Source organism: Enoplosus armatus (assembly GCF_043641665.1).
Source record: "Enoplosus armatus isolate fEnoArm2 chromosome 22 unlocalized genomic scaffold, fEnoArm2.hap1 SUPER_22_unloc_1, whole genome shotgun sequence".
Lineage (NCBI taxonomy): Eukaryota > Metazoa > Chordata > Actinopteri > Centrarchiformes > Enoplosidae > Enoplosus > Enoplosus armatus.
Window position 1 is genome coordinate 518 of NW_027261197.1, and position 72,089 is coordinate 72,606.

The 72,089-nt window shown below is 42.1% G+C and overlaps 16 non-coding genes across 16 annotated transcripts; all 16 read left to right on the plus strand.

Moving 5' to 3' along the window:
* Positions 1 to 15,862: 15,862 nt before the first annotated feature.
* Positions 15,863 to 15,934, plus strand: trnaq-uug (transfer RNA glutamine (anticodon UUG)). Its single transcript has one exon. It is a non-coding gene; the product is annotated as a tRNA-Gln (tRNA).
* Positions 15,935 to 18,057: 2,123 nt separating this feature from the next.
* Positions 18,058 to 18,130, plus strand: trnav-aac (transfer RNA valine (anticodon AAC)). Its single transcript has one exon. It is a non-coding gene; the product is annotated as a tRNA-Val (tRNA).
* A 6,945-nt stretch (positions 18,131 to 25,075) lies between these two features.
* Positions 25,076 to 25,147, plus strand: trnaq-uug (transfer RNA glutamine (anticodon UUG)). Its single transcript has one exon. It is a non-coding gene; the product is annotated as a tRNA-Gln (tRNA).
* Positions 25,148 to 25,419: 272 nt separating this feature from the next.
* On the plus strand, positions 25,420 to 25,491 carry trnaa-ugc (transfer RNA alanine (anticodon UGC)). Its single transcript has one exon. It is a non-coding gene; the product is annotated as a tRNA-Ala (tRNA).
* Positions 25,492 to 26,006: 515 nt separating this feature from the next.
* Positions 26,007 to 26,089, plus strand: trnal-cag (transfer RNA leucine (anticodon CAG)). Its single transcript has one exon. It is a non-coding gene; the product is annotated as a tRNA-Leu (tRNA).
* An 863-nt stretch (positions 26,090 to 26,952) lies between these two features.
* trnal-cag (transfer RNA leucine (anticodon CAG)) lies at positions 26,953 to 27,035 on the plus strand. The gene has a single exon. It is a non-coding gene; the product is annotated as a tRNA-Leu (tRNA).
* A 396-nt stretch (positions 27,036 to 27,431) lies between these two features.
* trnas-aga (transfer RNA serine (anticodon AGA)) lies at positions 27,432 to 27,513 on the plus strand. The gene has a single exon. It is a non-coding gene; the product is annotated as a tRNA-Ser (tRNA).
* Positions 27,514 to 43,242: 15,729 nt separating this feature from the next.
* Positions 43,243 to 43,314, plus strand: trnaq-uug (transfer RNA glutamine (anticodon UUG)). Its single transcript has one exon. It is a non-coding gene; the product is annotated as a tRNA-Gln (tRNA).
* A 1,385-nt stretch (positions 43,315 to 44,699) lies between these two features.
* Positions 44,700 to 44,772, plus strand: trnav-cac (transfer RNA valine (anticodon CAC)). The gene has a single exon. It is a non-coding gene; the product is annotated as a tRNA-Val (tRNA).
* Positions 44,773 to 45,229: 457 nt separating this feature from the next.
* trnav-aac (transfer RNA valine (anticodon AAC)) lies at positions 45,230 to 45,302 on the plus strand. The gene has a single exon. It is a non-coding gene; the product is annotated as a tRNA-Val (tRNA).
* A 5,918-nt stretch (positions 45,303 to 51,220) lies between these two features.
* On the plus strand, positions 51,221 to 51,292 carry trnaq-uug (transfer RNA glutamine (anticodon UUG)). The gene has a single exon. It is a non-coding gene; the product is annotated as a tRNA-Gln (tRNA).
* A 272-nt stretch (positions 51,293 to 51,564) lies between these two features.
* trnaa-ugc (transfer RNA alanine (anticodon UGC)) lies at positions 51,565 to 51,636 on the plus strand. Its single transcript has one exon. It is a non-coding gene; the product is annotated as a tRNA-Ala (tRNA).
* Positions 51,637 to 53,529: 1,893 nt separating this feature from the next.
* On the plus strand, positions 53,530 to 53,612 carry trnal-cag (transfer RNA leucine (anticodon CAG)). Its single transcript has one exon. It is a non-coding gene; the product is annotated as a tRNA-Leu (tRNA).
* Positions 53,613 to 54,475: 863 nt separating this feature from the next.
* On the plus strand, positions 54,476 to 54,558 carry trnal-cag (transfer RNA leucine (anticodon CAG)). The gene has a single exon. It is a non-coding gene; the product is annotated as a tRNA-Leu (tRNA).
* Positions 54,559 to 54,954: 396 nt separating this feature from the next.
* Positions 54,955 to 55,036, plus strand: trnas-aga (transfer RNA serine (anticodon AGA)). The gene has a single exon. It is a non-coding gene; the product is annotated as a tRNA-Ser (tRNA).
* A 6,771-nt stretch (positions 55,037 to 61,807) lies between these two features.
* On the plus strand, positions 61,808 to 61,890 carry trnal-cag (transfer RNA leucine (anticodon CAG)). The gene has a single exon. It is a non-coding gene; the product is annotated as a tRNA-Leu (tRNA).
* Positions 61,891 to 72,089: the final 10,199 nt, after the last annotated feature.

The window sequence follows — 72,089 nt, forward strand, 5'->3', positions numbered from 1 at the left end:
GCGCAGCTGGTAAGTCCTTTGTGCCACATGCTCATCCTCCTCTTCTGAATCCTCTTCTGTATCACCTACGCCCTCCTCTTCAGGTGAGCTCACCATCTGTTTAAAGAAAAAAATTAGGCAAATTTTGTCCATTTTCGATTGAATCACAAGACTTACCTGTGGGCAGGGGCGGAGCTAGACTCTCAGCTTCCCCTCTCAGAGTGGGCAGAGCATTCTCAAGGGGCCCTTCCGATAAGAGTAATTTTAAAATTCAAAACTGATATATAACAGCTGATATAACCTAAAGGGCTGCCCCCCGAAAGTCAAATGTTCGAATCACCAGTCGGAGACCAGTCAACAGAGTTTAGCAGTCTTTTTTTTCCTTTGCCAGTCAGTGTGCATTATAGTAACAGGATAAAACAGAAAGAAGCTACAAAAATGCACAGAGAAAACAAGGTGAAACAAGTGGTTGGTAAATAAGTTTCGGCTCTTGTTTTTAGCAGTGTCATTTTACACAGAGCAATGTAACAGCATGACAGACTGTAAACTTAACAATTGAGTCTCTAAATCCCCTCAAACTAACAACAACAACTAACTGTGATGGAAGCAGTGAAGAGTGATAGGGTGAGGGAGAGAGTGATGAAGTGTCACTGACAGGCTCAGATCGCTATTCTAAGCGTCTGACAACATTATGGAAAGAATCAGAAAGAGTCAGTGTGAGACCGACTTTTTTAGAGAGTAAGATACGTTTTGTAACCCAGAAACAGCTGTTTAATTGCTCTCGCCAAACTCACCAAACTCCTTCTGCATCATCATCAGCTTCATTAAAACTCGACAGAAACAACATAAAACTCACCAAAACGTTTCAGTTCGTCTTTTCACTGTTCCAACAATCACTAACTCTGGTATGGTTGAAATAAATCCTTAATTCACATCGTAAAGGAGTGTGCAGTGTACAGCGCAGGTACAGCAGCCTGGGGAGAGAAACTCTGCACATCCACTGATTTTACAACCAAACTATACAAGGAACGCACACTTTGACTTTCTTTGACTGTGTGAAAATCAAATGTTTTCACATCACAGATAACGAAGATAGACATTAAAACGTGAGTCTTAGTGGTAAAACATGCTCATATAGGCTGATTTATCAATTTAGTGTGGGTTAAACTGAACTGGAAAATATAGAAAACAAAAGAAAAATAGCCACTTATTGATCAAGCAAGCCTATGTATAAAATCATACTCCAAGCCAGACAAGACAAGAAGAAAACAGGATGGCAGACGCATTTAAATGTTTCAGCACTGCGGACAGCGCCTAGTGCTGACAGGCAGACAGTGACAGCTGATTGACATCACCAGGCCAGATGACCTGTCTCAGTACCAGGTCTTTCTTACACAGAATAACATAAACATAAAATATACACGGCGATCTACAACAATACGAGGCCCATTTAAATACTTATTTAAGTATGTCTACAACACCACAGGGAGCGACACAGTGCCCTAGATGCGGTAAACACAGAGTTAAACAACTGATTAATCAGTTAAAGATTCTGACTGACTTTTTCATAACCCAAATTTAAGTTAATAAATACACTAATTATGAATGTTTCACTCCCCGTTTGTTGTCCCTGCTCAGCCTGCTGTAGTTTAGTGGTGTCCATTTTTGTATTCCACCATCCTCCATAGAACAAAATAATCTTAACAGGTAAACAAACTTTTATGGTCCCCTTTTAAAACTTTGTCCTCTTCTCCGTCATGATACAATCATCATTTTTGTGCCGGTTTATAATTGTAACTATGAGTGAGGTGGTTGTTACATTTCTTGAAATCAGCTGTAGATAAGACATTTAGTCACTATTTATAGTAATATGGTAGCTCAGCCCTACCTATCAGGGGCCCTGGGGTCTGAGGGCACAGATACCTTGTTCCTGCACTGCTGGTAAAGCCTTTTTCTCACACGCTCCTCTGGTCCCGATGACTCCTGCTCCTCCTCTTCAAATCCTTGATTGTCTTCATCCTGCATGGGTTCTCTGTCCTCACTTTCACCCTCCGCAGAGGAGACCTTCTCTGTCTTTTTCCTTTTCTTTGCTGCGCATGTCGAAATTGCCACCAACGCCAACACAAGACTAAAATGCATGCAACTTTTCAGTGTCCTTCATTGTATAAAAAAAGACATAAAGAGTTGTCTCACAGAAGTGGAACAGGAATAACGCAGCATGTTGAATGTGGGAGCAATCCCCAAATTCATCCCTTCCCAGGCCGTCTTGAAAAATTCAGCCAGTTTATCAAGACAACTCTGTCGGTATTGTGGAAAAAGGTAGATGCCTCTGAGCCTCCTTCGATCTTTTTGCAAAGTCGGTTGTAACCCTGCAACCAGACATACTTGTTCTCATAGAGGGGTACAGCTGCTGACCCAAAGTACCTTAGAGTCTTGTGCTGTTCAACCTATTAAATCAAGAGACATGGCTTTTCTGTCCGACCAACTGATTAAACAATGCATATGTCTTTTGTGTCGCTTTGATTTTTATTATCATGTTTGTACTTACACGGATGATGCGGGCACCTTTCTTAGTGTTTTCGGCTGTATGAATCTCTTCAGTAGTCATGTTGATAACGACACCCTTTCGGTGGCCAGTTATTGCAACAATATATCCACCCAGCAGTCCAAAGAACAATGTTAGTTTTGTTCGGTTCTCTGGTCGTTTCTCAATGTCACCTGTAAAAGAAGAGGTAAAACGCTGTATACATTAACCATGCAATGGTCATGTTCTTTAGCTAAGGACCACACATGCACCATGACAGACCACACAAGGACCACACAAGAGCCACAAAACACCACAGTATTCTCCAGAAATTGGAAGACATCTTATTCATTAGACCAACACATACGTAAAAACCCAGTTTCTACATGTAAGTCCCTGTAATGGAAAACTCTGTATGGCTCCATCTTAACCCGAGAGCTGTCCATATAAACCTACAATGGTGAAGTGTTTTAGCTCTGGATTCACCGACTTTACTTCACCAAGCACCACAGTATTCTTCTTCTGTAAGTCCCTGTAATGGAAAAATCTGCAGGGCTGTTTCTTAATCCAGAGCTCGAATCTGTATAATTCCTAAATAAAAATATAAATTTTCATTTACAAATCAAATAATTGCAGTGAGCATACCCAGCGCGGCAGCAATCTTCTGAGGAGACTTTTCGATAAACAAAGCATGTTTTTCTGCTTTGACTAGTCTATCTGAAAACAATTTTAAATACAATTTATTATACACTTTTCCAACCTTTAATAATGTTAATAAATGGAGGTGGAGGTTTGCAAGCTGGTGTACAACTACGTCCCGCCAATATCTCTGAAACGTGCCCTCAGTTAAACCAAAAGGTCCTTGATCCTTGTATTTCCAAGTCTGACAGGTGGTGGCGACATGTTCGAAACATACTTCATGAAAGCCACAGCGTCCATCAAATTACTTCTCTGACAAGTTTTGTAGTGCACCTCCAAACCAAAGGGTTTAAACCAACAACAATCAAAAATACAAATTAGATCATGTCTTCTACATTTATAGACATTGATAATCCTTAAAATGTAGTACCTACTCACAGACTCTGCAATGGTTCATCAGGAAAAGAAGGTCATGAATTCCAGAAACTGGATAACATGAGTGGCTCACGTGTTTTCCTGCCTGGGTTCACGCCTTCTGTATGGCCCCTAAACTCTTCGACCAGTTTTACTGAAGAACACAAATCAAATCAAATATGTTTGCATAGCCTACATTCTTAAATCCTTTGCCTCACAGGGCTTTACAATCTGCACATTGACACAACATCCCCTATCCTTAGACCCTCACATTGGATGAGGAAAAATTCCTCATGGAAAGCAACAGAGTAGGGATCCCTCTCCCAGGATGGACAGGGATGCATAACACAAGATTCTCTCCATTTAAGACATTCAATACAAGTAACTTTGATAGGAATGTTATATTTACCATAACGAGGGACTTTGCTGGGTGAAAAAAGTTCACGTCGGCTATATTTAACTGCCTGAAAAAAAAAAGTCTATGAAGCAGATTTGTTTATCAAAAGTAACTGACATAATTTTGCAACGTACTCAATCAATGGAATAACACAATACTTACATTTGTACGCTTTGTTGAGGAATGTAGCTGCTTTAGCTCATTATTCCTTTCAATTTCACACGCGAGCAGCTGCTTCACCACCTTTAGTTCAGCAAACAGAACCTGGCAGTTCTTGCACCAAGGCGCAGGTTTCCTCAGGAAAGGATGCCCTTTTCGTAGCATGGGCGAGTGGTAAAGTGTTCTGACTGGATTTGGCACATCAGGGGACACCACTGTTGTGTCACAGGGAACCTTGCGGTCAGTGGGAGAAGGAGGCTGCATATTTGTGGTGGCGTGATCACAGGAAGCCTCGCTGGCAGTGGGAGGATTACACACGGGAGTTGAAAGTTGTGACACAGTGGCAGCTTGTGACCTCACCTCCTTCGCCCTCCTGATGCCCTCTTCAATTACTGCATCATCCACTTCATCAAGATGTGAGACCATTGGTGGTGTGGGATTTGAAGCCCTTAGGAGTGCCAGTTCCCTAGCAATGTATCTATCCTTGGCCTTTTGGATGTAAAGTTTAACCATAGGTTTCTGAAAATGTAGAAGAATGCTTTATTAAGTTAAACAATCAGTGTTATCAATATGTCTATTTACTTTCAGCATCGTACATGTTCACAACTTTGCCTACAAAGTGCTGTCTGGAGGATGAGCAGCACTAAATAAATACAGCATTTCTGACACACACACAATGACTACACAAGGACCAAATAAGGACCTCACATGCATCATAGACCAGGAGAGAACCACAAAGCACAACAGTATTCTTCGATAGAAATTGGAAGACACCCAAGTCATTCGACCAACAAAACTAAAATACCAGTTTCTACATGTAATTCCCTTTACTGTAAAAATATGCAGGGCTCTACCTTAACCCAGAGGTGTATGTATGAACACGCAGTGGTGGTGTGCTTTAGCTCTGAATTCACCCACATTACTATCCGATCCCAGATTCTACATGTAAGTCCCTTTTAATGTAAAGATTTGCAGGGCCAAATCTTATCCAGAGCTGTATGTAAGAATCTGTAATGGTGTTGTGCTTTAGATCCAGAGCTGCCTCATCAACACACAAAAATCGCACAGGGACCACACAACTTCAAATACATACCTGAAGTTGGTGGATCTTTTGCAGGTGCTTGTCAAGTCGATTAATATATCTAGACTGGCAGAGGCGGACTGGGCAGTCCAGATTTGTGGTAAAGCTGTAGAAGTAAAAACAGTCAAAAAATGTTGATTAGCTAGAAGAAATTTAATTTTGGTGTATAAGATGTGTAGCAATTAAATGAAATACAGGAATTTGAAAAATGTGTAGGGTCGGTAAATATAAATATAAATTATGCGTCCTTAAGAGTTAAACAAGACACTTACTGTCGATGAGCAAATTTGCTCAAAATAGCCAACTCTGTTCTGTTCAGTGACTCTCAGGTGCTGTGCTACATCAGCATATATTTCGCCACAAATAGGACACTTTTGTCATTGTGCCGCCTTCGAGACTTGTAGACAGCAGGTTCTGCTCTCTGTGGCTCCTCACTAGTCTCAAACACCACCTGTACATGTAAACAGAAGCACAACAGTAGACATATTTTGAAATATTGAATCAAAATTAGACACTTTTTATTTTTTTGTCTTTCTGTGACAAAAAAAAGCATTAAAAAACACTTTAAAAATGAATTATTTGCACACCTGGAAGTAAAATCTGCAAAAGTAATTATTTCTGTTCTAATAGGCTACCTTTGATACTAATTCAAAGGTTCCAATGTGTGAAGAATGTTCTAATGCACATGGGAAACAATAAGATGATCAGACCGTTTCAAGTCAAGTTAAATCAAGACACTTAGAGCAGGTCTAGACCATACTCTTATTAATATTATTTACAGAGACTCAACAATTCCCACCATCAACAAGCGCTTGGGGGGTATTACAACGCATTAATTAACTTTTAATAGGCGTTAATGTGTTAATTACGACAGGGTTAGGGTGCGTGCGTCTGCACAGATATTAATTCATGTAATCATAAAAGGGTTAGGTGTCTTGAGAGCTGGTGCCTTCACTTTCTTCTTCCATCGTCACACTAAACTCTCCTCCACTCCCCTCCCCCCTCTCCTGTCTATCATGAGTCTGTTCTGATTGGCTGCTGTTTATTGGTCAGTCAGGGGCTCATTTCGCGGTTTTTGTGTCATGTGGTTCCTGTGCAAGTACGTTACGGGGATTTTCCTGCTTCCTTCTTCTCCCTTCGTCAACGTTCTCAGGACTGGCAGCTTATTTCCAAGTAAGAGTTAAATTCAGGGTTGTATCCCTCTTTTTTTCCTGTTTCTTTTCTGCTGAAGTGCTGTTCTAGTGTGAAATTGTTGCCCACTGATGTGTATTATTTGATACTAATCATAAAAGTAGTCTTTTCAGAAAATGATATGCAGTACAAAGTTGCCATGTATGCAATGTTCCAGGTAAACAACTAGCAGACGTTGGGGTCCCATAAAGATAAGATGTGTTCCAGGAACACAACTAGCAGATGTTGGGGTCCCATAAAGATAAGATGTATTGTTGTTTAGTGGTCTTCTTTGGTATGTGAAAGGTCATTCTGAGAGGTCTCTTTTCCTGACCCCTCGACAGGAAACAGAAATTTACAGACTCATGTGTTGTAGTAGAACCCCATGTATGCTTAAAGGTATAAAAGACGAGCTTGAACAGTGTTCGAGGCAGCAGTACTGATTCGGCTACGGGTGCTGTACAGGTCAAGATGCGCATGCCTGTTGATCCTGATCTTTGATGCAAATAAAGAATATTATGTGAAAAGTCAGTATCAGCGGAGTTTCCTTCCATCATCGATTCATCGTCTACATCTGGGGAATGAAGAAGAAATTGACGACACCCACTCTTCTTTTTTTTTTTAGCTAAAGTGCTGTTCTAGTGTGAAATTGCTGCCCACTCTTTTCTTTTTTTTGCTAAAGTGTTATTTAGTATGAAATGTTTGTGCGTCAGAGGAGGTGGAGTTGAAAGTTGTGCAGGTGAAGCTGTTTTTATGAATAATGATAAGTGGACATCTAGTTTTACTGTAAAAGATCATCTACCATAAAAACTCAAATGGAATTTATTGTGCTATTTTGTATAACACAACTGTGGTATAATGGTGCCAAGACAAATATGTACCCAACTTAATGTATAGTGGTTAAAGAGTTCATTTTTTAAACATAAGACAATGTTGGGCTTCGAGGACAATATCTCAGTATAACTCTGACAAAAGATCCAACTTCTATGTCTAAACTCCTAACCCTTTTATTTTACAGTGCAACCCAGACAGTGAGCCAGAAGCTGCAGCCCATTCCCAACAATTCAAGTATGTCATTATGTTTGTGCAACCACACTGCCATCTCCCGCCAACGAGATATTTCACCACAAAGTTTGGGCTTTTTCTCATCGTGGGAATAATTTGCCCCTTCACCACAGACGTGAAGCACTTTTATACTGCTAGAGACTCAGGTGTGACCCTTAATTGTTACCATGTTACTGAGAACTTGCAACATATGGACGTCGAGTGGAGCCTTTTGGCTCACAATAGAGAAGAAGACGACCACATCATTATCTGGTTGAATGGAGCCATGATATATAGCAATTTATATCATCCTTTAAAGGGTAGGGTCCACTTCACATCTCCTGATCCCCAAAATGGCGATGCTTCATTAACTATCACTGACCTGAAGATCACAGACACAGGAACTTACCAATGCAAGGTGAGAAAATTAAATGAACTTGACATCATGAATATTATTTTGAATGTAATGGAGAGGCCAAGTAAGCCAGTATGTTACATGGAAGGTGAAGCTGTGGAGGATAAAGGTGTCGTCCTGAAATGCAGATCCTCACAAGGTACTTCCCCTCTGGAGTACAGATGGTCAAAGACAAGTGGAAACCAGATGTTACCTCATAACACCTTTGTTGACACTACACAAGGTGACTTGTATTTACGTAAGACCACAAAGAATGACTGTGGAACCTACCTCTGTACAGTCGAAAGCCTTGTGGGTATGGAGGACTGTGTGGTTACACTCAATTTCACGTCACCACAGACCATGAGCTATGGACAGAAAGCTACAGCAGCAGCTGTTGTCACTGTGGTTGTGGTCATCATCGCTATCATTGCAGTCATTTGCTACTGCTGCAGAAAAAAGAAGGAAGAGGAATATAGCAATGAATTGGAGGATGAACTCCCTCCTTATAGAAAGCCTTCAACAATAGTGTCTCGGCCTTTTGAAAGGGCCCAGGGCATTGCACGGGTGAGGAAAAGTTTAACAAAAGAAAATTTTACATGTAAGAGTACGTTGGTAATTTGTGCCACAAATTCAATACCTCACGATTAAATTAATTTTTTTCATTTTGCATCAATTCACAATTTAAGTCATCTCATTGCACCTCACATGGTATGTTTAAGAAGTTACAATGATATAATCATGCTATGTATTGCTCCAAAAGACACCTCTGGGCGTTTATGAGGACATGAACGGAGGGCTCAAGAGTAAGGACAAAGAGACTGAGTATGAGGTCGCTGAGGAGAAGTACTAAGTGAGTAACAGTCAAATATGTATGTAAAATACACTGAGTGCATGTCTCTGTCTCATGATTTATCTGATGCTGTTAAGGAAACACAACTGTAAACAACTGTAAACTCTTCAGACTTCTGGTTCTTCATGACCAAAACCAGTGATTTAGTGTACAGTTCATAGTGTGGTAGCCTGAACCCTTTGAATGTACTGACGGTGAGAACTTTGGCATTTTTAGTGACAGTAAAAACCCAATTTATGTCTATGCGTCCCTTGAATTAAAAAATCTCATGATTTATCTTTAATAGGTGTGTTCCTCCTAAGAAAGAAAAGTCAGAGATTGGATCCACAGAACATGGCGTGAAAGCCTGGGGTCCACCAAAGGTAAGTAGGAGAAAAGTTGCTATAATGTCATGTACATTTATTATTTATGGTTTAACTCACACCAAATTAGGTCATGAAAGCTAAAATCATACAGAAGATTTGTGGATCTCGATAAAGTTCACTGAACTATGTTTAGCAGATCCTCCCTACTTTCAGAGACACTTTTAGGACCTGTTGATTTACATCTGAGCATGTTTGTGTTATATATGAGAATGGTCACATGCCCTACATATTTTTTTAGTGTTTCACTTTTGTGTTACAGCCAAAAAAGATTAAAGACTGAGTCACAAAGGAGGACAAGGACATTTAACTGCCACATCGTTGAGGACGAACAGTGTTCTTGAGGCAATACCATATTTGATGGAGAAAACAATGTCTTGTTTACAGTTCTGTGTGAAATGCCCACATAAACTTGAGACATTTTAAATATGTGGACTTTTATTTTCAAAGAGTAAAGACTGAGTCACAAAGGAGGACAAGGACATCTAACTGCCACATCGTTGAGGACGAACAGTGTTCTTGACGCCATACCATATTTGATGGAGAAAACAATGTTTTGTTTACAGTTCTGTGTGAAATGCCCAAATCTCTTACTCAAACAATAATTAACATTAAGAAAATAACATATAATGAAAATGAATATTACTATCAAGTTAAATTAAATACAGCACCTCTGAAAGGAATAAATTACCAACATAAAACATACATTCTAAAATAGTTAGCAGTTAACAGAAAAGCTACTGGTCTGTCCCGCCCGGTACATACACTGTCTACTCATTTGCAGCATGCTAGCCACACTCATAACCACACCTCACAAGATCGTCCAATGGTAACTAAACACATCAAAAGTCATCTCATGACACTTTACAAATAGAGCAGGTCTTGACCAACTCTTTGCAATGTTATTACAGAGACCCAACAGTTCCCACCATGAGCAAGCACTTTGGTGATAGTGGCAAGGAAAAACTTCCTTTTAAGAGGCAGAAACCTCGAGCAGAACCAGACTCTAGGTGGGGGGTCATCAGCTTTGACCAGTTGGGTTTGAAAGAGAGATAGAGCGAGAGAGAGAGAGAGAGAGAGAGAGACATAGACAGAGGGGGAGAGACAGATAGACAGAAAGAGACAGAGAGAGAGATAGATGTAGAGACAGACAGACAGACAGGTGGACAAGCAGACAGGCAGAGATGTATGGCAGCACTAGCAGTAGAAATAGCAGCTATAATTGTAAAAACAATGGAAATATGACTGATAATAATAGTTACATCTGTAATAATAGCTGAAATTAATAATAGCAATTAAACAGCTTTAAAAGTAACAGAACTACGACTAAACATAATAACTGTAGTGATGAGAGTCAGGCAGGCCCATGGCAGCAGCACCCAGGCGTAGGCCTTATAGTAAGGTCTGGCCACCCGCTGAATCTGGCCTTGAGCTTGGTCTCCCCTGTGTCAGTGCAGCAGCCACAGTCCACGTATAAGGCAACAGGGGGATCCACACCAGCCTGCTGGTATCTCTTCACCAAGTCTGTTGCCATCATGTCCAGGCCAGCTCCCTCCTGAGCAGTCAGCACACTGATGAGTATCTGACCATACTCATTTCCCACAGAGGTGAGCCAGAGTGCTGTCCCCTTGGCTGTTCCGGCAAGCTTCTTGGTGATCTGAAGCACACAAAATGTATAGGCCTCTGTGAACATGACTCAGAATTACTGAAATACAGGCAGGAGTTAATAATATCAGTAACCTATTTCAAAGAAAAAAGATTGTCTAACCTTTTTGGTGGAATCCATTTTAAGAATGGTGCCGTAAGTCGATGTTATCCTCGCTTTGATGTCCTCCAGCCTTGTTAAAATATCCTGGCTGTAAACGGAGAGGAGCCACTTACAGCTCGGCACCACAGCAGGGTCTGGAGGCTCAGGGAATGCCATGGGCAACAGTCCTGGACGCTGGAGGAAGTCCATGCACTCTGTGGTGTACCTTGCCACGCGATGCAGCCACTCCTCTGTGTGGTTCTCCCTCAGTTGCTTTAAAACCCGCGTTGGGCTGTTACCCAGGCCTCTCTCCCGCAGAAGCCGGATCACCCGGATGTCACACGCGTACCTTGGACATAAACAGATTTATCAATAAGAATGTTTTGCATAATATCTATTTGACAAGGCAACAGAGAAAAGAGACGTTACTCACTTTTGTGTGAGGATGACCCGAAATTCTGATCTGTGAGCCAAGTCCAGTTGTGTGAGGACAGTCTGGCTCCAAGAGACGTGAGTAGACCTACATTTGGTGCAGGTTAGTGTCTCTGCCACCATATTGTAGATCCTGTCCACGTCCAGGACCCGCCGTGCCCTCTTATGCAGCCCTGCTCCTGTGAGCTGGTGCTGCCCACAGGCAGAGTTGGGACAGACCACCTTCACCTTCCACAGTCTGTAGGGCATCCAGACAAGAAGTGGGTGGGCAAAAAAACGGTCTGGAGCCGGAGCCTGGTGGTACACATGGCTCGGCTGCGGTGGAAAGTACCAGAGCTTCAGGTTATGTTGAAGCTCTAGCCTTCCTTTAGGTCCCAACTTCAGCACAGTCTTGACAATCCACTTGTGGTCCTCAGGTGGCAAGCCTTCAGACCACAAACGGGGCAGCTGAGATGGTGAGGCTTCAGCTGTCTCTGTCCTGGAGTCAGCCGTCTGCGCAATAACAAAACAATGCATAAACATACTTATTACTGCTGAAAGACACTGCTGATGCTTTACACAGTATGAAATTAAAAGTTAAATGACTTACTGACACAGTGGCACACACTGGAACAGGCACTGAAGCTTGAGCAACAGTCTGAGGGTCTGGAGCCTGTTAAAGCATGGCAAAGAATATACTAAAATTCATAGCATTCACAACACAATCAAAGTGTAAGTTATTATTTCATACAGCTGCTCTACATGAAACACTGTTATTTAGCTTTCAAGTTTCATTTCTGATTTGAAAGCTTTTTAATACTAATAAAAAATGTGTGTAGAAATACAAATACTGTATTCAAAAAGTGAGTTACATCATTACTCACTGGGACAGCAATGCTGGCTTGAGAACTGGTGGGGTCAGTGACTTGGGTCTGTAAAGAATTCAGTCTAAGTAACTTGTAATAATAACACAATTTAAACAGCTGCTATTTGATCTCTATTTACCTGGGTTACTCTTCTAGCTTTGCTGAGATTTGGCTTCGCAGCAGCACCATGAGACCCCCCAAATCTTGACTTGGTAAACTGAAAGGCAACAAAGCAAAGGGCCGTGTCAAGAAAGGACTATATTGTCAAACTATCATTCAGTGAATAAAGTGTCAAATATTCAGTAACAAATCCAAATACCATTGATAAATTCAATGTTGGTTGCTGTTTATGACCCTGCACTCCCAGCACTTGTCCCACTGCTGCAGTCTGTTGCCCCACGGTGGCTTGGGCCGAACCCGGACGCACTGCTGCACTCTGTTGCCCGACAGTGGCTTGGGCCGAACCCGGACGCACTGCTGCACTCTGTTGCCCCACGGTGGCTTGGGCCGAACCCGGACGCACTGCTGCACTCTGTTGCCCGACAGTGGCTTGGGCCGGACCCGGACCCACTGCTGCAGTCTGTTGCCCCACGGTGGCAATCCTTGCTCCAGTTGGCTGTGGCATGGCAGAGTAGATACATCACTAATTAATTAACACACACACACACACACACACACACACACACACACACACTACTTGAGTCTTTAATTGAACAGGGTTACCTTCTGAGTGTGGAATCCACACGTGCACGTCCTTGCTTGCCCAAACAAGGACGTCTGTCCATGGCACTGCATGGGACATTTGTTGATCTAAAGGTAATAGTTGTACATTTGATTGAATTGAACACATATTAAATCACTGACTTGCATTTGTGTAGTTACAGAGATCTGATGACAATGATTTGCTTATTACACGTTAACTCATAGGATCCTTTTATTGTATTTGTTACAACCCTAACCCTATAGTGAGTAAAATGCATTGTGAGCGTAAATAACAATGAATACAATGTACTGTGCCATGAATATACTCATACCCTTTGACACAGCTCATACCACTTCTTTTGTCTGGGAGCTGGTCTGTTTCCCTCGCCGGCAGGCCAGGCCCCAGAGTTGGCAAACTTTCTCAAGCGTGCCATCCACTCTGAGTCTGCCATCGCTTTGTGTGATTTAGATTTCGAAGACATTGCCTTTGGTGACATAAATGCATAAACATTTTTTGAATGCCTGAAAACAACATAAGTGTTGGAACATGAAAGCAAGACCACCGCCTTGTAATATTGTAATAATCCTATGAAAAACTTGGCATAAACCACCTGGGGTGTATTGTGTCTGTGTTTGAAACACAGCTCATGTATTAACCTGATTTCCTTTAATAAACATGTATTCTTACAGTGTGTGGTGGGAAATATCATGAATTAGAAAGTTAGCTGTATGCCTTCTCCTGCAATTACTTTGGTAATGTTTGGTAATATTAACTATGGTAAATAGCTCAGCAGTTTGACTAATCTGGCGCTTCATATAACGGATATGATATTGACGTTTTTATTATATTAGGCCTACAATCCTGTCACCTGTTCTCAGAAGGGTTAGAAGAGCCTGACTGCACATACACTAGTGATTGTGTGAGGAATAATGTTTAACACTAAATGATAACCATGAAAGTATTATATGCATGAAAATTGTGTCATTTAACCGAAGTTAAGGTTAGGTACGTTAGCTGTTACAGTGTAGCTAACTACCTTGAACTTGTGTAAAACCCTAGCAGGCTAACGTACATTTACGCCTTTTTCACCGCTTTCTGCAGAATCCCGCCAATACATTCGTCTATACATCTGAATTTAAAGGATTTGGTAAAAAATATTGTTGTTGTTGAACGTGTTGCTCCCCAAATGCTGTACTAATAGCCTAACGTTACCGAAAAGCCACCGTAATAGATGACATTAGCTAAAGGCCGGCCGGCAACAACTAACGTTAGCGAAATTCCCGACAGATAACGGAGGTTTTGTAATGTTGATGACAACACGATATAACTGGTGAAATGACTTCTATACTTTAAGTCATATACAACACTGTAATAGATGTGTAAATACTCACGATGCCGCTTGAATTGGCTTTGATTTGCGTGACTGATCTCGCCCGGCTTGCGCTCTGTATTCAACTTTATTGAACGCCCCTTTCATGACACTGCGTCAACATTTCTGCGCCGTGATTAGTCAAATGTTGAAAGCCGGGGAGACACTTCTTCAACATTTCTGCGCCCTGATTAGTCAAATGTTGAAAGCCAGGGAGAATGCGCTAACAAGATTGGTCGCCGAATGTTGAAGCCACGAATCTTATAGGCCGTAATTTTTCAACATTTGTGAATGTTGACAGCCGATCAGTCTCCTCTGGAGGCCTAAGCTGGGGAGGCCTGGGTTCGAATCCCACTTCTGACAATAATATTTTTTCAGTGCTGTATTATGCTGATAAAAATATTATGCTGAGAAAAGACAGGCAAACGTATGAGAAAACACAATGTTAGTACTGTAGTGCAGCAGAATATGTCACCAAATGGACGGATAATGTTGGAATAACAATCTAATTCAATGGAAACGTTACCTGTAACATTATATTGGGAAAGAAAAGTAAATTCCAATATATAAAATATGAAATATAGATCAACACTGATGCGAAGTGAAATTTCCCACATCCCCTCTTGTATCTGAAGGCAGCATTAGCTAGCTGTGCCAGGCACGCCCACACCTGTGGTCGCTCGGTCATGATGTTGTCCAATGCACTTGAAAGACCTGCCAGGCTACAGGTCAGAAAAAAATACTGCCTTAAGTATGTTGAAATACAAACATTCATATCTTATTTTCTCAAACATTATCGGGCTTTAAACTTGATAACTCGGGCTAAATATTGATTATCAACTGACAGACAATTGTTAGCTAAAGGTACAGTTAGTTAGTTAGTTAGTTAGTTAGCTAGCTAGCTAGCTAGCTAAGTTAGCGAAGGTTAGCCATCTAAAATTCGCTTTTTCATAACGTTATCCTCTGTATCACTGTTATTGTCATATGCTGTCCTGTCGTGAGCTATGTAATGTAGTTTAGTAACATATTGTATGACACCGTTTGTTAGCAGCCGCACCTTGTCCGTATGTGAGCTACAATTTGAAAACTGCACCTTTCTGTCTTTGCTGCTGTGACATGTAGATTTCCCCGCTGTGGGATAAATACAGTCCAAGTCTAAGTCTGTGTATATAAATGAACGCCATATGACTTAAAAAGGACTGAATCCTTTAGAGTTACTGAATTTAAGGTGTGCTATTTCTGTTGTGAATGATAGAAAATAGCATCACTATATGACATATATGACGATATGAGAAGCCTGGACTCTGAAACCAGTGATGTGAGTTCAAATCTTGGTGGGAATTTGTTTAAGGAGCGAGAAACGTTACAGGAAAAAAAAAAGTTGTGACTTGGGAAATGTTTGACCTTGTCAGTACCTGGACATTTCACATTTGTGTACAGCAAACACTGTTGTGATTTAGTTTGGTTTTGTGAAAGACTCGATCATGATGTGCAATAAGCCTGAAAGACTCACCAGGGTACAGATTAGAAATATTATGGTATTAAGTTTGTTGAAGTAAATCTTATTGTTTCATTGTCAAACATCATGAGGCCTGATAATGTGGGCTTAAAGGTTGATCTTCAAGTGAGAGCCTTAGAAGAACCTGGGCATGTAGCAGAAGTTCAACAGCCAAAGGTTGCTTTTTTTTTTTTTTTTAAATGTTTTTAGGTATAACACTGTCACAGCCCTTCCTAATTAATGTTTTGTGGTGGTTCCATGGTGTAATGGTTAGCACTCTGGACTTTGAATCCAGTGATCCGAGTTCAACTCTCGGTGGAACCTGATTTAAAGAGGAAACGCAGTGACTCTTATCTGACTTTATACCAGTACCTGATTAATCGGCATAGTCAGACTTGTCTTCACACTTCTTACATGATTTTACAGTATACTGTAAGTGCTAATTGGGCTTTAATTAGTCCGATCATGTCGTGACTAATGTTTTCCTTTTCTTTCCATTCAGCTGCTCTGCCTTGGCCAGGACCAGTCTTTCAGCTGATACTGACCGACCTGAGGAATCATCCTCTGAGCAGCACAAGCATCGACTCCATGAGGGACTCCATCCTGAGCCTGTATCACAGCCTCATCACAGGCTCCAAGGACTTCCCTTTGATTCCATTCAAACGATTCTTCTGCTCACTCCAGACGGCCACACTGTTCATATTAAGCAGGAGCAGAGACGTGTTTTGTCATGGGTAATTACTCAGTTTCAGCTCTCCTCCTCCCTATATGCTGACTTCAGTTCTCCCTGAGAAGATGGAGCTGGGAGCCCTGAAGGCCGTCCGCAATGTGGAGACTGATGGCAGCACCGTCACCAGAGTCATCTCCACTGTGTGCCACTCTGAGAGCACTGAGCTGACCAACCGCTGGAGAGTGACCGACTACAGTGCAGACGGACACGTTCTCATGTTGGCCCTCTGTCAGTTTACCAAAGAGTCCACAGAGTGTGCAAGGACTCAGAGGAACAATAGGATCGACACAGAGGAAGAGAGCAGCAGCAGTTTGTCTCCACCAAATAAACGCTTGAGACTGTGATCATCTTTTTATCCTCATCCTGGCAGGGTGGCATGAGACACCTTTTATTTTTACTCCTCAGGGCTGGCCTGTGCATCTGGTGAGGCCCATGTAGACATGCTGCACCATATGAAGAATATGGCTGGCTGAGGGGTTATTATTGTACATTTGTATATAGTTTGCGCCATCATGGTTGCAGTACACAGGTCAGGGTTGGCCCATGTGTCTGACATGGTGAAACTACAGGGAGCCATAGGGGAACTCAGATTCAGAGCCACAACGCTACTGACCCAACGACAGTTAGGACGAGCAGGAAGAACAGACTGATAGAAGAAGAGGGAGAGGACAGAAACAGCCTGATAGAAACCAGCGATGATGTTAACTCCACTTGCACTTCTCTCCCAGCTAACTGGAGCAGCCAGCTGTGGACAGAGTGAGATGAGAAGGAAACAATTATATAATTCCTATAATTCCTCTCACTGTTCATTATTAGCTATTGTCTCTTTTCTGTCATTTCTTTTTTAGAGAGAGGAAACAAGAAAGAAACAAGTCCAGATTAAGACCAGACAAAAGACGAGCAATGAAGACAGTGTGCATTGTGAGCCCTCTCATGTAAAAAGATAAATATAGATTTTATTCTGTTCAGTGGAAGTCATTAACAGTAACTGACAGACACTAACAGACTCCCCTTGTCTGTTATTTGAGTGTAGACGAGGAGACACTGTGGACTGTGAACCATCTTTTATAAAAAGATTAAAGATAACAAGCACATTGTTTTATATTGTTATTATTATCAAAAAATGATAAACGTAAATCAATATCCTCCACACTATTTCTTGCATTGTTTTGGTGATGAATTTGTCAGTTTCCGTAGTGTAGTGGTTATCATGTTCGCCTCACACGCGAAAGGTCCCCGGTGCGAAACCGGGCGGAAACACATCTATTTTCTCTCAATAACTGTTGGTAATTAAATCAAAGTAAATTGAAAATTGCAGACAACAGCACTATGTATACCACTGTCTGTCACTCAAACGTGAAAACAATGTGTCCTTACTTTTATACTAAAAGGGGAAACAGCGCCCCCAATTCCCCGCTTGTGGCCAAAAACTATATTTCATCCATAGTGATAAGAAATACCATAGAGTATGAATTGTGAAAGTTAGCTCTACAATCGCGCGTTTATTCTGTTACTCTGAGTGGAAAAAATAAACTGCGCAGAGAGATCATCAGTAAACCTAAATCATGATTTCCTATTTCTATTTGTCTTTATTCTGAAGTACATTGTGTATTCTGCTTGTCCACTTTTCTTTTGTTTCTGCTTGTTAATAAGGAAGGAAACCATGTCCTCACTCGGACAGCAGGACATGTTCGACACTGCTGTGTGTGTGAAGACAGTTTCCGTAGTGTAGTGGTTATCACGTTCGCCTAACACGCGAAAGGTCCCCGGTTCGAGACCGGGCGGAAACACATTTATTTTCTTTCATAATATAAATAATATAATATATATATGCACCAGATACGGATTTCCTCATGTGCTTTGTAAACGACCCTAAATATTGTAATACTGTATCTGAGTACTTGGGTAACATGACGTCTGAAAAATAAAGCTATCTGCACAGCTATAGTAGGAAAAGTTATGTGAGTGAGTAGCATAGCCAAGTGACATGTTACACAATTTAATAATCTATACAACAGACAGGGACTAACAACTGCACTGATGCCTTTATATTGCCTATTTGTGCTTCGACAAGTTTCTTTCTTTTCTGCTTGTTAATAGGGAAGCTAACCATATCTTCACTCAGACAGCAGGAACATGCTCAAAGACTGTAGTATTAATAGATAAATAACTAAATGCGAAATAAATGTATAAATATAAACAGGAATACGTAAATAAATCCAAGAATGAATACATAATTGCATAAATAAAATAATTAATAAATACATAAATGCTGAAATAAATACAGAAATAAGTCATTAAATGAGTAAAATTTGGTACTTAAACGGGACCAAAACAATTAAATGTCTTAAATCTATACCTACATTTCGGGTCAGCTACATTTATTCTATTATGTGATTCATTTCTTTGTTTCTGTGTTTTGAACTTATGTCTGACGGCTGCAGATCGCCACTAATATCGATCCGGCTGTTTAAGAAGCACCACCTCTCATTTAAATCCCAACGCGCCCCCGAACAAGCCAAACATTGTGAAATCACTGACTGATCCGAGCAGGTTACACGTCTTCACTTCAGAATCAGAAATACTTTATTGATCCCCGGGGGGAAATTGTACAGTACCGGTGCTCCCATTCAAGAGTAAAGTAGCATAATTTAGAACTAAAAGTATGTACAAATATAAAAATAAGAAATAGAAAATAAATAAAAAATACACATTTACAGTATTTAAGTGAACAATGAGGTAAAAAAATATATATATACAATAACAATGTATATGTATGTATGTGTTGCACTGAGGTGTATGACTATATATCTATTGTCATACCTGATTGAGAACAAATATTGTTATCTCTTCACGAGCAGTGGCGGTTCGTGTTCATGGCACATTTTACGTTTTTTTTGTATATTTGTATTTAGGATTTTTTACTTTGTCTGCTGTCCAAACAACTAAATTACTAATTGAGAAAATAAGCTCTAATAATAATAATAATAGCCCACTAATAAATAATGAAATGTGAATACACAGCTGTTCAAGGGAAAAAACATTTAAATAAAACGGCAATTATTTCCAAAAGAGGGAAAATAACGAATGCAAACAAGAAAAATGCAAAGGACTGCAACTAACTATTGTTTCCATCAACAATTAATCTGACGATTTTTTTTTTTCGATTCGTCAACTAAACATTTACTAAAAAAAGTGAAAAAATGCCCATCACAAATTCTCAGAGCCCAGGATAACGTTGTCAAATTGCTTATTCTTGTCCGACAGAAAAGGTCCAAATGAATGCATTCAGTTTAAAGGCCTCAAACAGAGAAACCCATCTAATTCACACATTTGAGAAGCTGGAAATTAACAAATGTTTGACCTTTTTGCTTGAAAAATTACCAAAACGGTGAATACCTTCTTAAAGTACTTTTCCGATCGACTAATCGCTTAATGACTTTAAAAAAAATGTTTTAACTATACTCAAGCTGTGATTTAATTAATATCAAACAAAATGAAATCTTTATACTAAAATTATAAAGAATAAATACTATATTATAAATATAAAAGGGCAACTGTTGGTGTTAAATAAATTAAAGATAACCAAATAAAGTCAGTGGTCGTCATGGTGACGAGGACTGACGTGTTGAGCTGAGGCCACAATTCTAATTCCATTCTGCACCTGAGCGCTGACAGGAGCTGAACTCTCGACAAGCGTCTTCGCTTCAATTGTGAAACCAAGTGCTGAACTGTTGGAAAGTGACAAACCCGAATTAATTAAACAACCTTTGAACTGTGGAAGTCTTCAGGGACGAGCTGTTAAAGTGTCGAAAAAATGGCCTCCGCTGGGTTACGCCGTGAGAAATACCTGCTGACCTTAGGCATCGTCCGTGTGCTGGATGAACGCTATGGTAAAACATTAGGCTAGCTACAACACATTTAAGCATCATACATCTATATAGCTCAATGAATGTCATGGTGACGACGTCAGAATCAGAATCAGAATCAGAAGCACTTTATTGATGGGGGGGGGGGGGGGGGGGGGGGGATTGTACAGTACCGGTGCTCCCATTCAACAGTAGAAAGTAGCATAAATTTAGAGCTAAAGTATGAAGAAAATATAAAAATAAAAATATACACATTTACAGTATTTTAGTGAAAAATAAAAGTAAAAGAATATATACAATAACAATGTATATGTATGTGTATATATATGTATTGCACTGTTGTGTATGACTATATATGTATTGCACTGAAACATTTAAAGAATAAATAATGAGGTAGTATATGGCAGATATTGGAAGTAGCATGAGGCTGATGTCGGATGTCGGTGTGGTCAACCTGCACTAACTCGACTGTATGGAGACATAAGTGCCTAATGTTAATGAATATATATTTGACTAAATGCAATAAATTTAACCAAATGCGACCTCGTTGGTCACTAAAGCCCCTCATAGTGTCATGTTGTGGCCATAATTCAGAGAAAGATATAAAAGAAATATTAGAATTTGAAATAATGTATCACAATCTGACATATCCTGCAGTTACGGCCTGCTTGAGACATGGAGCTTAAACGTTAATCACTCTAGTCTCCGCACAGCACAGCAGTCAACATATGTGTTAGAAAATGTCAATCATTTCAGAAACCATCTGTAACATTTTATTGTAAGATACGCAGACAGCCAATCTCAAGGATATTTAAATAGTATTTCATTCGCACCAAGACAAAAAATCTGACAGCAGAAGTTTAGTGTCTATAAAATGCTCATTAACAAACTTGGATTGGATTTGAAGCGAATGAATGTGTTGTGTTTTATACATGTTCTTTTGGCATTGACAATACAAAGAAGACACATATTTTTAGTTATTAGTTTTTGAACTACATGAATAATCTTACATGTGAATAAGGTTTTTCATGATAAGTCTTGCTGTGGAGTGAACTGTGTCACAAATGCACAGCTACCTTGACATTTGAATAAAGGCTTTAATTATTCTGATCATGTCATGACTAATGTTTTCCTTTTTATTCCTTTCCATTTAGTTGCGCTGCCGAGACCAGGACCAATCCTTCAAATGATCCTTACTAACTTGAGGAACCGTCCTGTGAGCAGCGCACACATCGACTCCATGAGCAAGTCGGTCCTCAGCCTGTACCACAGCCTCGTCACAGGTTCAGAAGACTTCCCTGTGATTCCAGTCAAAGGATTCTTCCGCTCGGCCCGGACGGCCACACCCTTTGGCCATACCAAGCAGGAGCAGAGGGAGAACGCCCCACCAACTCCTTTTACGGATGCACCAGCAGGTGTGATGGTGCCTGCTGCAGGCCCGAGCTCTCCTCCAAATATGCTGACTCCAGTTCTCCCTGAGAAGATGGAGCTGGGAGCCCTGAAGGCCGACCGCAGAAACTGCGTCCGCAACGTGGAGACTGATGGCAGCACCGTCACCAGAGTCATCTCCACTGTGTGCCGCCCTGAGAGCACTGAGCTGACCAACCGCTGGAGAGTGACCGACTACAGTGCAGACGGACACGTTCTCATGTCGGCCCTGTGTCAGTTTACCAGAAAGTCTGCGCAGTATGCAGTGACTCCCAGACGGGAGAAGAGGATGGACACAGAGGAAGAGAGCAGCAGCAGCCAGTCTCCACCAAAGAAACGCTTGAGACTGTGATGGTCATGTGCTCTGCTGCATCCCTTTTGTGGATTCAGCATCTGGCAGGCCAACAAGCTGCATTATTGTGTCCCCTGAGGGCTAGTCTTTGCGTCTGGCAGGACTAGCCACCGCCCCTGGTCGCGTCTTGCACCGGGGCCCATGTTGACATGCTGCCTCATATGAGGAATATGTTTGGCTGCGTGGTTACAATTGTACATTTGTATATAGTTTAGTTCATCATAGCTACGACACACAGATCAGTGTTTTTGGAGCGTCTTGCACCTTTTCTTTATTTCTTGGTGCTGGCCTGTGTGTGGCGACTGTGAGGGAGCTACGAGGAACTTTTATTTACTTTTTTAAACTAATTGGACTCATCACAACCATCGCAAGCTTCAGATTTCTGCTTAAGCCAAGAACAAGAGGACCTATTGCAACATCTGAAGCAGCAGCGTCACAGCCGACAACACTACTCATCCACCAAAGAAACGCTTGAGACTGCGATGGTCATGTGCTCTGCTGCATCCCTTGTTCTGCCCCTTGTGGATTCAGCATCTGGCAGGCTAACAAGCTGCATTATTGTGTCCCCTGAGGGCTAGTCTTTGCGTCTGGCAGGACTAGCCACCGCCCATGGTCGCGTCTTGCACCGGGGCCCATGTAGACATGCTGCCTCATATGAGGAATATGTTTGGCTGCGTGGTTACAATTGTACATTTGTATATAGTTTAGTTCATCATAGCTACGACACACAGATCAGTGTTTTTGGAGCGTCTTGCACCTTTTCTTTATTTCTTTGTGCTGGCCTGTGTGTGGCAACTGTGAGGGAGCTACGAGGAACTTTTATTTACTTTTTTAAACTAATTGGACTCATCACAACCATCGCAAGCTTCAGATTTCAGCTTAAGCCAAGAACAAGAGGACCTATTGCAACATCTGAAGCATCAGCGCCACAGCCGACAACACTACTCATCCACCAAAGACAGGCAGGTCGACGAGGAAGAACAGGCTGATCGGAGAAGCAGGAAAAGACAGGAACAAGATAGAGGCCTGCGCTTCTCTCCCAGCTAACCAGGCCACGTTTGTGAAGGACAGGATGTCAAGATTTGACTTTTAAAGGAAGGTCCATGTGATATCAGATGGGAAGAGACAAGAGGCGAGGAGACAGCATGCATTATGAACCCTCTTGTTTAAAAAAGGTATACGTGAGTATGCATTTATTATCATAATAATGATGAATACTCGGTTTGTTTGGTTGCTGAGGTTATAAACCTTGTCTGTCTTTATCCATATCCAGCGAGGACGAGCAGCCCCAGATGTCCGCCTCATCTGCTGCAGCAGGACTATCAAAGACGGTGTACTGTCCTGAAGATGATCAGTGTTACAGCTACATTTGTCATGTTTGGTAGTTGAAAAGAAGGAAAAGATGTAAACCAACAAAGAATATATTTTTCTAACATTTATTTTACACCTGCTGTTTGTCTTAATAAACTAGTATTCACAGGACAAGTTACAATGTGTGTTTGCTTTGAGATTATAACAGTTTCAAAGGGGAACTTTAGTGTCAAATGAATAATAATCTTCAATTGCATCACTGCAATATATCTGAATGATTAAGTGGGTATAAACAGTAGAAGCCTAGCATAATCACAAAAGTATTTTACGCTTATAAAATTCAGTATGTGTTTTGGTTCTAGGAAAGTGTGTTTCAAAAGTGATGCAATATAGGACAAGTTCTCTAACTTTCTCTTTACTCTCATTTAACAACTATATTACTCTAACTTTATGGTCATACTTTTTCTCTTCAAAAGAAGAGAAGAAAAGCCCAAAGAATCAAACAGTGTTGGCTGTTCTTTTTACTCACAGAATACCTTTATTTGAATTACTGAATTACTTTAACTTAATCTTATGCATTCCACATCATTTTTCTTTAACAGATAGCGTTCAAACATGTAAGGTTGCATATGTGAGAATCCTCAAATTCCAAAATCCTCACGCGAAGTGAAATTTCCCATATGCCTTCTTGTATTTGAAGGCAGCATTAGCTAGTTGTGCCAGATTTGAGTGCGCTCACCTGTGGTCGCTCGGTCATGATGTTGTCCAATCCCCCTGAAAGACCTGCCAGGCTACAGGTCAGAAAAAAATACTGTATGTTGAAAGACAAACATTCATATATTGTTTCTCAAATATTGCCGGGCTTTAAACTTGATAACTCGGCCTAAATATTGATTACCAAGTGACAGACAATTGTTAGCTAAAGTTACAGTTAGCTAGCTAGTTAGCTAAGTTAGCTACGTTAGCCAGCTAAAAAAATCGCCTTTTCACAACGTTATCCTGTGTATCACTGCTATTGTCATATGCTGTCCTGTCGTGAGCTATGTAATATAGTTTAGTAACATATTGTATGACATTGTTCCACCACTGGAAATGGACAAATAAATGTATCTTACTGGTTCAATGACGTAATGGCAAGCAGCCGCACCTGGTCCGTATGTGAGCCACAATTTGAAAACGTATATAAATGAACGCCATATGATTTAAAAAAGGACTGCATCCTTTAGGGTTACTTACTATTTAAGGTGTGCTATTTCTGTTGTGAATGATAGAAAATACCATCACTATATGACGATATGAGAAGCCTGGACCCTGAAACCAGTGATGTGAGTTCAAATCTTGGTGGGAACTTGTTTTAGGAGCGAGAAACGTTACAGGTAAAAAAAAAAAAAAAGAGTTGTGACTTCGGAAATGTTTGACCTTGTCAGTACCTGGACATTTCACATTTGTGTACAGCAAACACTGTTGTGATTTAATTTGGTTTTGTGAAAGACTCGATCATGATGTGCAATAAGCCTGAAAGACTCACCAGGGTACAGATTAGTAATATTATGGTATTAAGTTTGTTGAAGTAAATCTTATTGTTTTATTGTCAAACATCATGAGGCCTGATAATGTGGGCTTAAAGGTTGATCTTCAAGTGAGAGCCTTAGAAGAAACTGGGCATGTAGCAGAAGTTCAACAGGTTTGTAATGTTCACCAGCCAAAGGTTGCTTTTTTAAAAATGTTTTTAGGTATAACACTGTGACAGCGCTTCCTAATTAATGTTTTGTGGTGGTTCCATGGTGTAATGGTTAGCACTCTGGACTTTGAATCTAGTGATCCGAGTTCAAGTCTCGGTGGAACCTGACTTTAAGAGGAAATATAGCAACTCTTGTCTGATTATGTCAGTCCCTGATAGACCTGAATTTGTGTGGACTAGATGTTACTTTGAGCGTCCTCTATATAAAGAGAGTCTTCTCTTTATTTTAATTAGTCCGATCATGTCATGACTAATGAGAGTAAGGTTTTCCTTTTCTATACTTTTCATTCAGCTGCTCTGCCTCGGCAAAGACCAGTCCTTCATCTGATACTGACCGACCTGAGGAATGTAGTTTACACCCATCAGAGTGGAAATTATGGGGATGTAGCTCAGTGGTAGAGCGCATGCTTTGCATGTATGAGGCCCCGGGTTCAATCCCCGGCATCTCCATATTTTAAGGAATGTTTGTCCAAATTGCGTCCAAAGTCAGCGAACCGTGCTGCATGTGGTCTCGTAATCAGTAGGGGACTATTAAAGATGACAACCGGACTTTGTCCGTAGATTCTGTTAATTCACGACAAAAGTGTCTTTGCTCTAAAGATTTAGTCAACATCAGTAGCAAGTAGTGTATAAAATGAAGCTTTACCTGGTTAGTTAAGAAATTTTGAAATATGTAAATGTAGCAATTAATTAAGGATTAATTACCAACTTTTAGTTATCTGTCTATTCCCCTTCCAACTCAATCAGCTGACTTACTTTCCATTCAGCTGCTCTGCCTTGGCCAGGACCAGTCCAAGCATGGTCTGCTCACTCCAGATGGCCACACTGTTTGGTCATACCAAGCAGGAGCAGAGGCAGATGCCACACCATCTCCTTTAATGGATGCACCAGCAGATAGGATGGTACCTGCTACAGGCTGGAGCTTCTGAGACGTGATTTATAGTTATGAATTTATAGTTTTTATAGTCAGGATGGCCGAGCGGTCTAAGGCGCTGCGTTCAGGTCGCAGTCTCCTCTGGAGGCGTGGGTTCGAATCCCACTTCTGACAGCATTTTTTCTCTGGAACTGTTGCCTGTACCACAATATTTGCAAAGAAAAGTCAACAACCCCTTAGTAGTACAAGTGCAGTAATTAGGTGCGGCGTCGAAGACACTGCGTTGTGGTTGCAGTCTCCTAACTATTTTTCACTGTAACTGTTGCCTGTAACATGATATTGGGAAAGAAAAACAGCCATTCTTGGTCTGTTTGTGGACAAGCAAAAAAGAGTGTAGTCAGAGCCCAGAAGTGCTAACTATTACACCATAGACAGTTTCTTACATGATTTCACAGTATACTGTAAGTGCTACCAGAATACCTTATAAGAGTGTGTCAAGTGCAAGGGGGGGGGTGTAGCTCAGCGGTAGAGTGTAATCCCCGTCGTAATGGCTAAGACACTCCCCACCTTCACTCAGTATGTGAGCTGTCCTACTAGAGAGGAGAGGACCCTGGACTTGCTGTATGCTAATGTGAAGGATGCATTCAGCCCCAGTGAAGATCAGGAAGCTGAAACTCCAGCAGAACAACATCAGAGAGGTCTGGAGTGGAATGAGGACCATCATGGGTTTCAGGCCAACCAACAACAGAGGAGTTGAAGGCAGTGTGGACCGGGCCAACGAACTGAATCTGTTTTTCAACAGATTTGATACTGTGCCCCCCCCCCCTTATGCTGTCTGCCTCCAGCTGTTCCACGACAGCCTGAGGAAGCTGTGAGGTAGTAATGGTGTAATGGTTGGCACTCTGCACTCTGAATCCAGTGGAACCTGATTTTAAGCGGGAGTGGTTAGGGAATGCAATTTGTCAGAATACTTTATGGATCCCTGGGGGGTGGGATTACACTCGCTGTTTTTTTCCATTATAAAAAAGGTATGTACAGTCAGGATGGCCGAGCGGTCTAAGGCGCTGCGTTCAGGTCGCAGTCTCCTCTGGAGGCGTGGGTTCAAATCCCACTTCTGACAGTTGTTTTTCTCTGGAACAACCCGTTAGTCGTACAAGTACAGTAATTAGGTGTGGCGTCTGAGATACTGCGTTGTGGTTGCAGTCTCCTAACTATTTTTCACTGTAACTGTTGCTTGTAACGTGATATTGGCAAAAAAAAATTCTTGGTCTGTTTGTGGACAAGCAAAAAAGAGTGGAGTCAGAGGCCAGAAGTGCTAACTATTACACCATAGACAGTTTCTTACATGATTTCACAGTAAGTGCTACCCGAATACCTTTGTATATCCCCCCCGGGGATCAATAAAGTACTTCTGATTCTGATAAGAGTGTGTCGTGTGCAAGGGGGATGTAGCTCAGTGGTAGAGCGTAACCCCCATCAGATCAGGCACAAATGTCATGAAAACAGATGCATAAGAGTTGTCGTGGCCGAGTGGTTAAGGCGATGGACTAGAAATCCATTGGGGTCTCCCCGCGCAGGTTCGAATCCTGCCGACAACGGATTCTTCTTGACACCGTCAATAACTCCACCTGTAATGTGTTGTGTAGACATTTCCACACGAGTGGGTTATCAGGACGGAAATATCTCCTTTGGTGTCTCCACAACCACATGGTAAAATATGTTGCTGTAACTCTATGTATAGATGTATGTATGTATGTATGTATGTATAGTAACTCTTGAACAACATAAATGATCTTAAATACGTTTTTTAACAGTAAGTTCTGCGATGTGAACCTGTCTTTGAAGTCATAAATGCACAGCTATTTTGACTACTTAATCTAGGCTTTAATTAGTTTGATCATGTCATGACTAATGAGACTAATGTTTTCCTTTTCTTTACTTTCCATTCAGCTGCTCTGCCTCGGCCAGGACCAGTCCTTCAGCTGATACTGAGGAATCGTCCTCAGCAGCACAAGCATCGACTCCATGAGGGACTCTATCCTGAGCCTGTATCACAGCCTCATCACAGGCTCCAAGGACTTCCCTTTGATTCCATTCAAAGGATTCTTCTGCTCACTCCAGACGGCCACACTGTTTGGTCATACCAAGCAGGAGCAGAGGCAGACGCCACACCATCTCCTTTAATGGCTGCACCAGCAGGTAGGATGGGGCCTACTACAGGCTGGAGCGTGATTTATCATGGATGATTACACAATTTCAGAACCACAAAGAGTCCATACAGTGTGCAAGGACTCCACCAAAATCTCTACCTGTCTCCTCCAAATCAACACTGAACATGTGAATATCAATCTTCACACTATTTTTTTATTGTTTTAATTGTTTACGTAGTCACCTAATTGAAAACACGAAATTTAGTTCATGTAAGTATATTAAATATCATGCATTTTAGTAAGTTATCAGTCTCCGTGGTGTTCCGTAGTACTTTATTTAAAGCTTATTGTGGAAGAAAGCTTACTGTTGGAAGATATTCAGACACAGGGCAATACAAGTGCAACAAATACAATGAAGACTTCAAATGTAGAAATATTTATTTTTTCCTTATAACTACTCACAGTAAACACAGAATAATGTATCAATACTTTTGTGACGACCCTCTGAGCAGGCCTCTCCCTCCAGGAGCCTTGTGTGCAGAGTCAGGTCGTCGGGGAGATGCAGCTCACCTGGTCTGGTGGCAGTCAGCCAGTCTCTCTCCCTCCCTCTCTCTACCCTATTTGGTTTTGTTGTATTCTGTTTGTCTCTACTGGTACTGGACTCACAGTTTGTCCTGCTGGTGTGAGGATCTGAGATGTCAGAAAGGAAGGGTCCTGGTGCTGGGGGTGGGGGCTGACTTGAGGCTGTCTACCTTTGTTGTGCCTTACCTGCTGGACTCTCCAGCAGACGGCACTCATGCTACTTTCGTGCTGAAAAGTCTCTCCTGATGTCCTGCTGCTTGTCACCTTCATCCTGACTCCCACAGTGCTATAATTCGCTTGCCTACTGGTTACTGAGACGGAGAGGTCTGTTCCTGAAGCTCCACCAAATACTCAGCAAGGACAGTCTGGCTACATTTGGTACAGGTTCAAGTCTCTGTCACCATATTGTAGATGCTGTCCAGGACCCGTCGTTCCTTCTTGTGCAGCCCCGCTTCTGTAGTGTTGGGACAGACCAAATCCCCCAAAAAGCGATCTGGAGCAGGAGCCTGGTGGTATAGATGACTGTGGTGGAAAGTCAGGTCGTTGGGGAGATGTTGCTCACTTGCTCTGGCCACAAGATATATAAGCTGGTGGCAGTCAGCCAGTCTCTCTCCCCTGGTCTATTTGGTTTTGTTGTATTTAATTTGTTTTTATCTTTCCTTTTGGTATTGTCAAATGAAATGGGGACTCGTCCCGGATCCAAAACAGCTTGGTAAAAATCAGATACAGCCTTAGAGTGACGAATGAGGAGTTTTTGATTGATTGGTGACCAATTTGGTTTGACCCTTGTGTGAATGCTAAAGTGAGTTTAGGTGCTTTTTAGAAGTGTAGATTCAAGTGTTGTGGGTAAGATTTGGGGAGTATCATGCAAGGTTTTTTGTTCTGTTGTTTGGACTGGTTACTTTGGTTTTGTGGGGTGTAGGTGGATGTTTGAAGGGAAAATGGGGTTTGCAAACCCATTTGTTTAGAGTTAAAGCAAGTACTGGTGCGTGTAATTGGTGACTATGGCCACATCTCAGTTGTTAAGAACCATGCATCTCCTTTGTTGGCTGAAGTGGTTGATCTCAATAGGAGACCGACCAGTTTGTTGTTTTCACTTAGTGTGGCGGAGAACGTGGGTGAAGACAATGTCTTGGGAGCATTTCCCTTGTTCCAGAGGGTGGCCAGTTCCCTGGTTGCCTTTTGGTACTGGTGGAATTAGTGCATAAGTACCCACCACATGTATCTGTGCGAAGACTAGGGTTGAGACTAGTTAGTAAACGGAATTAGCTAGTGCTGGGGAGCTTGGGCTCAGTTGTGGCTGTCTTTGATTACACCATTGCACATGTTCCAGTACATGCATGAGTATTTGTTCTTTAGGTTTGTAATCTCAAACATAGTATGGCTAGAATTGTAAAATCTGTGCCCATTATCGAATCTTGATGGTATGTTGCATTATCCACTTTGTTTGAGCCTGGCACACCTCAAGATGGCTAGGCAGGTGTTAAGATTTGTTAGGTAGGTAAGGAACTAGAATAATAGTGAGGAAGTGGTGGTAAACAGTCATTTGTTTTAGTGTCTGCTACCTGGTAGCTTGGCCTGCTAGCTTTGGTAATATATAAGCACTATAGCTTATTTTTTGTTTGGTTGTGTTGGTGTGTTTTGAGTTGTTTGGGCTTGGTTTTCTCTCCATGGTACAACTTGGTTGACTAGTAAGCCTATTTGATTTTGACAACCCTCTGAGCAGGCCTCTCCCTCCAGGAGCCTAGTGGGTGGAGTCAGGTCATTTGGGAGCTGCAGCTCACCTGGTCTGGTGGCAGTCCGCCAGTCTCTCTCTCCCCTGGATTCCATTTGTCTCTACTGGTGCTTTTGTGGAAAAACTCTACAATAGCCTTCACCTTGTCCACAGTTGGTTTCACCACCCTCAGCGCATATTTAATCATCAGGTTTATTGTGCGCGCAAGACATGGGTGGTGGGTCCACTGCAAAATGTTTATGGCTTTTGTTACGTTTGCTGTATTATCAGTAACACAGCACACCACTTTGTCGTCTACTTGCCACTCTTTTGCCACTCTTAGTAGCTCCTCTGCCAGGTTTTCTGCAGTATGTCTCTCTGCAAACTTAAAACAGTCAAGAAGGCAGGATGTCATCTTAAACTTTTCAATAAAGTGAAAAGTGACGGACATGTATGAGCATGTCGTTCTGGATGTCCAGCAGTCAGTTGTCAGGCAAACTGCTGAAGCTTTTTTGACCTTGTCTTGCCACAATGCACACTCCGTGTTATATAGTCATGGAATAATTGTTTGGGACAAGGTTTTTCTACTGGGGAGAACATACATGGGGTTTAAGGCCTGGACAAAAGTTTTAAATCCTTTGTCCTCCACAATGGAAAATGGTTGAAAGTCACTGGCTATCATTTTAGCCAGCTCCTCATCAACACTTATCCATTTGGCTGGGGTCATTTGTTTTGTAATAAATGTGCTTATTTTGGTTTGAGTTGTCATGTGATTGGCCGCATGGTGTGCCCAGCAAAATAAAGTCCCGCCCCTGCCTGCATGGATTCTCAGCAGAGCTGAGCAGGAGCGGCTGAAGATTCGGCTCTCCCCGACGGGATTCGGCTCTTCTCGTTCGCTACAAAGAATCGGCTCTTAGAGCCGGCTGGTTCGCAAACAACATCACTACTGGCCACAAATGGGCCAGCTGAGTTGTTTAAGCTTTAAGTGTCTCTGTTCCTGGAGTCAGCAGTCTTTGCAATAACAAAACAATGCATAAACATACTTAATACTGGTAAAAGACACTGCTGATGTTCTACACAGTATGAAATTAAATGTTAAAGTACTTACTGACACAGTGGCACACACTGCTCTGGGACTGACGACATCCATTGAAGCTTGAACATCTATCTGAACCTGTAAAAGCATGGCAAGCATGGACATTTCTTAATCTAAAGATAACAGTTGCACATTTGATTTCATTGAACACAGATTAAATAATTGATTTGCATTTGTGCACAGAGATCTGATGAAAAAGACTTGCTCATTACATGTTAACTCATAGGAACCTTTTATTGTATTTGATACATGTTATAATGAGTAAAATGTATTGTGAGAGTAAATAACAATGAATATACTCATACCACTTCTTCTGCCTGGGAGCTGGTCCGTTTCCTTCACCTGCAGGCCAGGCCCCAGTGCTGGTAAACTTCCTCAGGCGTGACATCCACTCTTGAGTCTGCCATCGTCTTGTGTGATTAACATGCATACAGCTCTGGAAAAAAATGAAGAGACAGCTCCCAATCTGTCTTATATCAGCATCTCTACATGTATGGCAGCCATTACATTTCGGTGTCTGTTGAATCCCAACAGAAGCACACCTCATTCTACTTAATGAGGTACTGATTAGTTGATCACCTGAACCAAATGTTATTCAAAAAGTAAAAGTATAAAAACAAAAACACTGCTCTTGCAATAGGACAGCAAGTGAGCTACAAAAAGAATGGCAAGCGGCAGCTGAGGTTCGCAAAAGACCATAAGGGTTGGACCGTAGGGGACCGGAGTAAGATCATCTTCTCTGATAAGTCCAATTTTAAGTTTTGTCCAAGCTGTGATTGAAAATCAGGGTTATTCCACCAAATATTGATTTCGGAACTCTTCCTAAGTTAAAACATTTTATTGTGATTTATTGTGAAAAAATGAATATGAACTTTGAGGTCTGAAAATTTTGAAATAATGGAAATGATGATAATATATAGTCAGGATGGCCGAGCGGTCTAAGGCGCTGCGTTCAAGCTGGGGAACATTCGTCCGTCAAAGAGGGGGAAGAAGGGGGGAGAAGGGGGAAGAAGAAAAGAGAGAGGAAAAGAGAGAAAAAGAGAGGAAAAGGGAGAAAAAGAGGAAAATGTGGCTACTTTGTATCCATATATATTTGATGCACGTATTTCTAGCTGCCTGAACACAAATAGGAAACTTTTGATGTTTTAAATTTTTTTGGACATGTCTCAGACGGGTTTCGAACCGGCGAACTGCAGTTCTCAATGGCGGACAGTCGCAGATACGTGCTGAGTGACGTACATTACCTTATTTGGACATCACTTCCAGAGTTGGGGGTGTTCCCCAGTTATAAGGCTGTGCTACTGACACTCAAGGAACTCCATTACCCCTTGCCCTTTCCCCAAAAGTTATACTATTATAAAATGTCATCATCATCATCATCATTATTATTGTGCTGTTTTACACAAACTGTCATTTGCTGTAAACCAGTTTTGTTTGTTCAAGGAAAAAAGAAATAAAGAAAAACTTTTGAAAGACTTTGCAGGATTTATTACTATTTACAGTAAACACAGAGTAATATATTGATACTTTAATAAACAATATTTGAAACTATTTACAATACCACTATTATTGACAACTATTAACTATTTACAATACCACTATTATTTACAACTGTCAGCATTTACACTACCACTATTATTTACAACTATAAACATTTACAATACCACTATTATTGACAACTATAAACATTTACAATACCACTATTATTGACAACTCTTAACATTTACAATACCACTATTATTTACAACTATAAACATTTACAATACCACTATTATTGACAAATATTAACTATATACAATACCACTATTATTGACAAATATTAACTATATACAATACTACTATTATTGACAACTATTAACTATTTACAATACCACTATTATTTACAACTGTCAGCATTTACACTACCACTATTATTTACAACTATAAACATTTACAATACCACTATTATTGACAACTATAAACATTTACAATACCACTATTATTACAACTATTAACTATTTACAATACTACTATTATTTACAACTGTCAGCATTTACAATACCACTATTATTGACAACTATAAACATTTACAATACCACTATTATTGACAACTCTTAACATTTACAATACCACTATTATTTACAACTATAAACATTTACAATACCACTATTATTGACAAATATTAACTATATACAATACCACTATTATTGACAAATATTAACTATATACAATACTACTATTATTGACAACTATTAAAATTTACAAGTGTTCACTATTTACAGTACATTGCACATTATCATTTCGGGAACTTTTTCCTCATTTCCTCCAACCATTGGTCTTTGGTCAGAGATTCTGACTGAGGACAATACACTCTGCCACGGTAATGGCTGTGTCCAGTGTCAGCAGTGCGGAACTGGCCACACTTTTTACAAGTGTTTGCCTCTACAGTTCGCCTATATGGCCTCTTTGGAGTGGCTCCGGCTCCTGCTTCCACTGTTGTGGTAGGCGCACTGGTTTGTGGGTAGGTGCCCTGAACCACCGACACAGGAAGGACAACAGGTACCAGATTCAGAGTTTGTCCTGGTTGTGCAAAGTACTGAGGTGCCAGGTAGGGTCCTTGTGCAGGGGGTGTGACAAACAAAGGCCTCTTCACTGGCCCCTTTGGCAAGATGGTACGTGGAAGCTGCGGGGGCTGTTTAGAGGCTGCCAGCCTTTGTTGCGCCTGACCTGCTGTACTCGCTGGCAGCCAGTATTCATGTTCCTGTTGTGCTGGGATGGGTGCAGCAGGGAGTGCCCTTGCCTCCTGAAGAGGCTCTTCTGACTCAGGGAGGGCTGGAGGCAATGCAGTGCCCTGGAGCAGCACAGAGAGCCCCTGACTCTTCTGCCTGTTGTTGTGCCACTGGATGAGGGTGTTCTGGTTCACTTCCACCAGCTGAATCTCTGTTCCCTGCATCACCAGGGAGTTACCAACAACAAGCTGCCTAATCTTATGATAGTCCCTCAGAATTAAGGACCACCTTGAATCCGCTCTCTTCCCTTTTCTTACCGGGCCTGGATGAAGATCACAGAGTCTTATAAAAATGTTCTCAACTAAACGGCAGCAGTCAGGCCACTGTGCGGGTGCACTGCTCGCACCTAACATGCAGCGGGTGGTGCTCTCAACACCAGGCGTTACTGAGGGCTTTTTTGGCGTCCTGAAACGTCCACTCAAAAGTCTGTCCTGATGTCGAGCAGCATAAACAACCCGCTTCTTGTCCCCTTCGTCCAGGCTCCCCCACAGTGCTATAATCGCACTTGCCTGCTGGTTGCTGAGACAGAGAGAGGTCTGACCCCTAAGCGCCACCAAGTACTCAGCAAGTCTGTCCACGTGCTGGTATCCCGGAACATTTCGGTCATCAACAGCCTAGGCAAATAATGAAACAGAAAATAGCAATGTAAAACCTTCACTGACACTGGCCTTTAATGACACTTTATTGATGCTGTGGATTTTGGCTCATATCTATATACCTACATATTCTAAATTGATCACACTGACACCTACCATATCTTCATCTTCAGCTTGTGTATCAACTCCAGCCTCAGAGGATGAAGTAGAGGGCAGAATGGATGCACCGGAGGCCATTGCAGATGTGCCAGGAGCCAGGGTGGATGTGCTGGGAGCCATGGTGGATGTCACAGGGGCCAGGGTGGATGTCACGGGGGCCAGGGAGGATGTCACAGGGGCCAGAGTGGATGTCACGGGTGCCAGGGAGGATGTCACAGGGGCCAGAGTGGATTTAACGGGGGCCAGAGTGGATGTGACAAGAGCCAGGGCTGCACAATATGGTAGAAAGAAATCATATTGTGATTATTTTGACAGATATAACAATTGCGATAAGATTCACAATTAGTGGGATACATTTTGACTGAAAAAACTATTAAAATCATGATGGTGTGACATTTGTTGATCTGTACCAACATGTTTTCTTACATCTGGAGATCAAGATTTGTAGATTTGCCAGGGGATATTACAGTACTTCATTATAATGTGTTTTGTCACACATTTCACCTTTATAAGAATTGCAGCTTCTGTGATTTGGATATTGATTTTGAGATATTGTGATTTCAATAATGCGATTAATTGTTCAGCCCTACCAGGAACCATGGTGGATGTGCCAGCAGACAGGGTGGATCTGCTAGGGGCTGTGGTGGATGTGGTGATAGCCAGGGTGGAGACGCTGGAGGACATACTGGATGTGCTGTGGGGCAGGGAACCGAGACCAGATGTAATGGCAGAGGGACCAGGAGTCGGAGAGGCTGGAGCCTGAGGGACATCCAGGTCCAACACTGTGGGGTCGTCTGTGATGTCAGAGAAGCCCTCATCTTCCTCCACGCCATCCTCCACGTCATGCTCTTCAATTAACTGAGCCGTCTCCTCCGAATCAGGGTGCATATCCTGCAGTGCCTGACCAGTCTGCCGGAACAGATACTGTACCCCAATGAGCTCTCCTGAAACAATAGAGGTTAAATGGATCATTTACAAAAGTTAACAAAGTGAATAAAAGATTTTAAAACTGAGTTGAATTACCAATGTGTTCACAAATGCTTACCAGTGTAACGCGAGGGTGGACAGAACTCAGGTGCCACCTTCCTGCCGAACAGCTTCTCATAATTTTTGTTGACACTGTGAAGCAGGTCACCTGAGTAGCTGCGTAAAGCAGATGGGCCAGTAGACAGGGCAGCATTACCACGGTCCTGGTTCCACCTATGTAGTCCTTCCAGCAGGTATACCTGAAAATTCAGGCTGTTGGCACTGGTCCCTAGAAATACATATTTAAATATTAAATTATGAAATCTTCGTGGACTATACAACACATGAACCAACATGTCTGACAGACACAAACCTGGTATGAAGCGGTTTAAGTGTAAGTGGAAAGACTCCAGTGATGTAGAGCCTCTGGCACATCGGTACGTGGATAACCGCACACCTCCCTTTGTGAGCTCCCCCGTTTTGGTGTAGAGAGCAACACCTGATGGATCCTGGATGCACTTGACGTGCTTTCTCTGGACATGCCAGATGTGCTCCATCCTCTCCCTGTCAAACAGGGGAACACCAAGGGAGTCGTTGCCACTGGTCCCCTTGAGCCCCCGCAGCAGCTCCTCCAGCAGCTGAGTGGTGGTCTCCTCTCCACGGGTCCTCCTGCGGCAATGGAGAGCCAGCTCCTCCCTGGATAGATGTTTACTGATGTCACCATCAGTAGGGGAAGACAGGCCCTGGGACTGAAGCTGCTGTCTTTTTGCTTCACGCAACAGAGCTAAATCAGCTGCATCCCACTCAAATATGCACGCTGACAGGCGTGACATAAAGATTGGGTACAGCTGATGAGCATCTGTTGTGCATCCCACGGCAAGTCGGCGCATGAAGTGCCAGATATCCAGCCTTATAGTAAGGTCTGGCCACCCGCTGAATCTGGCCTTGAGCTTGGTCTCCCCTGTGTCAGTGCAGCAGCCACAGTCCACGTATAAGGCAACAGGGGGATCCACACCAGCCTGCTGGTATCTCTTCACCAAGTCTGTTGCCATCATGTCCAGGCCAGCTCCCTCCTGAGCAGTCAGCACACTGATGAGTATCTGACCATACTCATTTCCCACAGAGGTGAGCCAGAGTGCTGTCCCCTTGGCTGTTCCGGCAAGCTTCTTGGTGATCTGAAGCACACAAAATGTATAGGCCTCTGTGAACATGACTCAGAATTACTGAAATACAGGCAGGAGTTAATAATATCAGTAACCTATTTCAAAGAAAAAAGATTGTCTAACCTTTTTGGTGGAATCCATTTTAATAATGGTGCCGTAAGTCGATGTTATCCTCGCTTTGATGTCCTCCAGCCTTGTTAAAATATCCTGGCTGTAAACGGAGAGGAGCCACTTACAGCTCGGCACCACAGCAGGGTCTGGAGGCTCAGGGAATGCCATGGGCAACAGTCCTGGACGCTGGAGGAAGTCCATGCACTCTGTGGTGTACCTTGCCACGCGATGCAGCCACTCCTCTGTGTGGTTCTCCCTCAGTTGCTTTAAAACCCGCGTTGGGCTGTTACCCAGGCCTCTCTCCCGCAGAAGCCGGATCACCCGGATGTCACACGCGTACCTTGGACATAAACAGATTTATCAATAAGAATGTTTTGCATAATATCTATTTGACAAGGCAACAGAGAAAAGAGACGTTACTCACTTTTGTGTGAGGATGACCCGAAATTCTGATCTGTGAGCCAAGTCCAGTTGTGTGAGGACAGTCTGGCTCCAAGAGACGTGAGTAGACCTACATTTGGTGCAGGTTAGTGTCTCTGCCACCATATTATAGATCCTGTCCACGTCCAGGACCCGCCGTGCCCTCTTATGCAGCCCTGCTCCTGTGAGCTGGTGCTGCCCACAGGCAGAGTTGGGACAGACCACCTTCACCTTCCACAGTCTGTAGGGCATCCAGACAAGAAGTGGGTGGGCAAAAAAACGGTCTGGAGCCGGAGCCTGGTGGTACACATGGCTCGGCTGCGGTGGAAAGTACCAGAGCTTCAGGTTATGTTGAAGCTCTAGCCTTCCTTTAGGTCCCAACTTCAGCACAGTCTTGACAATCCACTTGTGGTCCTCAGGTGGCAAGCCTTCAGACCACAAACGGGGCAGCTGAGATGGTGAGGCTTCAGCTGTCTCTGTCCTGGAGTCAGCCGTCTGCGCAATAACAAAACAATGCATAAACATACTTATTACTGCTGAAAGACACTGCTGATGCTCTACACAGTATGAAATTAAAAGTTAAATGACTTACTGACACAGTGGCACACACTGGAACAGGCACTGAAGCTTGAGCAACAGTCTGAGGGTCTGGAGCCTGTTAAAGCATGGCAAAGAATATACTAAAATTCATAGCATTCACAACACAATCAAAGTGTAAGTTATTATTTCATACAGCTGCTCTACATGAAACACTGTTATTTAGCTTTCAAGTTTCATTTCTCATTTGAAAGCTTTTTAATACTAATAAAAAATGTGTGTAGAAATACAAATACTGTATTCAAAAAGTGAGTTACATCATTACTCACTGGGACAGCAATGCTGGCTGGAGAACTGGTGGGGTCAGTGACTTGGGTCTGTAAAGAATTCAGTCTAAGTAACTTGTAATAATAACACAATTTAAACAGCTGCTATTTGATCTCTATTTACCTGGGTTACTCTTCTAGCTTTGCTGAGATTTGGCTTCGCAGCAGCACCATGAGACCCCCCAAATCTTGACTTGGTAAACTGAAAGGCAACAAAGCAAAGGGCCGTGTCAAGAAAGGACTATATTGTCAAACTATCATTCAGTGAATAAAGTGTCAAATATTCAGTAACAAATCCAAATACCATTGATAAATTCAATGTTGGTTGCTGTTTATGACCCTGCACTCCCAGCACTTGTCCCACTGCTGCAGTCTGTTGCCCCACGGTGGCTTGGGCCGAACCCGGACGCACTGCTGCAGTCTGTTGCCCCACGGTGGCTTGGGCCGAACCCGGACGCACTGCTGCACTCTGTTGCCCGACAGTGGCTTGGGCCGGACCCGGACGCACTGCTGCACTCTGTTGCCCGACAGTGGCTTGGGCCGGACCCGGACGCACTGCTGCACTCTGTTGCCCGACAGTGGCTTGGGCCGGACCCGGACCCACTGCTGCAGTCTGTTGCCCCACGGTGGCAATCCTTGCTCCAGTTGGCTGTGGCATGGCAGAGTAGATACATCACTAATTAATTAACACACACACACACACACACACACACACTACTTGAGTCTTTAATTGAACAGGGTTACCTTCTGAGTATGGAATCCACACGTGCACGTCCTTGCTTGCCCAAACAAGGACGTCTGTCCATGGCACTGCATGGGACATTTGTCGATCTAAAGGTAATAGTTGTACATTTGATTGAATTGAACACATATTAAATCATTGACTTGCATTTGTGTAGTTACAGAGATCTGATGACAATGATTTGCTTATTACACGTTAACTCATAGGATCCTTTTATTGTATTTGATACAACCCTAACCCTATAGTGAGTAAAATGCATTGTGAGCGTAAATAACAATGAATACAATGTACTGTGCCATGAATATACTCATACCCTTTGACACAGCTCATACCACTTCTTTTGCCTGGGAGCCGGTCTGTTTCCCTCGCCGGCAGGCCAGGCCCCAGAGTTGGCAAACTTTCTCAAGCGTGCCATCCACTCTGAGTCTGCCATCGCTTTGTGTGATTTAGATTTCGAAGACATTGCCTTTGGTGACATAAATGCATAAACATTTTTTGAATGCCTGAAAACAACATAAGTGTTGGAACATGAAAGCAAGACCACCGCCTTGTAATATTGTAATAATCCTATGAAAAACTTGGCATAAACCACCTGGGGTGTATTGTGTCTGTGTTTGAAACACAGCTCATGTATTAACCTGATTTCCTTTAATAAACATGTATTCTTACAGTGTGTGGTGGGAAATATCATGAATTAGAAAGTTAGCTGTATACCTTCTCCTGCAATTACTTTGGTAATGTTTGGTAATATTAACTATGGTAAATAGCTCAGCAGTTTGAATAATCTGGCGCTTCATATAACGGATATGATATTGACGTTTTTATTATATTAGGCCTACAATCCTGTCACCTGTTCTCAGAAGGGTTAGAAGAGCCTGACTGCACATACACTAGTGATTGTGTGAGGAATATGTTTAACACTAAATGATAACCATGAAAGTATTATATGCATGAAAATTGTGTCATTTAACCGAAGTTAAAGTTAGGTACGTTAGCTGTTACAGTGTAGCTAACTACCTTGAACTTGTGTAAAACGTTGACATTATCACCATGAACGTGGCCTGGTCTATACAACTGAAAACTGTCATTGTGTGAAAACGATTGTTTATTGCACGAGCAACTCTGGCCTTAAAAAGGCTCGGAAGTCAAAAAGAACGTTAGCAGGCTAACGTACATTTACGCCTTTTTCACCGCTTTCTGCAGAATCCCGCCAATACATTCGTCTATACATCTGAATTTAAAGGATTTGGTAAAAAATATTGTTGTTGTTGAACGTGTTGCTCCCCAAATGCAGTACTAATAGCCTAACGTTACCGAAAAGCCACCGTAATAGATGACATTAGCTAAAGGCCGGCCGGCAACAACTAACGTTAGCGAAATTCCCGACAGATAACGGAGGTTTTGTAATGTTGATGACAACACGATATAACTGGTGAAATGACTTCTATACTTTAAGTCATATACAACACTGTAATAGATGTGTAAATACTCACGATGCCGCTTGAATTGGCTTTGATTTGCGTGACCGATCTCGCCCGGCTTGCGCTCTGTATTCAACTTTATTGAACGCCCCTTTCATGACACTGCGTCAACATTTCTGCGCCGTGATTAGTCAAATGTTGAAAGCCGGGGAGACACTTCTTCAACATTTCTGCGCCCTGATTAGTCAAATGTTGAAAGCCAGGGAGAATGCGCTAACAAGATTGGTCGCCGAATGTTGAAGGCACGAATCTTATAGGCCGTAATTTTTCAACATTTGTGAATGTTGACAGCCGATCCTGCGGCAGCTAGCGTTCAGGTCGCAGTCTCCTCTGGAGGCGTGGGTTCGAATCCCACTTCTGACAATAATATTTTTTCAGTGCTGTATTATGCTGATAAAAATATTATGCTGAGAAAAGACAGGCAAACGTATGAGAAAACACAATGTTAGTACAGTAGTGCAGCAGAATATGTCACCAAATGGACGGATAATGTTGGAATAACAATCTAATTCAATGGAAACGTTACCTGTAACATTATATTGGGAAAGAAAAGTAAATTCCAATATATAAAATATGAAATATAGATCAACACTGACGCGAAGTGAAATTTCCCACATCCCCTCTTGTATCTGAAGGCAGCATTAGCTAGCTGTGCCAGGCACGCCCACACCTGTGGTCGCTCGGTCATGATGTTGTCCAATGCACTTGAAAGACCTGCCAGGCTACAGGTCAGAAAAAAATACTGCCTTAAGTATGTTGAAATACAAACATTCATATCTTATTTTCTCAAACATTATCGGGCTTTAAACTTGATAACTCGGGCTAAATATTGATTATCAACTGACAGACAATTGTTAGCTAAAGGTACAGTTAGTTAGTTAGTTAGTTAGTTAGCTAGCTAGCTAAGTTAGCTAAGGTTAGCCATCTAAAATTCGCTTTTTCATAACGTTATCCTCTGTATCACTGTTATTGTCATATGCTGTCCTGTCGTGAGCTATGTAATGCAGTTTAGTAACATTTGGTAACGTTTGTTAGCAGCCGCACCTTGTCCGTATGTGAGCTACAATTTGAAAACTGCACCTTTCTGTCTTTGCTGCTGTGACATGTAGATTTCCCCGCTGTGGGATAAATACAGTCCAAGTCTAAGTCTGTGTATATAAATGAACGCCATATGACTTAAAAAGGACTGAATCCTTTAGAGTTACTGAATTTAAGGTGTGCTATTTCTGTTGTGAATGATAGAAAATAGCATCACTATATGACGATATGAGAAGCCTGGACTCTGTAACCAGTGATGTGAGTTCAAATCTTGGTGGGAACTTGTTTAAGGAGCGAGAAACGTTACAGGAAAAAAAAAGTTGTGACTTGGGAAATGTTTGACCTTGTCAGTACCTGGACAGTACCTGGACATTTCACATTTGAAAGGACCTCCGGTGGGAGCTGAACATCAGCTCCGTCATCAAGAAAGCCCAACAGAGGATGTACTTCCTGAGGCAGCTGAGGAAGTTTAACCTGCCACAAAAAATGCTGGTTCACTTCTACACTGCCATCATAGAGTCCATCCTCACCTCCTCCATCACCGTCTGGTACGCTGCTGCCTCCACCAAGGACAGACGCAGACTGCAGCGTATCATCCGCTCTGCAGAGAGGGTGATCGGCTGCAACCTTCCATCTCTTCAGGACCTGTACTCCTCCAGGACCCTGAGGAGAGCAGGGAAGATCGCTGCCGACCCCTCCCACCCCGGACACCATCTGTTCGACCCCCTCCCCTCTGGCAGGAGGCTGCGGTCCATCAGGACCAAAACCTCCCGCCACAAAAACAGTTTCTTCCCCTCTGCAGTCAACCTGACAAACTCTCACTGACCCCCCCCCAGAACACAAACACAAGCTATACGTTATATTAACGTACATCACCCCTGTCCCCACTGCGTTACATTAACGCACCCACCCCCTACTGGACACTTTACCTGGACACTTTACTTTATTCTGGTCACTGCACTGTTGTTATTTATCTTATCTTATTTTTTTTATTTTTTATTTTTTTATTTTTATTTTTATTCTTATTCTTATTTTAGCTTTTATATTCTACTTATTTGTTATCAAAACAATAGCACCTTCAGACCACAGCAAATTCCTTGTAATGTATGTTACTTGGCAATAAACAGTTTCTGATTCTGATTCTGATGATTCTGATTTGTGTACAGCAAACACTGTTGTGATTTAGTTTGGTTTTGTGAAAGACTCGATCATGATGTGCAATAAGCCTGAAAGACTCACCAGGGTACAGATTAGAAATATTATGGTATTAAGTTTGTTGAAGTAAATCTTATTGTTTCATTGTCAAACATCATGAGGCCTGATAATGTGGGCTTAAAGGTTGATCTTCAAGTGAGAGCCTTAGAAGAACCTGGGCATGTAGCAGAAGTTCAACAGCCAAAGGTTGCTTTTTTTTTTTTTTTTTTTTATGTTTTTAGGTATAACACTGTGACAGCGCTTCCTCATTAATGTTTTGTAGTGGTTCCATGGTGTAATGGTTAGCACTCTGGACTTTGAATCCAGTGATCCGAGGTCAAGTCTCGGTGGAACCTGACTTTAAGAGGAAATATAGCAACTGTTGTCTGATTATGTCAGTCCCCCATAGACCTGAATTTGTGTGGACTAGATGTTACTTTGAGCGTCCTCTATATAAAGAGAGTTTTCTCTTTATTTTAATTAGAGACGTGTTTTGTCATGGGTAATTACTCAGTTTCAGCTCTCCTCCTCCCTATATGCTGACTTCAGTTCTCCCTGAGAAGATGGAGCTGGGAGCCCTGAAGGCCGACCGCAGAAACTGCGTCCGCAACGTGGAGACTGATGGCAGCACCGTCACCAGAGTCATCTCCACTGTGTGCCACTCTGAGAGCACTGAACTGACCAACCGCTGGAGAGTGACCGACTACAGTGCAGACGGACAGGTTCTCATGTTGGCCCTCTGTCAGTTTACCAAAGAGTCCACAGAGTGTGCAAGGACTCAGAGGAACAATAGGATCGACACAGAGGAAGAGAGCAGCAGCAGTTTGTCTCCACCAAATAAACGCTTGAGACTGTGATCATCTTTTTATCCTCATCCTGGCAGGGTGGCATGAGACACCTTTTATTTTTACTCCTCAGGGCTGGCCTGTGCATCTGGTGAGGCCCCTGGTAGAGTCTTCACTGGGGCCCATGTAGACATGCTGCACCATATGAAGAATATGGCTGGCTGAGGGGTTATTATTGTACATTTGTATATAGTTTGCGCCATCATGGTTGCAGTACACAGGTCAGGGTTGGCCCATGTGTCTGACATGGTGAAACTACAGGGAGCCATAGGGGCAGTCAGATTCAGAGCCACAACGCTACTGACCCAACGACAGTTAGGACGAGCAGGAAGAACAGACTGATAGAAGAAGAGGGAGAGGACAGAAACAGCCTGATAGAAACCAGCGATGATGTTAACTCCACTTGCACTTCTCTCCCAGCTAACTGGAGCAGCCAGCTGTGGACAGAGTGAGATGAGAAGGAAACAATTATATAATTCCTATAATTCCTCTCGCTGTTCATTATTAGCTATTGTCTCTTTTCTGTCATTTCTTTTTTAGAGAGAGGAAACAAGAAAGAAACAAGTCCAGATTAAGACCAGACAAAAGACGAGCAATGAAGACAGTGTGCATTGTGAGCCCTCTCATGTAAAAAGATAAATATAGATTTTATTCTGTTCAGTGGAAGTCATTAACAGTAACTGACAGACACTAACAGACTCCCCTTGTCTGTTATTTGAGTGTAGACGAGACAAGAGGAGAAGAAAGGAGACACTGTGGACTGTGAACCATCTTTTATAAAAAGATTAAAGATAACAAGCACATTGTTTTATATTGTTATTATTATCAAAAAATGATAAACGTAAATCAATATCCTCCACACTATTTCTTGCATTGTTTTGGTGATGAAATTGTCAGTTTCCGTAGTGTAGTGGTTATCACGTTCGCCTCACACGCGAAAGGTCCCCGGTTCGAAACCGGGCGGAAACACATTTATTTTCTCTCAATAACTGTTGGTAATTAAATCAAACTAAATTGAAAATTGCAGACAACAGCACAATGTATACCACTGTCTGTCACTCAAACGTGAAAACAATGTGTCCTTACTTTTATACTAAAAGGGGAAACAGCGCCCCCAATTCCCCGCTTGTGGCCAAAAACTATATTTCATCCATAGTGATAAGAAATACCATAGAGCATGAATTGTGAAAGTTAGCTCTACAATCGTGCGTTTATTCTGTTACTCTGAGTGGAAAAAATAAACTGCGCAGAGAGATCATCAGTAAACCTAAATCATGATTTCCTATTTCTATTTGTCTTTATTCTGAAGTACATTGTGTATTCTGCTTCTCCACTTTTCTTTTGTTTCTGCTTGTTAATAAGGAAGGAAACCATGTCCTCACTCGGACAGCAGGACATGTTTGACACTGCTGTGTGTGGGAAGACAGTTTCCGTAGTGTAGTGGTTATCACGTTCGCCTAACACGCGAAAGGTCCCCGGTTCGAGACCGGGCGGAAACACATTTATTTTCTTTCATAATATAAATAATATAATATATATATGCACCAGATACGGATTTCCTCATGTGCTTTGTAAACGACCCTAAATATTGTAATACTGTATCTGAGTACTTGGGTAACATGACGTCTGAAAAATAAAGCTATCTGCACAGCTATAGTAGGAAAAGTTATGTGAGTGAGTAGCATAGCCAAGTGACACAATTTAATAATCTATACAACAGACAGGGACTAACAACTGCACTGATGCCTTTATATTGCCTATTTGTGCTTCGACAAGTTTCTTTCTTTTCTGCTTGTTAATAGGGAAGCTAACCATATCTTCACTCAGACAGCAGGAACATGCTCAAAGACTGTAGTATTAATAGATAAATAACTAAATGCGAAATAAATGTATAAATATAAACAGGAATATGTAAATAAATCCAAGAATGAATACATAATTGCATAAATAAAATAATTAATAAATACATAAATGCTGAAATAAATACAGAAATAAGTCATTAAATGAGTAAAATTTGGTAATTAAACGGGACCAAAACAATTAAATGTCTTAAATCTATGCCTACATTTCAGGCCAGCTACATTTATTCTATTATGTGATTCATTTCTTTGTTTCTGTGTTTTGAACTTGCGTCTGACGGCTGCAGATCGCCACTAATATCGATCCGGCTGTTTAAGAAGCACCACCTCTCATTTAAATCCCAATGCGCCCCCGAACAAGCCAAACATTGTGAAATCACTGACTGATCCGAGCAGGTTACACGTCTTCACTTCAGAATCAGAAATACTTTATTGATCCCCGGGGGGAAATTGTACAGTACCGGTGCTCCCATTCAAGAGTAAAGTAGCATAATTTAGAACTAAAAGTATGTACAAATATAAAAATAAGAAATAGAAAATAAATTAAAAAAAATACACATTTACAGTATTTAAGTGAACAATGAGGTAAAAAAATATATATACACAATAACAATGTATATGTATGTATGTGTTGCACTGAGGTGTATGACTATATATCTATTGTCATACCTGATTGAGAACAAATATTGTTATCTCTTCATGAGCAGTGGCGGTTCGTGTTCATGGCACATTTTACGTTTTTTTTGTATATTTGTATTTAGGATTTTTTACTTTGTCTGCTGTCCAAACAACTAAATTACTAATTGAGAAAATAAGCTCTAATAATAATAATAATAGCCCATTAATAAATAATGAAATGTGAATACACAGCTGTTCAAGGGAAAAACATTTAAATAAAACGGCAATTATTTCCAAAAGAGGGAAAATAACGAATGCAAACAAGAAAAATGCAAAGGACTGCAACTAACTATTGTTTCCATCAACAATTAATCTGACGATTTTTTTTTTCAATTCAACTAAACATTTACTAAAAAAAGTGAAAATATACCCATCACAAATTCTCAGAGCCCAGGATAACGTTGTCAAATTGCTTATTTTTGTCCGACAGAAAAGGTCCAAATGAATGCATTCAGTTTAAAGGCCTCAAACAGAGAAACCCATCTAATTCACACATTTGAGAAGCTGGAAAGCAACAAATGTTTGACCTTTTTGCTTGAAAAATTACCAAAACGGTGAATACCTTCTTAAAGTACTTTTCCGATCAACTAATCGCTTAATGACTTAAAAAAAAATGTTTTAACTATACTCAAGCTGTGATTTTATTAATATCAAACAAAATGAAATCTTTATACTAAAATTATAAAGAATAAATACTATATTATAAATATAAAAGGGCAACTGTTGGTGTTAAATAAATTAAAGATAACCAAATAAAGTCAGTGGTCGTCATGGTGACGAGGACTGACGTGTTGAGCTGAGGCCACAATTCTAATTCCATTCTGCACCTGAGCGCTGACAGGAGCTGAACTCTCGACAAGTGTCTTCGCTTCAATTGTGAAACCACGTGCTGAATTGTTGGAAAGTGACAAACCCGAATTAATTAAACAACCTTTGAACTGTGGAAGTCTTCAGGGACGAGCTGTTAAAGTGTCGAAAAAATGGCCTCCGCTGGGTTACGCCGTGAGAAATACCTGCTGACCTTAGGCATCGTCCGTGTGCTGGATGAACGCTATGGTAAAACATTAGGCTAGCTACAACACATTTAAGCATTATACATCTATATAGCTCAATGAAGTGTAAATTAATATTTTATAACATATTATCATGTATAAATATGATTTATTCCATTTTGTTAGGGTGAAAATATTGACCAAGGCCAACATCAAACCATTATGCCTCAATTACAGCTGTGATATAGGTGGAAAATTCTTACAGTTAATTCAATGTTATATATGTGCACGTGTCAGGTGGAATATGTATGAATATTAATGTAGGAATTTGAGAAACATCCATTTTGAGGGGGGGTACTAGTGTCGTCGAGTTAACATTGAAAGTATAGGACAAAGATGGCGACTGGGCCATTTTTTAAAAAAGGCTAAAAGTTGTGTCTATTGCACGCGTCATGGTGACGACGTCAGAATCAGAATCAGAATCAGAAGCACTTTATTGATCGGGGGGGATTGTACAGTACCGGTGCTCCCATTCAAGAGTAGAAAGTAGCATAAATTTAGAGCTAAAGTATGAAGAAAATATAAAAATAAAAATATACACATTTACAGTATTTTAGTGAAAAATAAAAGTAAAAGAATATATACAATAACAATGTATATGTTTGTGTATATATATGTATTGCACTGTTGTGTATGACTATATATGTATTGCACTGAAACATTTAAAGAATAAATAATGAGGTAGTATATGGCAGATATTGGAAGTAGCATGAGGCTGATGTCGGATGTCGGTGTGGTCAACCTGCACTAACTCGACTGTATGGAGACATAAATGCCTAATGTTAATGAATATATATTTGACTAAATGCAATAAATGTAACCAAATGCGACCTCGTTGGTCACTAAAGCCCCTCATAGTGTCATGTTGTGGCCATAATTCAGAGAAAGATATAAAATAAATATTAGAATTTGAAATAATGTATCACAATCTGACATATCCTGCAGTTACGGCCTGCTTGAGACATGGAGTTTAAACGTTAATCACTCTAGTCTCCGCACAGCACAGCAGTCAACATATGTGTTAGAAAATTAACACTAACATTTTATTGTATGAGACGCAGACAGCCAATCTCAAGGATATTTAAATAGTATTTCATTCGCACCAAGACAAAAACTCTGACAGCAGAAGTTTAGTGTCTACAAAATGCTCATTAACAAACTTGGATTGGATTTAAAGCGGATGAATGTCCTGTTGTGTTTTATACATGTTCTTTTGGCATTGACAATACAAGGAAGACACATATTTTTAGTTATTAGTTTTTGAACTACATGAATAATCTTACATGTGAATAAGGTTTTTCATGATAAGTCTTGCTGTGGAGTGAACTGTGTCACAAATGCACAGCTACCTTGACATTTGAATAAAGGCTTTAATTATTCTGATCATGTCATGACTAATGTTTTCCTTTTTATTCCTTTCCATTTAGTTGCGCTGCCGAGGCCAGGACCAATCCTTCAAATGATCCTTACTAACTTGAGGAACCGTCCTGTGAGCAGCACACACATCGACTCCATGAGCAAGTCGGTCCTCAGCCTGTACCACAGCCTCGTCACAGGTTCAGAAGACTTCCCTGTGATTCCAGTCAAAGGATTCTTCCGCTCGGCCCGGACGGCCACACCCTTTGGCCATACCAAGCAGGAGCAGAGGGAGAACGCCCCACCAACTCCTTTTACGGATGCACCAGCAGGTGTGATGGTGCCTGCTGCAGGCCCGAGCTCTCCTCCAAATATGCTGACTCCAGTTCTCCCTGAGAAGATGGAGCTGGGAGCCCTGAAGGCCGACCGCAGAAACTGCGTCCGCAACGTGGAGACTGATGGCAGCACCGTCACCAGAGTCATCTCCACTGTGTGCCGCCCTGAGAGCACTGAGCTGACCAACCGCTGGAGAGTGACCGACTACAGTGCAGACGGACACGTTCTCATGTCGGCCCTGTGTCAGTTTACCAGAAAGTCTGCGCAGTATGCAGTGACTCCCAGACGGGAGAAGAGGAAGCACACAGAGGAAGAGAGCAGCAGCAGCCAGTCTCCACCAAAGAAACGCTTGAGACTGTGATGATCATGTGCTCTGCTGCATCCCTTTTGTGGATTCAGCATCTGGCAGGCCAACAAGCTGCATTATTGTGTCCCCTGAGGGCTAGTCTGTGGACAAAGAATATATTTTTCTAACATTTATTTTACACCTGCTGTTTGTCTTAATAAACTAGTATTCACAGGACAAGTTACAATGTGTGTTTGCTTTGAGATTATAACAGTTTCAAAGGGGAACTTTAGTGTCAAATGAATAATAATCTTCAATTGCATCACTGCAATATATCTGAATGATTAAGTGGGTATAAACAGTAGAAGCCTAGCATAATCACAAAAGTATTTTACGCTTATAAAATTCAGTATGTGTTTTGGTTCTAGGAAAGTGTGTTTCAAAAGTGATGCAATATAGGACAAGTTCTCTAACTTTCTCTTTACTCTCATTTAACAACTATATTACTCTAACTTTATGGTCATACTTTTTCTCTTCAAAAGAAGAGAAGAAAAGCCCAAAGAATCAAACAGTGTTGGCTGTTCTTTTTACCCACAGAATACCTTTATTTGAATTACTGAATTACTTTAACTTAATCTTATGCATTCCACATCATTTTTCTTTAACAGATAGCGTTCAAACATGTAAGGTTGCATATGTGAGAATCCTCAAATTCCAAAATCCTCACGCGAAGTGAAATTTCCCATATGCCTTCTTGTATTTGAAGGCAGCATTAGCTAGTTGTGCCAGATTTGAGTGCGCTCACCTATGGTCACTCGGTCATGATGTTGTCCAATCCCCCTGAAAGACCTGCCAAGCTACAGGTCAGAAAAAAATACTGTATGTTGAAATACAAACATTCATATATTGTTTCTCAAATATTGCCGGGCTTTAAACTTGATAACTTGGCCTAAATATTGATTACCAAGTGACAGACAATTGTTAGCTAAAGTTACAGTTAGCTAGCTAGTTAGCTAAGTTAGCTACGTTAGCCAGCTAAAAAAATCGCCTTTTCACAACGTTATCCTGTGTATCACTGCTATTGTCATATGCTGTCCTGTCGTGAGCTATGTAATATAGTTTAGTAACATATTGTATGACATTGTTCCACCACTGGAAATGGACAAATAAATGTATCTTACTGGTTCAATGACGTAATGGCAAGCAGCCGCACCTGGTCCGTATGTGAGCCACAATTTGAAAACTGTGTATATAAATGAACGCCATATGATTTAAAAAAGGACTGCATCCTTTAGGGTTACTTACTATTTAAGGTGTGTTATTTCTGTTGTGAATGATAGAAAATACCATCACTATATGACATATATGACGATATGAGAAGCCTGGACTCTGAAACCAGTGATGTGAGTTCAAATCTTGTTGGGAACTTGTTTTAGGAGCGAGAAACGTTACAGGTAAAAAAAAAAAAAAGTTGTGACTTGGGAAATGTTTGACCTTGTCAGTACCTGGACATTTCACATTTGTGTACAGCAAACACTGTTGTGATTTAATTTGGTTTTGTGAAAGACTCGATCATGATGTGCAATAAGCCTGAAAGACTCACCAGGGTACAGATTAGTAATATTATGGTATTAAATTTGTTGAAGTAAATCTTATTGTTTTATTGTCAAACATCATGAGGCCTGATAATGTGGGCTTAAAGGTTGATCTTCAAGTGAGAGCCTTAGAAGAAACTGGGCATGTAGCAGAAGTTCAACAGGTTTGTAATGTTCACCAGCCAAAGGTTGCTTTTTTAAAAATGTTTTTAGGTATAACACTGTCACAGCGCTTCCTAATTAATGTTTTGTGGTGGTTCCATGGTGTAATGGTTAGCACTCTGGACTTTGAATCCAGTGATCCGAGTTCAAGTCTCGGTGGAACCTGACTTTAAGAGGAAATATAGCAATTCTTGTCTGATTATGTCAGTCCCTGATAGACCTGAATTTGTGTGGACTAGATGTTACTTTGAGCGTCCTCTATATAAAGAGAGTTTTCTCTTTATTTTAATTAGTCCGATCATGTCATGACTAATGAGAGTAAGGTTTTCCTTTTCTATACTTTTCATTCAGCTGCTCTGCCTCGGCAAAGACCAGTCCTTCATCTGATACTGACCGACCTGAGGAATGTAGTTTACACCCATCAGAGTGGAAATTATGGGGATGTAGCTCAGTGGTAGAGCGCATGCTTTGCATGTATGAGGCCCCGGGTTCAATCCCCGGCATCTCCATATTTTAAGGAATGTTTGTCCAAATTGCGTCCAAAGTCAGCGAACCGTGCTGCATGTGGTCTCGTAATCAGTAGGGGACTATTAAAGATGACAACCGGACTTTGTCCGTAGATTCTGTTAATTCACGACAAAAGTGTCTTTGCTCTAAAGATTTAGTCAACATCAGTAGCAAGTAGTGTATAAAATGAAGCTTTACCTGGTTAGTTAAGAAATTTTGAAATATGTAAATGTAGCAATTAATTAATCAGAATCAGAATCAGAATCAGAAACTGTTTATTGCCAAGTAACATACATTACAAGGAATTTGCTGTGGTCTGAAGGTGCTATTGTTTTGATAACAAATAAGTAGAATATAAAAGCTAAAATAACAATAAGAATAAAAATAAAAATAAGATAAGATAAATAACAACAGTGCAGTGACCAGAATAAAGTAAAGTGTCCAGATAAAGTGTCCAGTAGGGGGTGAGTGCGTTAATGTAACGCAGTGGGGACAGGGGTGATGTACGTTAATATAACGTATAACTAGTGTTTGTGTTCGGGGGGGTGTCAGTGAGAGTTTGTCAGGTTGACTGCAGAGGGGAAGAAACTGTTTTTGTGGCGGGAGGTTTTGGTCCTGATGGACCGCAGCCTCCTGCCAGAGGGGAGGGGGTCGAACAGATGGTGTCCGGGGTGGGAGGGGTCGGCAGCGATCTTCCCTGCTCTCCTCAGGGTCCTGGAGGAGTACAGGTCCTGAAGAGATGGGAGGTTGCAGCCAATCACCCTCTCTGCAGAGCGGATGATACGCTGCAGTCTGCGTCTGTCCTTGGTGGAGGCAGCAGCGTACCAGACGGTGATGGAGGAGGTGAGGATGGACTCAATGATGGCAGTGTAGAAGTGAACCAGCATTGTTTGTGGCAGGTTAAACTTCCTCAGCTGCCTCAGGAAGTACATCCTCTGTTGGGCTTTCTTGATGAGGGAGCTGATGTTCAGCTCCCACCGGAGGTCCTGGCTGATGATGGAGCCCAGGAAACGGAAGGACTCCACAGTGTCCACTGGAGAGTCACACAGGGTGATGGGGGCGGGTGGGGCTGCGCTCTTCCTAAAGTCAACAACCATCTCCACTGTCTTTGAAGCGTTAAGCTCCAGGTTGTTGCTGTTGCACCAGGTCACCAGGTGGTCAATCTCCCACCTGTAGGCAGACTCATCCTCTCCAGAGATGAGTCCGATGAGGGTGGTGTCGTCCGCGAACTTCAGGAGTTTGACGGACTGGTGACTGGAGGTGCAGCTGTTGGTGTACAGGGAGAAGAGTAGTGGAGAAAGAACGCAGCCTTGAGGGGAGCCGGTGCTGATCGTCCGCGAGTCTGAGACATGTTTCCCCAGCTTCACGTGCTGCTTCCTGTCAGACAGGAAATCTGTGATCCACCTGCAGGTGGGGTCAGGCACGTTGAGCTGGGAGAGCTTGTCCTGAAGAAGAGCCGGGACGATGGTGTTGAAGGCAGAGCTGAAGTCCACAAACAGGATCCTGGCATAGGATCCTGCGGAGTCCAGGTGCTGGAGGATGAAGTGTAGAGCCAGGTTGACGGCGTCGTCTACAGACCTGTTGGCTCTGTAGGCGAACTGCAGGGGGTCCAGCAGAGAGTCTTTAATTAATTACCAACTTTTAGTTATCTGTCTATCCCCCTTCCAACTCAATCAGCTGACTTACTTTCCATTCAGCTGCTCTGCCTTGGCCAGGACCAGTCCAAGCATCGTCTGCTCACTCCAGATGGCCACACTGTTTGGTCATACCAAGCAGGAGCAGAGGCAGATGCCACACCATCTCCTTTAATGGATGCACCAGCAGATAGGATGGTACCTGCTACAGGCTGGAGCTTCTGAGACGTGATTTATAGTTATGAATTTATAGTTTTTATAGTCAGGATGGCCGAGCGGTCTAAGGCGCTGCGTTCAGGTCGCAGTCTCCTCTGGAGGCGTGGGTTCGAATCCCACTTCTGACAGCATTTTTTCTCTGGAACTGTTGCCTGTACCACAATATTTGCAAAGAAAAGTCAACAACCCCTTAGTAGTACAAGTGCAGTAATTAGGTGCGGCGTCGAAGACACTGCGTTGTGGTTGCAGTCTCCTAACTATTTTTCACTGTAACTGTTGCCTGTAACATGATATTGGGAAAGAAAAACAGCCATTCTTGGTCTGTTTGTGGACAAGCAAAAAAGAGTGTAGTCAGAGCCCAGAAGTGCTAACTATTACACCATAGACAGTTTCTTACATGATTTCACAGTATACTGTAAGTGCTACCAGAATACCTTATAAGAGTGTGTCAAGTGCAAGGGGGGGGGGGTGTAGCTCAGCGGTAGAGTGTAATCCCCGTCGTAATGGCTAAGACACTCCCCACCTTCACTCAGTATGTGAGCTGTCCTACTAGAGAGGAGAGGACCCTGGACTTGCTGTATGCTAATGTGAAGGATGCATACAGCCCCAGTGAAGATCAGGAAGCTGAAACTCCAGCAGAACAACATCAGAGAGGTCTGGAGTGGAATGAGGACCATCATGGGTTTCAGGCCAACCAACAACAGAGGAGTTGAAGGCAGTGTGGACCGGGCCAACAAACTGAATCTGTTTTTCAACAGATTTGATACTGTGCCCCCCCCCTTATGCTGTCTGCCTCCAGCTGTTCCACGACAGCCTGAGGAAGCTGTGAGGTAGTAATGGTGTAATGGTTGGCACTCTGCACTCTGAATCCAGTGGAACCTGATTTTAAGCGGGAGTGGTTAGGGAATGCAATTTGTCAGAATACTTTATGGATCCCTGGGGGGTGGGATTACATTCGCTGTTTTTTTCCATTATAAAAAAGGTATGTACAGTCAGGATGGCCGAGCGGTCTAAGGCGCTGCGTTCAGGTCGCAGTCTCCTCTGGTGGCGTGGGTTCGAATCCCACTTCTGACAGTTGTTTTTCTCTGGAACAACCCGTTAGTCGTACAAGTACAGTAATTAGGTGTGGCGTCTGAGATACTGCGTTGTGGTTGCAGTCTCCTAACTATTTTTCACTGTAACTGTTGCTTGTAACGTGATATTGGCAAAAAAAAATTCTTGGTCTGTTTGTGGACAAGCAAAAAAGAGTGGAGTCAGAGGCCAGAAGTGCTAACTATTACACCATAGACAGTTTCTTACATGATTTCACAATAAGTGCTACCCGAATACCTTTGTATATCCCCCCCGGGGATCAATAAAGTATTTCTGATTCTGATAAGAGTGTGTCGTGTGCAAGGGGGATGTAGCTCAGTGGTAGAGCGTAACCCCCGTCAGATCCGGCCTAAATGTCATGAAAACAGATGCATAAGAGTTGTCGTGGCCGAGTGGTTAAGGCGATGGACTAGAAATCCATTGGGGTCTCCCCGCGCAGGTTCGAATCCTGCCGACAACGGATTCTTCTTGACACCGTCAATAACTCCACCTGTAATGTGTTGTGTAGACATTTCCACACGAGTGGGTTATCAGGACGGAAATATCTCCTTTGGTGTTCCCACTACATTAGGTGTCTCCACAACCACTTGGTAAAATACAGTCATGGAAAAAATTATTAGACCACCCTTGTTTTCTTCAATTTCTTGTTCATTTTAATGCCTGGTACCACTAAAGGTATATTACCTGAAGAATACAATGAACACGACAAAAAATGCGGCTGATTACATAATACTTTATGTCCTATTTGACATGCTTAAGCTTAATTGTATTCCCAGGGTATATAAGAGGCCATTTCATGTCATAAGCAGCACTGCACATGCAAAGGCCTGGAGTGGTTTCCTGCTTACATTCAAGCCGTAGCACAACTCAGAAGTTGTCAGCTCTCACATAATGCCTAAAACAAAAGAATTATGTGAAGCCACAAAGGCAGCCATCTTGGCACTGCTGGAAATTGGCATGAGTGAGAGACAGGTAGCCAAAAAACTGAAGATCTCCAAGACAGCCGTTCATTACACCAAGAAAAAACAAGCCGAACATGGTACTACCAAATTGCTAGCTGGTCGAGGCAGGAAACGTCTTTCTACCCCACGAGATGACTGTGCACTCATCCGTTCCTGTGTCAGGAATCGTCGTCAGACCTCCAGGGACCTTAAAAATGAGTGGGCACTGTCGAGAAATGTGACTTGTTCGGCAAGGACAGTTCGAAACCGACTTCTTGAAGCTGGTCTGAAGTCACACAGGGCACGGAAGAAGCCCTTCATCAACGAAAGGCAGAGGAAGGCCCGGTTACTCTTTGCTAGGGATCACAAGGATTGGACTGTTGATGATTGGGCTAAGGTTCTCTTCAGTGATGAATCCAATTTTGAGTTGATGCCCACTCCAGCCAACTTACTGGTTAGGAGGAAGCCTGGAGAAGCCTACAAACCAGACTGTCTTGCCCCAACAGTAAAACATGGGGGTGGATCAGTGATGATCTGGGGTTGTTTCAGTATGGGTGGAACAGGGCAAATGCAATTGTGTGAAGGGCGAATGAACCAGGTCATGTACAGGGCTACTCTTGAAAACAGTCTTCTTCCATCAGCTGGAAAACTCTTTCCTGCCTCAAATGACTGGATTTTCCAACAAGACAATGCCCCTTGCCACACGGCAAGGTCAGTTAAAGCCTGGATGGAGAACCAGAACATTCGAACCATGCCTTGGCCTGCTCAATCACCAGATCTAAATCCAATGGAAAACCTGTGGAAAATCATCAAACTCAAAATGGAGAACCACAAGCCCAAAAACAAAGCAAATTTGTTTGAATTTGTGCAACAGGAATGGGCTGCTGTGACAGCAGAACAATGCCAGAAGCTGGTGGAGAGCATGCCAAGACGCATGGCTGCAGTCATCAAAAACAATGGTTATGCAATCAAGTACTAACTCCTGTGTGTATCATGTGACTAAAACAGACAGAAAAGAAAACATGGAATGCCTAAAAGCACTGTTTTTGGCAGTACAATGCCATAGCTATTGATGTAAGAACTTAAGTGATTTTGGTTATTATCAAGAAAACCATGGAAAATGGCTAGATATCAGCTCTTAAATTAAACTCTTATGAGCTATTTTTGTTGTTATCATTATATTTGTCCAAACAAATGTACCTTTAGTGGTACCAGGCATTAAAATGAACAAGAAATTGAAGAAAACAAGGGTGGTCTAATAATTTTTTCCATGACTGTATGTTGCTGTAACTCTATGTATAGATGTATGTATGTATAGTAACTCTTGAACAACATAAATGATCTTAAATACGTTTTTTAACAGTAAGTTCTGCGATGTGAACCTGTCTTTGAAGTCATAAATGCACAGCTATTTTGACTACTTAATCTAGGCTTTAATTAGTTTGATCATGTCATGACTAATGAGACTAATGTTTTCCTTTTCTTTACTTTCCATTCAGCTGCTCTGCCTCGGCCAGGACCAGTCCTTCAGCTGATACTGAGGAATCGTCCTCAGCAGCACAAGCATCGACTCCATGAGGGACTCTATCCTGAGCCTGTATCACAGCCTCATCACAGGCTCCAAGGACTTCCCTTTGATTCCATTCAAAGGATTCTTCTGCTCACTCCAGACAGCCACACTGTTTGGTCATACCAAGCAGGAGCAGAGGCAGACGCCACACCATCTCCTTTAATGGATGCACCAGCAGGTAGGATGGGGCCTACTACAGGCTGGAGCGTGATTTATCATGGATGATTACACAATTTCAGAACCACAAAGAGTCCATACAGTGTGCAAGGACTCCACCAAAATCTCTACCTGTCTCCTCCAAATCAACACTGAACATGTGAATATCAGAATCAGAAATCAGAATCAGAAATACTTTATTGATCCCCGGGGGGAAATTGTACAGTACAGGTGCTCCCATTCCAGAGTAGAAAAATAGCATAATTTAGAACTAAAGGTATGTACAAAATATAAAAATAAGAAATAGAAATAAAAAATATACACATTTACAGTATTTAAGTGAAGTGAGGTAAAAAAAAATAAAAAATAAAATATATATATACAGTAACAATGTATATATATGTATGGATGTGTTGCACTGTAGTGTATAACTATATATGTATTGCACTATACATGTATTGCACTTAAATAGAATATCAATCTTCACACTATTTTTTTATTGTTTTAATTGTTTACGTAGTCACCTAATTGAAAACACGAAATTTAGTTCATGTAAGTATATTAAATATCATGCATTTTAGTAAGTTATCAGTCTCCGTGGTGTTCCGTAGTACTTTATTTAAAGCTTATTGTGGAAGAAAGCTTACTGTTGGAAGATATTCAGACACAGGGCAATACAAGTGCAACAAATACAATGAAGACTTCAAATGTAGAAATATTTATTTTTTCCTTATAACTACTCACAGTAAACACAGAATAATTTATCAATACTTTTGTGACGACCCTCTGAGCAGGCCTCTCCCTCCAGGAGCCTGGTGTGCAGAGTCAGGTCGTTGGGGAGATGCAGCTCACCTGGTCTGGTGGCAGTCAGCCAGTCTCTCTCCCTCCCTCTCTCTACCCTATTTGGTTTTGTTGTATTCTGTTTGTCTCTACTGGTACTGGACTCACAGTTGTCCTGCTGGTGTGAGGATCTGAGATGTCAGAAAGGAAGGGTCCTGGTGCTGGGGGTGGGGGCTGACTTGAGGCTGTCTACCTCTGTTGTGCCTTACCTGCTGGACTCTCCAGCAGACGGCACTCATGCTACTTTCGTGCTGAAAAGTCTCTCCTGATGTCCTGCTGCTTGTCACCTTCATCCTGACTCCCACAGTGCTATAATTCGCTTGCCTACTGGTTACTGAGACGGAGAGGTCTGTTCCTGAAGCTCCACCAAATACTCAGCAAGGACAGTCTGGCTACATTTGGTACAGGTTCAAGTCTCTGTCACCATATTGTAGATGCTGTCCAGGACCCGTCGTTCCTTCTTGTGCAGCCCCGCTTCTGTGGTGTTGGGACAGACCAAATCCCCCAAAAAGCGATCTGGAGCAGGAGCCTGGTGGTATAGATGACTGTGGTGGAAAGTCAGGTCGTTGGGGAGATGTTGCTCACTTGCTCTGGCCACAAGATATATAAGCTGGTGGCAGTCAGCCAGTCTCTCTCCCCTGGTCTATTTGGTTTTGTTGTATTTAATTTGTTTTTATCTTTCCTTTTGGTATTGTCAAATGAAATGGGGACTCGTCCCGGATCCAAAACAGCTTGGTAAAAATCAGATACAGCCTTAGAGTGACGAATGAGGAGTTTTTGATTGATTGGTGACCAATTTGGTTTGACCCTTGTGTGAATGCTAAAGTGAGTTTAGGTGCTTTTTAGAAGTGTAGATTCAAGTGTTGTGGGTAAGATTTGGGGAGTATCATGCAAGGTTTTTTGTTCTGTTGTTTGGACTGGTTACTTTGGTTTTGTGGGGTGTAGGTGGATGTTTGAAGGGAAAATGGGGTTTGCAAACCCATTTTAGAGTTAAAGCAAGTACTGGTGCGTGTAATTGGTGACTATGGCCACATCTCAGTTGTTAAGAACCATGCATCTCCTTTGTTGGCTGAAGTGGTTGATCTCAATAGGAGACCGACCAGTTTGTTGTTTTCACTTAGTGTGGCGGAGAACGTGGGTGAAGACAATGTCTTGGGAGCATTTCCCTTGTTCCAGAGGGTGGCCAGTTCCCTGGTTGCCTTTTGGTACTGGTGGAATTAGTGCATAAGTACCCACCACATGTATCTGTGCGAAGACTAGGGTTGAGACTAGTTAGTAAACGGAATTAGCTAGTGCTGGGGAGCTTGGGCTCTGTTGTGGCTGTCTTTGATTACACCATTGCACATGTTCCAGTACATGCATGAGTATTTATTCTTTAGGTTTGTAATCTCAAACATAGTATGGCTAGAATTGTAAAATCTGTGCCCATTATCGAATCTTGATGGTATGTTGCATTATCCACTTTGTTTGAGCCTGGCACACCTCAAGATGGCTAGGCAGGTGTTAAGATTTGTTAGGTAGGTAAGGAACTAGAATAATAGTGAGGAAGTGGTGGTAAACAGTCATTTGTTTTAGTGTCTGCTACCTGGTAGCTTGGCCTGCTAGCTTTGGTAATATATAAGCACTATAGCTTATTTTTTGTTTGGTTGTGTTGGTGTGTTTTGAGTTGTTTGGGCTTGGTTTTCTCTCCATGGTACAACTTGGTTGACTAGTAAGCCTATTTGATTTTGACAACCCTCTGAGCAGGCCTCTCCCTCCAGGAGCCTAGTGGGCGGAGTCAGGTCATTTGGGAGCTGCAGCTCACCTGGTCTGGTGGCAGTCCGCCAGTCTCTCTCTCCCCTGGATTCCATTTGTCTCTACTGGTGCTTTTGTGGAAAAACTCTACAATAGCCTTCACCTTGTCCACAGTTGGTTTCACCACCCTCAGCGCATATTTAATCATCAGGTTTATTGTGCGCGCAAGACATGGGTGGTGGGTCCACTGCAAAATGTTTATGGCTTTTGTTACGTTTGCTGCATTATCAGTAACACAGCACACCACTTTGTCGTCTACTTGCCACTCTTTTGCCACTCTTAGTAGCTCCTCTGCCAGGTTTTCTGCAGTATGTCTCTCTGCAAACTTAAAACAGTCAAGAAGGCAGGATGTCATCTTAAAGTTTTCAATTAAGTGAAAAGTGACGGACATGTATGAGCATGTCGTTCTGGATGAGTTGTCAGGCAAACTGCTGAAGCTTTTTTGACCTTGTCTTGCCACAATGCACACTCCGTGTTATATAGTCATGGAATAATTGTTTGGGACAAGGTTTTTCTACTGGGGAGAACATACATGGGGTTTAAGGCCTGGACAAAAGTTTTAAATCCTTTGTCCTCCACAATGGAAAATGGTTGAAAGTCACTGGCTATCATTTTAGCCAGCTCCTCATCAACACTTATCCATTTGGCTGGGGTCATTTGTTTTGTAATAAATGTGCTTATTTTGGTTTGAGTTGTCATGTGATTGGCCGCATGGTGTGCCCAGCAAAATAAAGTCCCGCCCCTGCCTGCATGGATTCTCAGCAGAGCTGAGCAGGAGCGGCTGAAGATTCGGCTCTCCCCGACGGGATTCGGCTCTTCTCGTTCGCTACAAAAAATCGGCTCTTAGAGCCGGCTGGTTCGCAAACATCACTACTGGCCACAAATGGGCCAGCTGAGTTGTTTAAGCTTTAAGTGTCTCTGTTCCTGGAGTCAGCAGTCTTTGCAATAACAAAACAATGCATAAACATACGTAATACTGGTAAAAGACACTGCTGATGTTCTACACAGTATGAAATTAAATGTTAAAGTACTTACTGACACAGTGGCACACACTGCTCTGGGACTGACGACATCCATTGAAACTTGAACATCTATCTGAACCTGTAAAAGCATGGCAAGCATGGACATTTCTTAATCTAAAGATAACAGTTGCACATTTGATTTCATTGAACACAGATTAAATAATTGATTTGCATTTGTGCACAGAGATCTGATGAAAAAGACTTGCTCATTACATGTTAACTCATAGGAACCTTTTATTGTATTTGATACATGTTATAATGAGTAAAATGTATTGTGAGAGTAAATAACAATGAATATACTCATACCACTTCTTCTGCCCGTTTCCTTCACCTGCAGGCCAGGCCCCAGTGCTGGCAAACTTCCTCAGGCGTGACATCCACTCTTGAGTCTGCCATCGTCTTGTGTGATTAACATGCATACAGCTCTGGAAAAAAATGAAGAGACAGCTCCCAATCTGTCTTATATCAGCATCTCTACATGTATGGCAGCCATTACATTTCGGTGTCTGTTGAATCCCAACAGAAGCACACCTCATTCTACTTAATGAGGTACTGATTAGTTGATCACCTGAACCAAATCTTATTCAAAAAGTAAAAGTATAAAAACAAAAACACTGCTCTTGCAATAGGACAGCAAGTGAGCTACAAAAAGAATGGCAAGCGGCAGCTGAGGTTCGCAAAAGACCATAAGGGTTGGACCGTAGGGGACCGGAGTAAGATCATCTTCTCTGATAAGTCCAATTTTAAGTTTTGTCCAAGCTGTGATTGAAAATCAGGGTTATTCCACCAAATATTGATTTCGGAACTCTTCCTAAGTTAAAACATTTTATTGTGATTTATTGTGAAAAAATGAATATGAACTTTGAGGTCTGAAAATTTTGAAATAATGGAAATGATGGTAATATATAGTCAGGATGGCCGAGCGGTCTAAGGCGCTGCGTTCAGGTCGCAGTCTCCTCTGGAGGCGTGGGTTCGAATCCCACTTCTGACAGTTTTTCACTGCAACTGTTACCTGTAACATGATATTGCCAGTCTCTGGCCTCTCATGAACTCCTAGCAGCTGCAATGCCAGGCTACTGTTATCCCAGCCACAAGTGTCTGCAGTGTAAACCTTGGTAAAGTTAGCATGCTAGAATTTGTTTGGAGGCCCATTTTTTGCTGGATGAATGTTTTGGTGATATCATGTCAGAAACTGTTCCACAACAGCCTGAGGAAGCTGTGAGGTAGTAATTGTGTAATAGTTGGCACTCTGCACTCTGAATCCAGTGGAACCTGATTTTAAGCGGGTGTGGTTAGGGAATGCAATTTATCAGAATACGTTATGGATCCCTGGGGGGTGGGATTACACTCGCTTTTTTTTTCCATTATAGAAAAGGAATGTACAGTCAGGATGGCCGAGCGGTCTAAGGCGCTGCGTTCAAGCTGGGGAACATTCGTCCGTCAAAGAGGGGGAAGAAGGGGGGAGAAGGGGGAAGAAGAAAAGAGAGAGGAAAAGAGAGAAAAAGAGAGGAAAAGGGAGAAAAAGAGGAAAATGTGGCTACTTTGTATCCATATATATTTGATGCACGTATTTCTAGCTGCCTGAACACAAATAGGAAACTTTTGATGTTTTAAGTTTTTTTGGACATGTCTCAGACGGGTTTCGAACCGGCAAACTGCAGTTCTCAATGGCGGACAGTCGCAGATATGTGCTGAGTGACGTACATTACCTTATTTGGACATCACTTCCAGAGTTGGGGGTGTTCCCCAGTTATAAGGCTGTGCTACTGACACTCAAGGAACTCCATTACCCCTTGCCCTTTCCCCAAAAGTTATACTATTATAAAATGTCATCATCATCATCATCATTATTATTGTGCTGTTTTACACAAACTGTCATTTGCTGTAAACCAGTTTTGTTTGTTCAAGGAAAAAAGAAATAAAGAAAAACTTTTGAAAGACTTTGCAGGATTTATTACTATTTACAGTAAACACAGAGTAATATATTGATACTTTAATAAACAATATTTGAAACTATTTACAATACCACTATTATTGACAACTATTAACTATTTACAATACCACTATTATTTACAACTGTCAGCATTTACACTACCACTATTATTTACAACTATAAACATTTACAATACCACTATTATTGACAACTATAAACATTTACAATACCACTATTATTACAACTATTAACTATTTACAATACTACTATTATTTACAACTGTCAGCATTTACAATACCACTATTATTGACAACTATAAACATTTACAATACCACTATTATTGACAACTCTTAACATTTACAATACCACTATTATTGACAAATATTAACTATATACAATACTACTATTATTGACAACTATTAAAATTTACAAGTGTTCACTATTTACAGTACATTGCACATTATCATTTCGGGAACTTTTTCCTCATTTCCTCCAACCATTGGTCTTTGGTCAGAGATTCTGACTGAGGACAATACACTCTGCCACGGTAATGGCTGTGTCCAGTGTCAGCAGTGCGGAACTGGCCACACTTTTTACAAGTGTTTGCCTCTACAGTTCGCCTATATGGCCTCTTTGGAGTGGCTCCGGCTCCTGCTTCCACTGTTGTGGTAGGCGCACTGGTTTGTGGGTAGGTGCCCTGAACCACCGACACAGGAAGGACAACAGGTACCAGATTTAGAGTTTGTCCTGGTTGTGCAAAGTACTGAGGTGCCAGGTAGGGTCCTTGTGCAGGGGGTGTGACAAACAAAGGCCTCTTCACTGGCCCCTTTGGCAAGATGGTACGTGGAAGCTGCGGGGGCTGTTTAGAGGCTGCCAGCCTTTGTTGCGCCTGACCTGCTGTACTCGCTGGCAGCCAGTATTCATGTTCCTGTTGTGCTGGGATGGGTGCAGCAGGGAGTGCCCTTGCCTCCTGAAGAGGCTCTTCTGACTCAGGGAGGGCTGGAGGCAATGCAGTGCCCTGGAGCAGCACAGAGAGCCCCTGACTCTTCTGCCTGTTGTTGTGCCACTGGATGAGGGTGTTCTGGTTCACTTCCACCAGCTGAATCTCTGTTCCCTGCATCACCAGGGAGTTACCAACAACAAGCTGCCTAATCTTATGATAGTCCCTCAGAATTAAGGACCACCTTGAATCCGCTCTCTTCCCTTTTCTTACCGGGCCTGGATGAAGATCACAGAGTCTTATAAAAATGTTCTCAACTAAACGGCAGCAGTCAGGCCACTGTGCGGGTGCACTGCTCGCACCTAACATGCAGCGGGTGGTGCTCTCAACACCAGGCGTTACTGAGGGCTTTTTTGGCGTCCTGAAACGTCCACTCAAAAGTCTGTCCTGATGTCGAGCAGCATAAACAACCCGCTTCTTGTCCCCTTCGTCCAGGCTCCCCCACAGTGCTATAATCGCACTTGCCTGCTGGTTGCTGAGACAGAGAGAGGTCTGACCCCTAAGTGCCACCAAGTACTCAGCAAGTCTGTCCACGTGCTGGTATCCCGGAACATTTCGGTCATCAACAGCCTAGGCAAATAATGAAACAGAAAATAGCAATGTAAAACCTTCACTGACACTGGCCTTTAATGACACTTTATTGATGCTGTGGATTTTGGCTCATATCTATATACCTACATATTCTAAATTGATCACACTGACACCTACCATATCTTCATCTTCAGCTTGTGTATCAACTCCAGCCTCAGAGGATGAAGTAGAGGGCAGAATGGATGCACCGGAGGCCATTGCAGATGTGCCAGGAGCCAGGGTGGATGTGCTGGGAGCCATGGTGGATGTCACAGGGGCCAGGGTGGATGTCACAGGGGCCAGGGAGGATGTCACAGGGGCCAGAGTGGATGTCACGGGGGCCAGGGAGGATGTCACGGGGGCCAGAGTGGATTTAACGGGGGCCAGAGTGGATGTGACAAGAGCCAGGGCTGCACAATATGGTAGAAAGAAATCATATTGTGATTATTTTGACAGATATAACAATTGCGATAAGATTCACAATTAGTGGGATACATTTTGACTGAAAAAACTATTAAAATCATGATGGTGTGACATTTGTTGATCTGTACCAACATGTTTTCTTACATCTGGAGATCAAGATTTGTAGATTTGCCAGGGGATATTACAGTACTTCATTATAATGTGTTTTGTCACACATTTCACCTTTATAAAAATTGCAGCTTCTGTGATTTGGATATTGATTTTGAGATATTGTGATTTCAATAATGCGATTAATTGTTCAGCCCTACCAGGAACCATGGTGGATGTGCCAGCAGACAGGGTGGATCTGCTAGGGGCTGTGGTGGATGTGGTGATAGCCAGGGTGGAGACGCTGGAGGACATACTGGATGTGCTGTGGGGCAGGGAACCGAGACCAGATGTAATGGCAGAGGGACCAGGAGTCGGAGAGGCTGGAGCCTGAGGGATATCCAGGTCCAACACTGTGGGGTCGTCTGTGATGTCAGAGAAGCCCTCATCTTCCTCCACGCCATCCTCCACGTCATGCTCTTCAATTAACTGAGCCGTCTCCTCCGAATCAGGGTGCATATCCTGCAGTGCCTGACCAGTCTGCCGGAACAGATACTGTACCCCAATGAGCTCTCCTGAAACAATAGAGGTTAAATGGATCATTTACAAAAGTTAACAAAGTGAATAAAAGATTTTAAAACCGAGTTGAATTACCAATGTGTTCACAAATGCTTACCAGTGTAACGCGAGGGTGGACAGAACTCAGGTGCCACCTTCCTGCCGAACAGCTTCTCATAATTTTTGTTGCCACTGTGAAGCAGGTCACCTGAGTAGCTGCGTAAAGCAGATGGGCCAGTAGACAGGGCAGCATTACCACGGTCCTGGTTCCACCTATGTAGTCCTTCCAGCAGGTATACCTGAAAATTCAGGCTGTTGGCACTGGTCCCTAGAAATACATATTTAAATATTAAATTATGAAATCTTCGTGGACTATACAACACATGAACCAACATGTCTGACAGACACAAACCTGGTATGAAGCGGTTTAAGTGTAAGTGGAAAGACTCCAGTGATGTAGAGCCTCTGGCACATCGGTACGTGGATAACCGCACACCTCCCTTTGTGAGCTCCCCCGTTTTGGTGTAGAGAGCAACACCTGATGGATCCTGGATGCACTTGACATGCTTTCTCTGGACATGCCAGATGTGCTCCATCCTCTCCCTGTCAAACAGGGGAACACCAAGGGAGTCGTTGCCACTGGTCCCCTTGAGCCCCCACAGCAGCTCCTCCAGCAGCTGAGTGGTGGTCTCCTCTCCACGGGTCCTCCTGCGGCAATGGAGAGCCAGCTCCTCCCTGGATAGATGTTTACTGATGTCACCATCAGTAGGGGAAGACAGGCCCTGGGACTGAAGCTGCTGTCTTTTTGCTTCACGCAACAGAGCTAAATCAGCTGCATCCCACTCAAATATGCACGCTGACAGGCGTGACATAAAGATTGGGTACAGCTGATGAGCATCTGTTGTGCATCCCACGGCAAGTCGGCGCATGAAGTGCCAGATATCCAGCCTTATAGTAAGGTCTGGCCACCCGCTGAATCTGGCCTTGAGCTTGGTCTCCCCTGTGTCAGTGCAGCAGCCACAGTCCACGTATAAGGCAACAGGGGGATCCACACCAGCCTGCTGGTATCTCTTCACCAAGTCTGTTGCCATCATGTCCAGGCCAGCTCCCTCCTGAGCAGTCAGCACACTGATGAGTATCTGACCATACTCATTTCCCACAGAGGTGAGCCAGAGTGCTGTCCCCTTGGCTGTTCCGGCAAGCTTCTTGGTGATCTGAAGCACACAAAATGTATAGGCCTCTGTGAACATGACTCAGAATTACTGAAATACAGGCAGGAGTTAATAATATCAGTAACCTATTTCAAAGAAAAAAGATTGTCTAACCTTTTTGGTGGAATCCATTTTAAGAATGGTTCCGTAAGTCGATGTTATCCTCGCTTTGATGTCCTCCAGCCTTGTTAAAATATCCTGGCTGTAAACGGAGAGGAGCCACTTACAGCTCGGCACCACAGCAGGGTCTGGAGGCTCAGGGAATGCCATGGGCAACAGTCCTGGACGCTGGAGGAAGTCCATGCACTCTGTGGTGTACCTTGCCACGCGATGCAGCCACTCCTCTGTGTGGTTCTCCCTCAGTTGCTTTAAAACCCATGTTGGGCTGTTACCCAGGCCTCTCTCCCGCAGAAGCCGGATCACCCGGATGTCACACGCGTACCTTGGACATAAACAGATTTATCAATAAGAATGTTTTGCATAATATCTATTTGACAAGGCAACAGAGAAAAGACACGTTACTCACTTTTGTGTGAGGATGACCCGAAATTCTGATCTGTGAGCCAAGTCCAGTTGTGTGAGGACAGTCTGGCTCCAAGAGACGTGAGTAGACCTACATTTGGTGCAGGTTAGTGTCTCTGCCACCATATTATAGATCCTGCCCACGTCCAGGACCCGCCGTGCCCTCTTATGCAGCCCTGCTCCTGTGAGCTGGTGCTGCCCACAGGCAGAGTTGGGACAGACCACCTTCACCTTCCACAGTCTGTAGGGCATCCAGACAAGAAGTGGGTGGGCAAAAAAACGGTCTGGAGCCGGAGCCTGGTGGTACACATGGCTCGGCTGCGGTGGAAAGTACCAGAGCTTCAGGTTGTGTTGAAGCTCTAGCCTTCCTTTAGGTCCCAACTTCAGCACAGTCTTGACAATCCACTTGTGGTCCTCAGGTGGCAAGCCTTCAGACCACAAACGGGGCAGCTGAGATGGTGAGGCTTCAGCTGTCTCTGTCCTGGAGTCAGCCGTCTGCGCAATAACAAAACAATGCATAAACATACTTATTACTGCTGAAAGACACTGCTGATGCTCTACACAGTATGAAATTAAAAGTTAAATGACTTACTGACACAGTGGCACACACTGGAACAGGCACTGAAGCTTGAGCAACAGTCTGAGGGTCTGGAGCCTGTTAAAGCATGGCAAAGAATATACTAAAATTCATAGCATTCACAACACAATCAAAGTGTAAGTTATTATTTCATACAGCTGCTCTACATGAAACACTGTTATTTAGCTTTCAAGTTTCATTTCTCATTTGAAAGCTTTTTAATACTAATAAAAAATGTGTGTAGAAATACAAATACTGTATTCAAAAAGTGAGTTACATCATTACTCACTGGGACAGCAATGCTGGCTGGAGAACTGGTGGGGTCAGTGACTTGGGTCTGTAAAGAATTCAGTCTAAGTAACTTGTAATAATAACACAATTTAAACAGCTGCTATTTGATCTCTATTTACCTGGGTTACTCTTCTAGCTTTGCTGAGATTTGGCTTCGCAGCAGCACCATGAGACCCCCCAAATCTTGACTTGGTAAACTGAAAGGCAACAAAGCAAAGGGCCGTGTCATGAAAGGACTATATTGTCAAACTATCATTCAGTGAATAAAGTGTCAAATATTCAGTAACAAATCCAAATACCATTGATAAATTCGATGTTGGTTGCTGTTTATGACCCTGCACTCCCAGCACTTGTCCCACTGCTGCAGTCTGTTGCCCCACGGTGGCTTGGGCCGAACCCGGACGCACTGCTGCACTCTGTTGCCCCACGGTGGCTTGGGCCGAACCCAGACGCACTGCTGCAGTCTGTTGCCCGACAGTGGCTTGGGCAGGACCCGGACCCACTGCTGCAGTCTGTTGGCCCACGGTGGCAATCCTTGCTCCAGTTGGCTGTGGCATGGCAGAGTAGATACATCACTAATTAATTAACACACACACACACACACACACACACACTACTTGAGTCTTTAATTGAACAGGGTTACCTTCTGAGTGTGGAATCCACACGTGCACGTCCTTGCTTGCCCAAACAAGGACGTCTGTCCATGGCACTGCATGGGGCATTTGTCGATCTAAAGGTAATAGTTGTACATTTGATTGAATTGAACACATATTAAATCATTGATTTGCATTTGTGTAGTTACAGAGATCTGATGACAATGATTTGCTTATTACACGTTAACTCATAGGATCCTTTTATTGTATTTGATACAACCCTAACCCTATAGTGAGTAAAATGCATTGTGAGCGTAAATAACAATGAATACAATGTACTGTGCCATGAATATACTCATACCCTTTGACACAGCTCATACCACTTCTTTTGCCTGGGAGCTGGTCTGTTTCCCTCGCCGGCAGGCCAGGCCCCAGAGTTGGCAAACTTTCTCAAGCGTGCCATCCACTCTGAGTCTGCCATCGCTTTGTGTGATTTAGATTTCGAAGACATTGCCTTTGGTGACATAAATGCATAAACATTTTTTGAATGCCTGAAAACAACATAAGTGTTGGAACATGAAAGCAAGACCACCGCCTTGTAATATTGTAATAATCCTATGAAAAACTTGGCATAAACCACCTGGGGTGTATTGTGTCTGTGTTTGAAACACAGCTCATGTATTAACCTGATTTCCTTTAATAAACATGTATTCTTACAGTGTGTGGTGGGAAATATCATGAATTAGAAAGTTAGCTGTATACCTTCTCCTGCAATTACTTTAATGTTTGGTAATATTAACTATGGTAAATAGCTCAGCAGTTTGACTACTCTGGCGCTTCATATAACGGATATGATATTGACGTTTTTATTATATTAGGCCTACAATCCTGTCACCTGTTCTCAGAAGGGTTAGAAAAGCCTGACTGCACATACACTAGTGATTGTGTGAGGAATATGTTTAACACTAAATGATAACCATGAAAGTATTATATGCATGAAAGTTGTGTCACTTAACCGAAGTTAAGGTTAGGTACGTTAGCTGTTACAGTGTAGCTAACTACCTTGAACTTGTGTAAAACGTTGACATTATCAGCATGAACGTGGCCTAGTCTATACAAATGAAAACTGTCATTGTGTGAAAACGATTGTTTATTGCACGAGCAACTCTGGCCTTAAAAAGGCTCGGAAGTCAAAAAGAACGTTAGCAGGCTAATGTACATTTACACCTTTTTCACCGCTTTCTGCAGAATCCCGCCAATACATTCGTCTATACATCTGAATTTAAAGGATTTGGTAAAAAAAATATTGTTGTGGTTGAACGTGTTGCTCCCCAAATGCTGTACTAATAGCCTAACGTTACTGAAAAGCCACCGTAATAGATGACATTAGCTAAAGGCCGGCCGGCAACAACTAACGTTAGCGAAATTCCCTACAGATAACGGAGGTTTTGTAATGTTGATGACAACTTGATATAACTGGTGAAATGACTTCTATACTTTAAGTCATATACAACACTGTAATAGATGTGTAAATACTCACCATGCCGCTTGAATTGGCTTTGATTTGCGTGACCGATCTCGCCCGGCTTGCGCTCTGTATTCAACTTTATTGAACGCCCCTTTCATGACACTGCGTCAACATTTCTGCGCCGTGATTAGTCAAATGTTGAAAGCCGGGGAGACACTTCTTCAACATTTCTGCGCCCTGATTAGTCAAATGTTGAAAGCCAGGGAGAATGCGCTAGAATGACATCAGAGTGTAGAACAGAGTCAGAATCCTAGAATGACATCCGAATTCTAGGACAGCATTAGAATCCTAAAACAGCGTCAGAATTCTAGAATGACCTCAGAATTCTAGAATGTCATCAGAATTCTAGAACAACATCAGAATTCTAGAATGTCATCAGAATTCTAGAACAACATCAGAATTCTGGAATGTCGATAGAATTCTAGAATGACATCAGAATTGTAGAATGTTGACAGATATCTAGAATGACATCAGAGTGTAGAACAGAGTCAGAATCCTAGAATGACATCCGAATTCTAGGACAGCATTAGAATCCTAAAACAGCGTCAGAATACTAGAATGACCTCAGAATTCTAGAATGTCATCAGAATTCTAAAATGACATCAGAATTCTAGAATGTCATCAGAATTCCAGAATGACATAAGAATTCTAGAATGACCTCAGAATTCTAGAATGTGGACAGAATTCTAAAATGACCTCAGAATTCTAGAATGTGATCAGAATTCTAGAATGACATCAGAATTCTAGAATGACCTCAGAATTCTAGAACAAAGTCAAAATTCTAGAATGTCGACATAATTCTAGAATGACATCAGAATTCTAGAAAAGCGTCAGAATTCTAGAATGTTGACAGAATTCTAGAATGACCTCAGAATTCTAGAATGTCATCAGAATTCTACAATGACATCAGAATTCTAGTATGACCTCAGAATTCTTGAACAACATAAGAATTCTGGAATGTCGATAGAATTCTGGAATGTCGATAGAATTCTAGAATGACATCAGAATTGTAGAATGTTGACAGAATTCTAGAATGTCATCAGAATTCTAGAATGACATCAGAATTCTAGAATGACCTCAGAATTCTAGAACAAAGTCAAAATTCTAGAATGTCGACATAATTCTAGAATGACATCAGAATTCTAGAAAAGCGTCAGAATTCCAGAATGTTGACAGAATTCTAGAATGACCTCAGAATTCTAGAATGTCATCAGAATTCTACAATGACATCAGAAGTCTAGTATGACCTCAGAATTCTTGAACAACATAAGAATTCTGGAATGTCGATAGAATTCTGGAATGTCGATAGAATTCTAGAATGACATCAGAATTGTAGAATGTTGACAGAATTCTAGAATGTCATCAGAATTCTAGAATGTCGACAGAATTCTAAAATCACATCAGAATTCTAGAATGACATCAGAATTCTAGAACATCAGAATTCTGGAATGTCAGACTTCTAGAACAAAGTCAAAATTCTAGAATGTCGACGTAATTCTGGAATGACATCAGAATTCTAGAATGTCATCAGAATTCTAGAACAACATCAGAATTCTGGAATGTCGATAGGATTCTGGAATTTCGATAAAATTCTAGAATGACATCAGAATTGTAGAATGTTGACAGAATTGTAGAATGTCATCAGAATTCTAGAATGTCGACAGAATTCTAAAATGACCTCAGAATGCTAGAATGTCATCAGAATTCTAGAATGACCTCAGAATTCTAGAATGTGGACAGAATTCTAAAATGACCTCAGAATTCTAGAATGTCATCAGAATTCTAGAATGACATCAGGATTCTAGAATGACCTCAGAATTCTAGAACAACATCAGAATTCTGGAATGTCGAAAGAATTCTAGAATGACATCAGAATTCTGGAACATAGTCAAAATTC